Genomic DNA, 72089 nt, shown 5'->3' on the forward strand with positions numbered 1-72089 from the left:
TAGGGTAAGTTTTATTGTTAGGGTTAAGGTTGAGTTTGTGATAGGGTTATGGTTATGGTTAGTGTTATTCTTCGAGTTACCATTAGGATTAGGTTTAGTGTTATGATTTGTGTTAGTGTTAGGGTTTGGGTTAGGGTTAATGTAAGAGTTAGTGTCACCGTTAAAGTTATGGTTCGTGTTAGGGTTATAATTAGGGTTAGTGTTAGTGCTAAGGTTAGTTGTAGGTTTAGGGTTACCGTTAGGGTTAGGGTTAGTTTCAGGTTTAGGGTTACGGTGCATCATAGTGTTTAGGGTTAGAGTTAGAGTAACGACTAATGTTAGGGTTAAGGTTGGGTTTAGTGTTAGTGTTAAAGTTAGTGTTAGAGTTAGTGTTAGGGTTAGGTTTAGGGTAAGGGTTAGGTTTAGTGTTATGGTTAGGTTATGGTTAGTGTTAGGGTTATGGTTCGGTTTAATGTTAGTGTTTGTTTTGGGGATATAGTTAGGTTTAGTGTTAGTGTTAGGATTTGAATTAAGGTCACTATTAAGTTGAGTGTTAGGGTTAGGGAGTGGCTTAGTTTTATTGTTTGGGTTAGGGTTAGCGATAGGATTATGTAAGAGATAGTGTTAGGTTTAGTGTTAGGTTATAGTTATTTTAGGGTTCAGGTTCATGTAAGGTTAAGGGATAGGTTTAGTGTTAGTATTAACTTTAGGTTATGGGTTAGGGTTAGGATTAGAGTTAGAGTTAGGCTTAGGATTAGGGTTACATTTAGCTTTGGGTTTAGAGTTATAGTTAGGTTTAGGGTTAATGTTAGTTTCAGGGTTAGGGTTAGGGTTAGGGTGAGGGTTAGGTTTTGGTTAGGGCTATTTTTAGGTTTATGGTTAGTATTAGGCTTAGGGTTAGTGTTAGGGTTAGGTTTAGGGTTAGTGTTAGGGTTAGGTTTAGGGTTATGCTTCTTGTTAGGGTTAGGGTTAGGGTAAGTTTGAGTAATGTATAGGGTTAGTGTTAGAGATAATGTTATGGTTAGACTTAGGGTTAGCATTTGGTTTAGGCTTATGTTTAGAGTAATGAATAAATTTTGTGCTAGTGTTAGGGCTTAGTTAAGGTTAGTATTAGGGCTAGGGTTTGGGTTACTCCTAGTGTTAGTGTTATGTTTTGGTTTTAGGGTAAGTGTTAGGGTTTAATCTAGGGTTAGGGCTAGGGAGAGGGTTAGTAGAATCATTGCTATGGTTAGGGTTAGGGTTAGTTTTAGTGTTTGGGTTAGGACTAGGGTTAGCATTATGGTTAGGTTTATGTTTAAGGTAATGGATAAAATTAGAGTTAGGATTTTAGCTATGGTTACACTTAGAATTATGGATAGGGTTAGGGTTAGGCTTAGAGCTAGGGTTATATTTAGAGTATAGGCTAGAGTTTGAGCTAGGCCAGCATTAGTTTTAGTTTTTCTTCTAGGGTTAGGGTTAAGGTTATGCTTAGGTCTAGGTTTAGGGCTTGCATTTGGGCTAGGATTTGTGTGAGGTTTATGGCTCTTAGTCCTATGGGTAATGTAAGAGCTAGGGTTATGGTTACATCTATTTTTTATGTATAGTGTTAGGTTTAAGTTTGGGATAGGATAAGGTCTAAAGCTAGGGTTTGTATTAGGGTAAGCTTCAGTGTTCTAGTTAGCATTGGGTTTATGGTTAGGGCCAGAAATAAAACTAGGGTTAGGTCTAGGGCTAGGGTTAGTCTTTGCGTTAGGTTAATGCTTATTTTATGGCTAGGGCTAGTTTTTTTTTAAGGACTATATAGCTATATTTAGGAATAAGTTTAGATCTAGTGCTAGTGTTATGGTTAGGTGTAGGTATAGGTTTACTGGTAGGGCTAGGGTTAGGGTTCAGTTTACTGTTAAGTTCAGGCTTTTACTTAGGGTTAGTGTTAGGGTCAGAATAAAGGTAAGGTTTAGGCTTAGGCTTCAGATTAATATTAGAGATAGAATGAGGGCTAGGGTTAGGACTAGAAATAAAGTTAGAATTTGGAGTACACTAAGGATTAGGGTTAGAACTAGGGTAGCACTAGGGTAGAGTTTGACTTAGGGTAAGGGATAAGTTTAGAGCTAGGGTTTGGGTTAGTTTTAGGGTTAAGGTTAAAGCTAGGGTGGAGGCTCAGATTAGCCCTAGGTTTAGTGTTAGCATTAGGGCTGTGGCTAATGTAAGAACTAGCTTTATGGTTAGGGTTAGTTTTAGGGTTAGGATAAGGGCTAGGTCTCTTGTTTGGGTTAGGTTTAGGGTTCGGGTGATGTTTAGAGGTAAGTTTAGTTTTAGGGTCAGAGTCAGGGTCAGTATTAGTTTTAGGGATACGGTTAGGACTAGGTGTAGCATTAAGATTTGGTTTAGGTTAAGGTTTAGGATTACAGCTATAGCTCAGTTTTGTTTGTGGGCTATGGCTAGGGTTAGAGCTAGTTTTCAAATTAGAATTAGGGTTAGGGCTAGTGTTAGGGTGAGGTTTAGGTTTATAGTTAGGATTGGTTCTAGGTTTAGGACTATGTCTAGGTTTAGGACTAATGTTAGGGCTAGTGTAAGTTTAGGCAATAGATAAGGTTGGTACTAGAAATAGGTCTAGGGCTAGAGTTAGGGTTAGTTTTAGGGCTAGGGTTAGAGTTAGGGTTACAGTTAGCAATAAATTATGGGTATGATTAGAGCTATGTTTAGTGTTAGGATTAGTCCTTGGGTTAGGGCAAGGATTAGTATTAGTGATAGTGTTAGGGTTAGGGTTAGGGAAAAGGATGTGGTTATACCAGGGTTCAGAATTAGGGTGAGGGTTCAATTTAGGGTTTTGGCTAGGGCTAGGGTTCAGGTTAAGATTAAGGCTAGGTTTAGGGCTAGGATTAGGGCTTGGGTTTGTGTTAGGTTTAAGGCTAGAATTAGGTAGAGTGCTAATGTCAGGTTTAGGGTTACATTTAGGGATAGTGTTAGGGTTAGTTTTATGGCTAGGTCTAGTTTAAGGGTTATGTTTAGGGTAAGTGTCAGGTTTAGAGCTAGGTGTGTTATTAGAGTCAGTGTCTTGCTCAGAGTTTGGGTTAGGTTTTGGTTTATTTTTAGGGTTTGAATTAGCATTAGGGTTAGTGTTAGGGTTAGGGTTAGTGTAATTGATAGGGTTAGGTTTAGTAAGGATAGTTTAGGTTTATGTAAGGATAAGGTTAGTGTTAGCAATAGGTTTAGGATTAGGCCTAAATGGATAGGTTACTTTTAGGTTTAGGACTAGGGTTAGTGTTAGGTTTAGTGTAACTCTTAGTGTTTGAGCTAGGATTAGGACTATATCAAGGTTTACGGTTACGGTTAGGTCTAGGGTTAGGTTTACAGTTTGTGTTAGTTTAAGTTTAAGGTTAGGACTAGGGTTAAGTTTGCAGTTAGTGTTAGAGTAGGTTTATGGTTAGTTCTAATGTTATCATGACATTTATATTTAGGGTTAGGGTAATGGGTGTGGTTAGAGCTATGTTTAGTAAGGCTTATGTTGAGGGTAATGGATAGGTTTAGGGCTAGGTTTACTTTTAGGATTAGGGCTAGGTTTAAGTTTAGACCTAGGGTTACTGTTAGGATTAGTTTTAGGGTATTAGGGTTTGAGCTATGGTTAGGCTAGTGGGGAGGTTAGAGTTAGTGTCAGGTCTAGGTTTAGGATTAGGGTTAAGTTTAGGGGTAGATTAGAATTAGGGTTAGGGTTATGTTCAGGGTAATGGATAGAGTTAGAGCTATATCAAGGGCTATAATTATGGTTAGGATTAAATCTAGTGTTAAGTTTAGGTTTAGGGACAGTTTTAGGGTTAGGTTTATGTTTAGGGTAATGGTTAGGGCTAGGGTTAAGTTTAGGGTTAAACCGAGGTGTAGGGCTCAGTTTAGGGCTAGGTTGTGGGTTACATTAGGGCTAGGAATTGGGCTATGGCTAATGTAAGGACTTGAAATATGATTAGGACTACTTTTGGGTTATTGTTAGGGCAGTACTAGTTTTAGGTTTAGGTATACTTTTAGGGTGATGTTAGAGCTAGGGTTAGTGTAAGGACAGAGTCAGGCTCAAGGTTAGTTTTAGGTTAGGTTAAGACTGGAATTAGGGCTAAGGTTAGGGCTAGGTGCAGGGTTAGGTTTTTGTTTAGTTTAAGTGTTAGGGTTACGGCTGTGGCTCAGTTTTATTTTAGCGCTTGAAATAGATTAAGGCTAGTTTTAGGATTAGTGTTAGTGTTAGGGCTAGTGTTAGTGTGGGGTTTAGGTTTAGGGTTAGGGATGGACTTAGAGTTATGTTTAGTTCTAGGGTTAGGACTAGGGCTAGTGTTGGGGTTAAGGTTAGGGCAACAGTTAGGGTTATGTTAATGGATAGCGTTAGATCCAGGATTAGGGTTAGGGTGAGAGTTAGAGTTAGTCTTAGTGATAGTGTTAGGGTTAGAGCTAAATTAGGGCTAGGATCAGGTCTAGGAGTAGTGAAAGGGTTAAGTCTAGAGTTAGAGTTAGGGTTACATTTGTGGGAAGGGATGGGTTATAGCAAGGTTTATAACTAGGGCAAGGGATAACATTAGGGATAGGGCTAGAGTTAAGGTTAAGGTTAGGATCAAGGCTAGGTGTAGTGCTAAGATGAGGGCTAGCATTTGTGTTAGAGTTATGGCAAAAATTAGGGCTAGGGCTAATATCAGGTCTAGGGTTGTGGTTAGGGATAGTTTTTGAGTAAGATTTATGGCAAGATCTAGTGTCAGATTTAGTGTAAAGATCTAGTGTTAGATTTAGGATGAGGTTCAAGTTGAGAGCTATGGGTATTATAATAGAGTCAGGTTTTTGGTTTGGTTTAGGTTGAGGTTAGGGTTACGGCTCAAATTAGCATTAGGTTTTAGTTAGGGTTAGTGTAATGGATAAAGTTAAGTTTAGGCTTCAGGTTAGGTTCAGGGCTCAGGTTAGATTAAGGGTAATGAATAGGGTTAGGGTTAGGCCTATTGTTAGGTTTGGATTTATGGTTATCATTAGGGTTATGGATAGGGTTAGAACTAGGGTTAGAGCTAGGGTTAAGTTTAGGATTAGGGCTAGAGTTAGGGTTAGGGTTAGGGTTAAGGCTAGAGTTATGTTTAGGGTATGGTTTAAGGTTTGAACTAGGGTTAGTGCTAAGTTTAGGGTTAGGTTTAGGATTAGGTCTAGCATTAGGATTAGGATTACAATTAGGGTTAAGGTAATGGACAGGTTTAGGTGTCAGGTTAGGGTTAGTGTTAGGTTTAGGTCTAGGACTAGGGTTAGTGTTAAGTTTAGCATAATTGTGAGAGTTTGAGCTAGGGTTAGGACTATGGCAAGGTTTAGGTTTATGGTTAGGTCTAGGGTTAAGTTTACAGTTAGTGATAGAGTAGGTTTAGGGTTAGGGATAGGGTTATCATGATTTTTATGGTTAGAGTTAGGGTAATTGGGTGGGGTTAGAGCTAAGGTTAAGTCTAGTTTTAAGTGTAGTATTAGGGCTAGGGTTAGGGTTAGGGTTAGGCTTATCATTTTGTTATGGTTAGGTTAAGAGTAAGGGTCAGGGATTGAGTATGTGTTAGGACTAGGTTGAGACTTCAGGTTAGAATCATGGCTAGGGATAGAGTTAGATTAAGGTTAGGGTTAGGGCTAGGTTTAGCATTAGGTTTAGGGTTATAATTAGGGTAATGGATAGAGTTAAAATTAGGGTTTGGGCTATGGTTATTGGTAGGATTAGGGCTAGGATTGGGTGAGGTTTGGGGCTAGGGTTATATTTAGGGTAAGGGCTAGGGTTTGAGCTAGTGTTAGTGATAGGGATAGGTTGAGGATTAGGTTCAGCCTTAGGTCAAGGGACAGGATTATGTTAGGTTTAGGGTTAGGGTTAAGGTTAGGACTAGAATTATCTTTAGGGTTAAGTTAAGGGTTTGGGTAATGGAAATGGTTAGTTGTAGGTTTAGGGTTAGATTTAGTTTTATGGTTAATATTGGTTAATATTAAGTCTACAGTTATGTTTAGGTTTATGGTATGGGTTAGTTTTGAGCTAGGGTTAGGGCTATGGGGAATGTTAGTTTTAGGGTTAGGTCTATTGTTCATTTTCTGATGAGGGTTAGTGTTACGGTTAGGGTTAAGGCTAGGGTTATCAATAGAATTAGGTGTAGAGTTAGGTGAAGTGTTTTTTTTAGACCTAGGTTTAGGGATTGGGTTAAGTTCAGGGTTAGGGCTGGGGTTAGGGTTTAGAGTAAGGTATACTTCTAAGTTTATATTTATGGTAAGGGTTAGGCTTTGAGTAAGGTTTAAGGCTAATACTAGGGTTAGATTTAGGGTTAGGGTTGGGGTTATGGTTAGGGCTAGATTTAGGCCTAGAATTTGCTCTAGATTTTGTTTTAGGTTAAAGCATAGAATTAGGGCTATGGGTAAGGTAAGAGCTAGGATTATGATTAGGGCTAGTTGTAGGTTTAGAGTTATGGCTATGTCTAGTGTTAAGTTTAGGTTTTTGGTTAGGGTCAAGTTTAGAGGTAGGTTTAATATTAAAGGCAGGATGAGTGTTCAGGTTAGAGTTAGAGTTAAGTTTAAAGCCAGATTTGGGACTAGGTTTATGTCTAGGTGTAGGGTTAGTCTTTGCATTAATTTAAGGGTTATTGTTAGGGCTAAGTCTAGGTTTTTGTTTTGGTATCAAGCTTGAGTTATGTATAGATTTAGGATTAGGTTTAGGTCTATAGCTAGTGATAGGGTCTGGTTTAGGTATAAGGTTACTTGTATTGCTAGTGTTATGGTTTGGTCTAGTGTTAGGGTCAGGTTTAGACCTAGGTTAGTGTTATGGTCAGAATAATGGTCAGGATTAGGTTTAAGGTTTGGGATAGGGTTAGAACTAGAATGAGGCCTTGGATTAGGAGTATTAATATGGTGAGAGTTTTGATTAGTTTGAGGATTAGGGATAGGTCTATGTTTACCATCAGGGTTAGGGATTTGCTTAGGGTTAGGGATAGTGTTAGTGCAGTGTTAGGGGTAGGGTTAGGGCTAAGGTCAGGGTTAAAGCTAGGTGTAGGGTTCGGATTAGGGATAGTTTTTGTGTTAGTGTTAGGGCTAGGGTTAAGGCAACAGGTAATGTAAGAACCAGGGTTACACTTAGGATTAGCTTTAGTTTGGGTTAGGGGTAGTTCTTGTGTTTGTGTTAGATTTAAGGTTAGGGTTTATTTAGAGCTAGAGTTATTTTTAGGATAGAAGTCAGGATCAGGCTTATTTTAGGGTTTGCATTAGTACTCGAATTAGGTCTAGGTTTACTGTTAGAGTTCAGTTTAAGTTTAGCATCATGTTAAAAGCTAGGTTGAGTGTCAGGATATGAGTCAGGATCAGGGTTAGTTTTAAGATTAGGGTTAGGACTTGATTAGGGCTTAGAATATTTTTTGTAGTAGTTTAGGGTTTGGCTTAAGTTAAGGTTTAAGGTTAGGACTATTGCTGGGTTTTGTTTTAGTCCTAGGGTTAGAGTTAGGGCTACTTTTACAGTTAGTATTAGGGTTAGTGCTAGTATTATTGTTAGGCTTAGATATAGAGTTAGGGTCACATTTATAGTTAGGTTAGATCTAGGATTAGGCTAGGATTAAGGATAGGGCAAGGGTTAGGGCAAGGGTTTGAGTTATGGTAAGGGATAGGTTTAGAACTAGGGATAGGGCTAGTGTGAGAGTTAGAGTTAGTGATAGGGCTAAAATTAGAGTTAGGGTTTTGGATAGGGTTAAATTAGGTCTAGGATTAGGGCTAGGATTAGTGTTCAGTTTAGGCCTAGCAATAGGGATGCGGTTAAGTTTAAGTTTAGGATAAAGAATGGCATTATCACTTGGTTTAGATGTAGGTTGAGGTTTAGAGTTAGGGTTAGTTCAAATGTTGGAATTAGGGTTATGATTAAGGCTTGGTTTAGGTCTAGGATAAGGGCTAGTGTTTGTATTAGATTCAGGGCTAGTATTAGTGCTAGGGCTAATATCAGGTCTAGGGTTATGGTTAAAGATAGTTTAAGGGTTAGGCTTATGGCTACATATAGTGTAAGGGTTAAGTTTAGGGTAAGGGCCAGGTTTAGAGCTCAGGGAATGATTAAGTTTAGGATTTGGCTTAAGTAAGGATTTAGTTTGTGGCTCAATTTAGCATTAGGGTTAGTGTTAGTTGTATAGTTAGTGTTTGTTTTAAGGTTCAGGTTTGGTTTAGGGAAATTGATAGAGTTACCATTAGTAATAGGGCTAGGGTTAGGCTTAGGGTTAACATTAGGGTAAGGATTATGGTTAAGGTAATTGATAGGGTTAGAGCTTTGGTTAGAACTAGAGTTATGATTAGGAATATGCTTTGAGTTAGTGTTAGAGTTAGTGTTAGAACTAGGGTTAGGGTTAGGTTTAGGGTTATATTTAGAATAAAGTTTAGGTTTTGAGCTAGGGTTAAGGCTAGGTTTAGAGTTAGGTCTAGGGATAGTATTACAGTAGTTTTAGGGTTAGGGTTAGAATTAGGGCTAGGGTTATCATTAACATTAGGGTTAGGTTAGGTTTAGATTTGGTTTAGAGTTATGGTTAGTGATAGGGTTAGGATTAGAGCTTTGGTTATGTTTAGATTTATGGTTAGGTTTATGGTTTCATCTAGAGTTAGGGCTATGCTGAATTTAATTTTAAGGTCATGCCTATGGTTAGTTTTCTGGTTAGCGTTATAGTTAACACTAGGTTTAGGGCTAGGATTATCAATAATTTTAGGTTTAGAGTTAGGGTTTTGAATAGGATTAGAGCTAGGTTTAGGTCTAGGTTAAGTTTAGGATTTGGGCTACATTTAGGGTGAGAGTTAGGGATATGTCTAGGTTTATGTTTAGGGTAATATTTAGGCTTTGATCTATCTTAGGATGAAGGTGAGTGCTAGGGTTAAGTATAGGGCTAGTGTTAGGTTTAGGGTTATGCTTAGGGCTAGGTTTAGGCCTAAAATTAGCTCTATGTTTAGAGTTAGGTTAAGGCCTCTGGTTAGGGTTACGGGTAATGTAAGATCTAGGGTTATGATTAGGGCTAGTTTTAGAGTTAGGGTTATGGCTTGGTCTAGAATTAGGTTTAGGGTTTAGATAGTTTCAGGTTTAGATTTAGGTTTAGTGTAAAGGCCAGAATCAGTGTTTCAGTTAGAGTTAAATTTAGGGTTAAAGCCAGAATTAGGACTAGGTTTAGAATTAGGGATAGAGTTATTGTTTGGGTTAAATAAAGGTTTTTATAGAGCTAAGGCTAGGATTTTGTTTAGGTCTAGAGCTGAAGGTAAGGCTAGATTTAGAATTAGGTTTAGGTCTAGAGCTAGTGTTTGGTTTAGGTTTAGGTATAAGGTTACAAGTAGGTATAGTGTTAGAGTTTGGTTAAGTGTTAGGGTCAGGTTTAGACCGAGGATTTATGTTAAGGTCAGAATAAGGATCACGGTTGGGGTTAGGGTTGGGGATAGCATTAGAGGTAGAATGAGATCTTGTGTTAGGACTATTAATAGGGTTAGTATTTGGTTAGCCTAAGGATTAGGGATAGGTCTAGGGTTACCATTAGGGTTAAGGTTTTGCTCATGTTAAGCCATAGGCTTTGGGCTAGGGTTAGGTTTATGTTTAGGGTTAAAGCTAAGTTTAGGGCTCAGATTAGGGCTAGTTTTTGTGTGAGGTTTAAGGCTAGGTTTTGGGCAATGTCTAATATAGGAAATAGGGTTACAATTAAGGTTAGGGGTAGGGGTAGGTCAAGTGTTATGGTTAGGTTTAAATTTAGGGTGATATTTATAGCTAGGATTAGTGTTAGGATATCAGTCAGGTCAGGGTTAGATTTAGGGTTAGGTTTAGAACTCGAATTAGGGATAGGTTTACTGTTAGGGTTCACTTTAAGTTTAGGGTGGTGTTTAGATCTAGCATGAGTGTTAGGATATAAGTCAGGTTCAGGGTTATTTTTAAGGTTATGATTAAGACTTGAATTAGGGCTAGGGTTAGATTTAGGTGTAGTGCTAGTGTTTGGTTTAAATTAAGGCTAGGGTTAGGCCTGTTTCTCAGTTTTGTTGTAGTGCTATGGATAGGATTAAGGCTAGTTTTATGATTAGCTCTAGGGTTAGGGCTATGGTTATGGTTAGGTTTAAAATTAAGGCTAGATTTAAGGCTAGGATTAGGGCTTGGTTTTGTTTTAGGTATAGGGCAAGAATTAGGGCTAGGATTAATGTCATATCTAGGTTTATAGTTAGTGATATTTTTAGGTTTAGGTTTTTGGCTGGGTCAAATTGAAATGTTATGTTTAGGGAAAGGTTCAGATTAATAACTGGGGTATTAATAGTGTCAGAGTAAGGCTTCAGGTTTGGGTTAGGTTAAGGTTTATGGTTAAGGGTCAAATTAGCATTAAAGTTAGAATTAGGGTTATGGTAATGGATAGGGTTAGGGTTTTTATATGTTTAGTGTTAGGCCTAGGGTTAGAATTGGGGTTATGGTCATAGTTAGGGTAATTTATAGGGTTAGACCTAGGGTTAGGGCTAGGATAATGGTTAGGATTAGGTCTAGATTTAGGAATAGGGTCAGGGTTAGGGCGAGGGTTACACTGAGGAGTAGTTTTATGGTACAGTTTAGGGTTTGAGTTAGGATTTTTTGCTATTGCTGAGGTTAATTTAGGGTTTGGTCTAGGGTTATGGTCATGGTTAGTGTTACAATTAGTGCTAGGGGTTTTATTAGGGTTAGGGTAATAAGTATAGATATCAAGTTTAAGATAGGATTAGGTTGAGGTTAGCGATAGGTTTAGGTTTAAAATTTGGGTTAGGGTTTAGGCTAGCTTAGATTTATGGTTAGGGTTAGGTTCACTGTTAGTTCTAGGGTTAGGTTCATGTTTAGGTTTAGCGCAGGTTTAGCTTTAGGTCTAGTGTTATCATTATGGTTAAGTTTAGGGTTAGGTTATTGGGTAGGGATCGAACTAGGGTTAGGGATAGGTTTAAAGTTAGGATTAAGCCTGGGGTTAGGGTTAGGTTTAGGCCTTGTGTTAGTGTTAGTATTAGGTTAATTGTAAGGGTTAAGGATTGAGCTAGGTTTAGGGCTAGGGTGAGGGTTAGGGTTACAGTCTGTGCTAAGGTAGGTTTAGGGTTAGGTTTAGGTTTAGGGCTAGGGTTAGCATTAGTTTTAGGGTTATGATTAGTGTAATGGATAGAGTTAGAGATAGGTTTTGGGCTATGGTTACAGTTAGAATTAGGACTAGAGTTAGGGTGAGGTTTAGGGTTTGGGCCAGGGTTATGTTTAGTGTAAAGTTTAGCGTTTGAGCTAGGGTTAGGGCTAGAATGAGGGTTAGGGTTAGAGTTAGTGTTGTTCAAATTTCTTTGATATTGGGCAGGAGTCATCTTTTACCTAGCCTTGCTATGTTCACCAGGTTTGGGCCTTCCTGGTTCAAGTTTCACTGTCAGGAGCAGTTTGAGTTTTAAGGTTTCACTTCACACGGTCCTCATAAGCAAGCAGGGGTGGCCATCCTCATATCTAATAAAATTGACTTCAAGACTAAATTAATCAAAAGGGATAAGGAAGGACATTATATACTGTTAAAAGGAACCATTCACCAACAAGACATAACAATTATCAATATTTATGCACCAAATAATGGTGCTGCTACATTCATAAAAAAAAAAAAAAAAAAAAAAAAAAAAAAAAAAAAAAAAAAACTCCTCAAGTTCAAGAATCAAATAGACAACAACACAATAATTATGGGTGACTTCAACACACCTCTCTCACAATTGGACAGATCCTCCAAACAAAAGCTGAATAAAGAAACTACAGAACTCAATATCACAATCAACAACCTAGACTTAACTGACATATATAGAATATATCAACCATCATCAAGTGGATATACTTTTTTTCTCAGCAGCACATGGATCCTTCTCAAAAATAGACTATATATTATGCCATAGAGCAACCCTCAGTAAATATACAGGGGTGGAGATAATACCATGCATTTTATCTGATCATAATGGAATGAAACTGGAAATCAATGATAAAAGAAGGAAGGAAAAATCCTACATCACATGGAAAATGAACAATATGTTACTGAATGATCAATGGGTTACAGAAGACATAAAGGAGGAAATCAAAAAATTCTTAGAGATAAATGAAAATACAGACACAACATATCGGAATATATGGGACACAATGAAAGCAGTTTTAAGAGGGAAATTCATTGCTTGGAGGTCATTCCTCAAAAAAAGAAAAAACCAACAAATAAATGAGCTCACACTTCATCTCAAAGCCCTAGAAAAGGAAGAGCAAAACAACAGCAAATGTAGCAGAAGGCAAGAAATAATTAAAATCAGAGCGGAAATCAACGAAATTGAAACAAAAGAAACCATTGAAAAAATTAACAAAACTAAAAGTTGGTTTTTTGAAAAAAATAAATAAGATCGACAGACCCTTAGCCATGCTAACGAAGAGAAGAAGAGAGAGAACTCAAATTACTAACATACTGGATGAAAAAGGCAATATCACAACAGACACTACAGAAATACAGAAGACAATTAGAAATTATTTTGAAAACCTATATTCCAATAAAATAGAAGATAGTGAAGACATTGATAAATTCCTTAAGTCATATGATTTGCCCAGACTGAGTCAGGAGGATACTCACAAGTTAAACAGACCAATAACAATAGATGAAATAGAAGAAGCAATCAAAAGACTTCAAACCAAGAAAAGCCCAGGACAGGATGGGTATACAGCGGAGTTTTACAAAACATTTAAGGAAGAATTAATACCAATACTTTTCAAGTTATTTCAGGAAATAGGAAAAGAAGGAGCTCTGCCAAATTCATTCTATGAGGCCAACATCACCCTGATTCCGAAACCAGACAAAGACACCTAAAAGAAAGAAAACTACAGACCAATATCTCTGATGAACCTAGATGCAAAAATCCTCAATAAATTTCTGGCGAATCGGATACAAAGGCACATCAAAAAAATTGTGCACCATGATCAAGTAGGATTCATCCCTGGGATGCAAGGATGGTTCAATATATGGAAATCAATAAATGTTATTCACCACATCAATAGACTTAAAAATAAGAACCATATGATCATCTCAATAGACGTAGAAAAAGCATTCGACAAAGTACAGCATCCCTTTATGTTCAAAACATTAGACAAACTAGGGATAACAGGAACTTACCTCGTAATTGTAAAAGCTATCTATGCTAAGCCTCAGGCTAGCATCATTCTCAATGGAGAAAAATTGAAGGCATTCCCCCTAAAATCTGGAACAAGACACGGATGCCCTCTATTACCACTTCTATTCAATATAGTTCTCAAAACACTGGCCAGTGCAATTAGACAGACGAAAGAAATTAAAGGCATAAAAATAGGAAAGGAAGAACTTAAATTATCACTATTTGCAGATGATATGATTCTATACCTAGAAGACCCAAAAGGGTCTACAAAAACCTACTAGAACTAATAAATGAATTCAGCAAAGTGGCAGGATATAAAATCAACATGCATAAATCAAAGGCATTTCTGTATATCAGCAACAAAACTTCTGAAACGGAAATGAGGAAAAACACTCCATTCACAATATCCTCAAAAAAAAAATAAAATACTTGGGAATCAACCTAACAAAAGAGGTGAAAGATTTATACAATGAAAACTACAAAACCCTAAAAAGAGAAGTAGAAGAAGATCTTAGAAGATGGAAAAATATACCCTGTTCATGGATAGGCAGAACTAACATCATCAAAATGGCGATATTACCAAAAGTTCTCTATAGGTTTAATGCAACGCCAATCAAAATCCCAACGGCATTTCTTGTAGAAATGGATAAAGCAATCATGAAATTCATATGGAAAAATAAAAGACCCAGAATAGCAAAAGCAATTATAAGCAGGAAGTGCGAATCAGGTGGTATAGCGATACCAGATTTCAAACTATATTACAGAGCAATGGTAACAAAAACAGCATGGTACTGGTACAAAAACAGGAGGGTGGACCAATGGTACAGAATAGAGGACACAGAGACTAATCCACAAAGCTACAACTATCTTATATTTGATAAAGGAGTTAAAAGCATGCAATGGAGGGAGGATAGCATCTTCAACAAATGGTGCTGGGGAAACTGGAAATCCATATGCAACAAAATGAAACTGAATCCCCTCCTCTCGCCATGCACAAAAGTTAACTCAAAGTGGATCAAGGAGCTAGATATCAAATCAGAGACTCTGCGTCTGATAGAAGAAAAAGTTGGTGCCGATCTACATATTGTAGGATCGGGCTCCAAATTACTTAATAGGACACCCATAGCACAAAAGTTGATAACAAGAATCAACAAATGGGACTTACTTAAACTGAAAAGTTTTCTCTCAGCAAGAGAAACAATAAAAGAGGTAAATAGGGAGCCTACATCATAGGAACAAATTTTTACTCCTCACACTTCAGATAGAGCCCTAATATCCAGAGTATACAAAGAATTCAAAAAATTAAACAATAAGAAAACAAATAACCCAATCAACAAATGGGCCAAAGACCTGAACAGACACTTCTCAGAGGAGGACATACAATCAATCAACAAGTACATGAAAAAACGCTCACCATCTCTAGCAGTCAGAGAAATGCAAATCAAAACCACCCTAAGATATCATCTCACTCCAGTAAGATTGGCAGCCATTTTGAAGTCAAACAACAACAAGTGCTGGAGAGGATGTGGGGAAAAGGGTACTCTTGTACATTTCTGGTGGGACTGCAAACTGGTGTGGCCAATCTGGAAAGCAGTATGGAGATTCCTGGGAAAGCTGGGAATGGAACCACCATTTGACCCAGCTATTGCCCTTTTTGGACTATTCCCTGAATACCTTAAAAGAGCATACTACAGGGATACTGCTACATCGATGTTCATAGCAGCACAATTCACAATTGCTAGACTGTGGAACCAACCCAGATGCCCTTCAATAGATAAAAATAATGTGGCATTTATACACCATGGAGTATTACGCAGCACTAAAAAATGACAAAATCATAGAATTCGCAGGGAAATAGATGGCACTAGAGCAGATTATGCTTAGCGAAGCTAGCCAATCCCTAAAAAACAAATACCGAAAGTCTTCTTTGATATAATGAGAGCAACTAAGAACAGAGCAGGGAGGAAGAGCAGGAAGAAAAGATTAACATTAAACAGATACATGAGGTGGGATGGAAAGGGAGAGAAAAGGGAAATTGCATGGTAATGGAGGGAGACCCTCATTGTTATACAAAATTACATATAAGAGGTTGTGAGGGGAATGGGAAAATAAACAAGGAGAGAAATGAATTACAGTGGATGGAGTAGAGAGAGAAGATGGGAGGGGAGGGATGGGGGATAGTAGAGGATAGGAAAGGTAGCAGAATACAACAGTTACTAATAGGGCATTATGTAAAAATGTGGATGTGTAACCAATGTGATTCTGCAATCTGTATTTGGGGTAAAATTGGGAGTTCATAACCAACTTGAATCTAATGTATGAAATATGATATGTCCATAGCTTTATAATGTTTTGAACAACCAATAAAAAATAAGTAAATTAAAAAAAAAAAAAAGGTTTCACTTCATTTGAACCTATACAGATAAATGGAAATGGAGCTAGAAAACAAACAGGGTTTGTGCTAGCTCTTGAAACTTCACTCAATCTGTTCTCTGTGGGAATTCTGTGGTTTCTTTCTTGTAAAAGTAGCTCTAAGCAGAAGCATGCAAAAACAACTTTATCCCAGAGCACATTATGGGAAATCAGGGAAATATGCATGTCCTGAACTACCTCCCCTGATTATTTTGTCAGATTTGTTTGATACTGCACAAGATTCATCTGCTAGCTTGCTGCCCTGGGTTCCCCAAGGTTGAGACTTGTATGATCAAAACTCAATAAACAGGATAGGTTTAGGGTTAGTGTTAGATTTAGGAAAAGAGTAAGAACTAGTGTTAGGGTTAGAGTTATTTTTGTTCAAATTTCTTTGACCTGGGCAGGATTGCTCTTTTACCTAGCCTTATTATGTTCCCCAGTTTTGGGCCTTCTAATTTCAATTGTTCACTGTCAGGAACAGTTTGTATTTTAAGGTTTCACTTCAAGCTTTCCTATATGGGTAAATGGAAATGGAGCTGGTAATCATACAGGGTTGGTGCTAGCTGCTTGAAATTTCACACACTCAATCAGTTCTCTGTGTGCACTCTGTGGTTTCTTCCTAGTGAAAGTTTTACAACGCCATGTCAATGAAGAGAACATTATCCAAGAACACTATAGAAAAAAAAAAAAAACAGGAGAAATAAGCATGTACTGAAACACCTGCCCCAATTATTTTGTTCGAATATATATATATATATATATATATATATATATATATATATATATATATATATATATATATATATATATATATATATATATATATACTAGGCATGATTCATCTGCTACTTTTCCCTACTAGGCACCCCAAGTTTGGGTCTTCTATGATCAAAGCTTCTCTAAACAGGTTAGGCTTAGGGTTAGTGTTAGGTTTAGGGCTAGGGTTAGAATTAGTGTTGGGGTTAGAGTTAGTTTTGTTCAAATTTCTTTGATACCAGTGAGGATCCATCTTTTACCTACCCTTACTATATTTCCCATGTTTGGGCCTTCTCGGTTCATGGTTCACTGTCAGGAACAGTTTGTGTTTTAAGGTTTCATTTCATCTTGACTTATATGTGTAATTAGAAATGTAGCTGGATAACAAACAGGGTTGGTGCTAGCTGCTTGAAACATCAAACACTCAATCAGTTCTCTGTGGGCACTCTCTGATTTGTTCCTTGTAAATGTATCCATATGCTGAAGCATTCAAAGCATAGTTTTATTGTGAGGGCAATGTGTAGGAGTAGGTTTAGTGTTGGTGTCAGAGTTAGGGTAAGGGTTAGTTTTAGGGTTAGTGTTAGGACTCTATTTAGGGCTAAAATTAGGGCTAGGTGTAGGTATAGGGTTTGATTTAAGTTAAGGTTTCAGGTTAGGGCTATGCCTTGATTTTGTTTTAGGACTAGCGCTAATGTTAGGGCTACATTTTGGATTAGTGTTAGAATTAGGGATAGTATTATGATAAAGTTTAGGATTAGGGTTAGGGTTAGATTTAGATTTAGGGTTAGATCTAGGACTATGGTTAGGGTTTGGATAGGGTTCCAGAAGGGATATGATAAGAATTAAGGATACAGCTAGAAAGAGAGTTAGTTTTAGACTTAGTACCAGGCCTAGGTTAGGGTAAGGGTTAGAGCTAAATCAGGGCTAGGATTAGGGCTAGGGTTAGTGTTAGGGTCAGAACTAAAAGTATGGCTATTTTTAGGGTTAGCATTGGAATAATGGTAAAGGTTAGGGGAATTGGTGGTTTTATAGCTAGCTTTAGGTCTAGGATGAGGGTTAGAATTAGGATTAGGGTTATGGTTAGTGTTCATGGTAGGATTAAGGTAGATTTAGGGCTAGAATGATGGCTAGGGTTTCTGTTAGGTTTAGGGCTAGGATTAGGTCTATGACTAATATCAGGTCTAGGGTTATAGTTAGGGATTTTTTTGGATTAGGTTATGCCTCATTCTAGTGAGTTACGTTTAGTGTAAGGGTCAGGTTTAGAGCTAGAGGTTTTATTAGGGTTAGAGTCAAGGTTGGCATTTAATTTAGGTTAAAGAGTATGGTTAAGGCTTGAGTTAGTGGTAGGTTTAGGTTTAGGGTTATGGTAATGAATATGGTTAGGTTTAGGTTTCAGTTAAGGTTGAGGGTAAATAATGGGTTCGTTTTATTGATACAGTTAGGATTAGCATTAGGGTTAGTGTTATGTTTAGTGTAATGAATAGGTTTAGAGCTCAGGTGAGGGCTATGTTATGGTTTGGATTAAGTATAGGATTAGGGTTAGGTTTAGGGATAGAGCTAAGGTTTGATTTAGGGTAAGTATTAGGGTTAGGTTAAGTTTTAGGGTTAAGGCTAGGGTTATGATTAGGTTAGAGTGAAGTTTAGTGTTTGAGCTAGGGTTAGAGCTAGGGCGAGGTTTAGGTTTAAGTTTAGGTCTAGGGTTATGTTCAAGTTTATGGTCTGGTTTAGGGTTAGGATTTTGTCTAGGGTTTTAATTAGGGTTAGGGTTAAGTTTAGAATAATGGATAATATTAGAGGTAGGATTAATGTTAGGTTTAGGGTATGGGTTAGGGCTAGTATTAGAATTAGGTTTAGTGTAAGGCTTAATGTTTCAGCTAAGGCTAGGGCTATTGCAAGGGTTAGATTTTGGGTTAGGTCTAGGGTTACATTTATGTTTAAGGTTAGGTTTAGTGTTAGGGATAGGGTTATAATTAGGGTTAGTGTAAAGGTAATGTATAGGGTTAAAACTAAAGTTTGGGCTAGGATTAAAGTTAGGATTAGAGTTAAAATTAGGGTTAGGATTTAGGATGAGACTTGTGCTATGTTTAGTGAAAGTGTTTCTTTGAGCTAGGGTTAGGTCTAAAACATGGTTAAGGGTTAGTGTTAGTGTTAGGGCTATGATTAGGGTTAGGGTTATGCTTAGGATGAAGTTTAGGCCTAGGATTAGGGCTAGGTTTTATGTTAGGTTTAGGGCTAGGGTTAGAGCTATGGGTAATGTTAGTGCCAGGGTTATGTTTAGGGTTAGTTTTAGGATTAGAGTTATTGCTAGGGTTTTTAATGTGGGTTAGCTTTAAGTTTAGGGTAATTGATAATACTGCAGGTAGGATTAGGGTTATGATTAGTGTTTGGGTTAGGACTGGTGTTACGATCAGGTTTAGTGTAAGGCTTAATATTTCAGCTAAAGTTAAGACTATTGCAAGGGTTAGGATTTGAGTTAGGTCTATGGTTACATTTGTGTTTAAAATTAGGTTCAGTGTTAGGGATAGGGTTATAATTAGGGTTAGTGTGAGGGTAATGGATAGGGTTAGAGCTAAAATTTGGGCTAGGATTAAGATTAGGATCAGAGCTAGGATTTTGTTTAGGGTTTAGGATGGGGGTAGTGCTATGTTTAGTGGAAGGGTTTTCCTTGAGCTAGGGTTAGGTCTAAGACATGGGTTGGGGTAGGGTTAATATTAGGGCTATGATTAGGATTTGTGTTATTCTTAGGACAGAGTTTAGATCTAGAATCTGGGCTAGGTTTTATGTTAGGTTTAAGGCTAGGGTTAGAACTATGGGTAATTTAAGAGCTAGGGTTATGTTTAGTGCTAGTTTTAGGGTTAGAGTTATGGCTAGGGTTTTAATTAGGGTGAAGGTTAAGTTTAGGGTAATGGATAATATTAGAGATAGAATTAGGGTTTATATTTGGGTGTGATGCAAGCACTCTACCAACTGAGCTATATCCCCAGCCCAGGGGTTTATATTTGGGTAAGTGCTAGTGTTAGGATTAGGTTTATTGTAAGACTTAATATTTCAGATAAGATTAGGGCTTTTGCAAGGGTTAGGTTTTGGGTTAGGTCTAGGGTTACATTTATGTTTAAGGTTAGGTTTAGTGTTAGAGATAGGGCTATAATTAGGGTTAGTGTAAGGGTAATGTATAGGGTTAGAACTAAAGTTTGGGCGAGGATTAAAGTTAGGATTAGAGCTAGGATTAGGGTTAGGGTTTAGGATTGGGATATCCTATGTTTAGTGAAAGGGTTTTCCTTGAGCTAGGGTTAGGTCTAAGGTATGGGTTAGGGTTAGGTTTAGGGTTAAGACTATGATTAGGTTTAGGGTTATGCTTATGACTAAGTTTAGGCCTAGGATTAGGGCTAGGTTTTATGTTAGGTTTAGGGCTATGGTTAGAATTATGGGTAATGTAAGTACTAGGATTATGTTTAAGACTAGTTTTAGGGTTTGGGTTATGGCTAGGTATAGTGTTATGTCTAGATTTTGGGTTGCTGTCAGGTTTTGAGCTAGGTTTATTGTTAGGGTAAGGGTCAGTGTTCAGGATAGGGTTAGGGTTAGGGTTATAATCTGAATTAGGACTAGATTTAGGTATAGGCGTAGGGTTAGAGTGTAGTTTAGGTTAAGAGTTATTGTGAGGCCTATAGCTAGGTTTTTGTTTTGGTGTAGGAGTAAAGTTATAGCTGTTTTTAGTATTAGCTTTAGGTCTAGGGCTAGTGTTAGGGTTAAATATAGATATAGGTTTACTGGTAGGGCCAGTGTTAGATTTTGGTTTAGGGATAGAGACAGCTTTAGACCCAGGGTTAGTGTTAGGGTCAGAATATGGGTCAGAGTTAGGATTAGAGCTAGAATGAGGGCTAGGGTTAGGACTAGTAATATAGTTAGAGAATAAATTAGGCTAAGGATTAGGATTAGTACTAGGGTTAGCCTTTGTGTTAGTGTTTTGCTTTGGGTAAGGGAAAGTGTTAGGCCTAAGTTTAGAGTTAGTGCTAGTGTGAGGGTTAAGATTTGGGTTACATCTCGGGTTAGGGCTTAAATTATGGGTAGGATTTCTGTTAGGGTTAGGGATATGTTTAGGACAACATGTAGTGTATGAACTAGGGTTATAATTAGGGCTAGTTTAATGGTTAGGGTTAAAGCTACGTCTAATGCTAGGCTTAATTTAAGGTTAGGATAATGTATAGAGCTAGGATTAGTGTTAGGATCAGCGTCAGGTTCAGGATTAATTTTATAGTTAGGGTTAGGGCTAATTGTAGGGTTAGAGTTTGGTTTAGAATAAGGGTTATTGTTAGGGTTATAGCTTTGTTTTGTTTTATGACTAGGACTAGGCATAATTCAAATTTTAGGATTAGCATTATTGTTAGGACTATGTTAGAGGTTGGTTTAGGCTTATGTTTACAATTAAATTTAGATTTAGGTTTATTTTTAGAGTTAGGATTAGCGCTAGGACTAAAGATAGAAGTGCGATAGGGCTAGGGCAAGAGTTAGTCTTAGGGCTAAGATTAGGGTTTGGATAGGACTAAATTAGGGCTAGGATTAGTGCTAGGCTTAGTGTTATTATTAGGCCTAGGGTTAGGGCAATGTGTTAGGTAAGGTTTACGGTTATGGTTAGGTTTTGGGTAAGAGATTAGGCTATAGATAAATTCAGGGCTAAGGGTTAGAATTAGGGTTAAAACTTGGGTTGTGGTTTGGGTTAGGTCTAGGGCTAATTTCAAGTCCAGCATTATGGTTAAAGATAGTTTTAGGGTTAGGTTTATGGCTCCATCTAGTGTAATGTTAGATTTAAATGTAGGGTCATGTTTAGAGCTAAGGGTATTGTTAGGATCAGTGTCATTATTAGTGTTTGGGATAGGTTAAGGTTTTCAATTAGGGCTCAAATTAGCATTAGGGTTAAAATTAGGGTAATGATAGGGTTAGGTCTAGGTTTCAGGTTAGGTTTAGGGTAATGAATTAGTTTATGAGTAGGGATTGGGTTAGGTTTAATCCTAGGGTTAGCATTAGGGTTAAGGTTATGGTTAGGGTAATGGATAGGGTTAGAGCTAAGTTTATGTCTAGGGTTATGTTTACAGTTAGTGCTAGTGTTATGGTTAAGTTTAGGGTTAGGGTTAAAGCTACGGTTAGGGCAGAGTTTCTGGCTACTTTTTGGGTTAAGTTAAATCTAGGGTTAGGGTTACATCTAACATAAGTAATAGGGTTATGATTAAGGCTAGTTTTATGGCTAGGGTTAGGGCTAAGTCTAGTGTTAGATTTAGGGTTAGGGTTAGAGTGATGTTTAGAGCTAGGTTTAGAGTTAGGTCAGGTTCAGGGTTAGTTTTAGTTTTTGGCTTAAAATTCAAATTAGGGCTAAGTTAGGGCTAGGTTAGGGTTAAGGTTTGGCTTAGGTTAAGGGTCAGGGTTAGGGCTATGGCTTGGTTTTGTAGTAGGTCTATAGATAGAATTAGGACTGGTTTTAGGATTAGCATTGGATTTAGGTTTAAGGCTAGTGTTAGTTTAGGTTTCAGCTTATGGTTAGGGTTAGATTAGATATAAGGTTAGGTCTAGAGCTTTTCTTACCCCTAGCCTTAACCCTAGATCTAACCTTAGAATTAGGTTTAGGTTTCCAGTAAGGGATAAAGTTAGAAATAGTTTTATGGTAAGTATGAGAGTTAAACTAAGTCTTAGGGCTAGGTTAGGATTAGGGTTAGGGATATGGCTAAATTAGGGCTAAGATTAGGTCTAGGGTTAGTGTTAGGCTTAGGTCCAGGTTTAGGGTTAGGATTATGATTAAAGCCTGTTTAGGGCTAAGATTAGAGGAAGTTTGTTTTAGGGTCAGGGCTAGGATAATGGCTAGGGCTAATGTCAGGTCTATGGTTACCGTTAGGAATATTTTCAAGATTAGGTTTTTGGCAAGGTCTACTGTAAAGGTTAGAGTTTTGCTAAGGGTAAGGGATAGGGATAGTGCTAGGGTTAGGGTTAGGGTTAAGGTTAAACTAGGTTTAGATCTTTAATTAGGGGAAGTTTTTGTTGTAGGGTTAGGGCTATGGTTAGGACAACGACTAATATAAGAAATAGGGTTATCTTTAGGGTTAGTTTTAGGGTGGATTTAACAGGAGGTCTAGTGTTAGGGTTAGGTTTAAGGTTAGAGTGATATTTAGAGCTAGGGTTTGTGTTAGGATATGAGTGAGGCTCAGAGTTAGGGTTAGGACTCGAATTAGGGATAAGGTTACTGGTAGGTTTTGGTTTAAGTTTAGGATGGGATCTGGAGCTAGGGTGAGCATTTGGATAGGAGTCTTTGTCAGGTTTACTTTTAAAGTTAGCGTTAGGAGTCGAATTTAGGGCTAGGGTTAGGTCTAGATGTAGTGTCAGTGTGGTTCAAGTTAATGTTTAGGGTTAGGGCTATTGCTTGGTTTTGTTTTACTGCTAGGGTTAGGGTTAGTGATAATTTTATGATTAGCATTAGTGTTAGGGCTAGTGTTAGTGTTAGGCTTAAGCTTAGGTTTAGGGTTAGATTTAGATTTAAGTTTAGATCTAGGTTTAGGTTTAGGACTGAGGATAGGCAAGGGTTAGGGCTAGGGTTAGATTATGGTATGTAATAGTGTTAGAACTAGGGATAGGGCTAGTGTGCATTACAGTTAGTCTTAGGGTTTGTGTTAGGGACATGGATAATTTAGGGCTAGGATTCGGGCTATGGTTAGTGTTCAGCTTAAATATAGAATAGGGTTTGAGTTAGTATTAAGTTTAGGGAAGGGATAATGTTATACCTAGGTTTAGAGGTAGGGTGTTGTTTAAAATTAGGGTTAGAGCTTTGGTTATGGTTAGGGTTATTATTCAGGCTAGGTTTAGTGCTAGGATGAGGGCTAATGTTTGTTTTAGGGTTAGGGCTAGGATTTGGGATACAGCTAATTTCAGTTCAAGAATTATGTGTAAAGATAATTTTATGTTTAGTATTATGGCTATGTCTAATGTAAGGGTTAGGTTTATGGTTAGGTTCAGGTTTAGGTCTAGGGTATTATTATGTACAAGGTCTGTGTTAAGGTTTGGGATAGGTTAAGGTCTAAAGTTAGGGATTTAATTAGCATTAAGGTTATGGTTAGAGTAATGATAGGGTTAGTATTAGGCTCAAGGTTAGGTTTAGGTTTATGGATAGAAATAGGCTTAGAGATAGAATTAGGTTTAGACCTAGGGTTAGCATTAAGGTTAGGGTTATGTTAATGGTAATGGATAAGGTTAGACTAGGGGTTAGGACTAAGGTCATGGTTATGATTAGGACTAGGGTTATGGTTAGGGCTAGAATTAGGTTTAAGTCTCAGGATAGGGCTCAGATTATGTCTAGGTTTCAGGTTAAGTTAGTGCTAGGGTTAGGGTTATTGCTTAGTAAGTACTAGAGATAAATTTAGGGCTAATTTTAGGGTTAAGGTTAGGGCTCGGTTGAGTGTTAGGGTTAGGTTTAAAGTCAGTGTGATGTTTAGAGATAGGGTTAATGTTAGTGTCAGAGTCAGGGTCAGAGTTAGTTTTAGGGTTCAGCTTAAAACTCGAATTAGTTCTAGGTTTAGCAGTATGTGTATTTTAAGGGTTTCATTTAGTTTAAGGATTAGTGTTAGAGTTATGCCTCAGTTTTGTTTTAGGCTAGGACAAGGGTTGGGACAAGTTTTAGGATTAGTGTTAGGCTTACAGCTAGTGTTTGGGTTAAGCTTATGCTTCAGTTTATTGTTAGATTTAGAGATAGGTGTTGATATAAGGTTAGTGCTAGGGCTGAGGATAGGGCAAGGTTTAGGACAAAGGTTAGGGCTAGGGTTATGGTTATGGTAAGGAATAGGGTTAGAACAAATGATAGGGCTAGTGTCAGAGTTAAAGTTCATTTTATGGCTAGGTTTAGGGTTATGGTTAGGGATAGGGCTAAATTAGGGCTAGGGTTAGTGTTAGGATTAGGCCTAGGTTTAGGGTTAGTGTTAGGGTTACGTTTAGTTTAAAGGAATGGGTTATAGCAAAATTGAGAACTTGGTGAGGATTAGTATTAGAGCTAGGGCCAGGGTTAGGGATAAGGTTATTATTAAGGCTACAGCTTAGGGCTAGGATGAGGGCTAGTACTTGTATTAGGTTTAGGGCTAGTATTAGGTCTAGAGCTAATGTCAGGTCTAGGGTTACATTTAGGGATACATGTAGTGTTAGGTTAATGGCTTGGTCCAGTGTAAGGGTTAGGTTTAGCATAAGGGACCGTTTTAGAGCTAGGGTTATTATTAGGGTCAGAATCAATGTTTTTTGGGGGGAGTTAGGTTAGGGTTTAAGTTTAGGGCTCAAATTAGCATTATATTTAAGTTTAGGGTAATAACAGGTTTAGATTTAGGGTTTAGTTGTGGTTTAGGATAATGGGTAGGGTTAGGGTTATGTGTAGTGTTAGCATAAGGGTTAGGGTTATCATTAGGGTAATGGATAGAGTTAGACTAACATTTAGGGCTAGGTTTATGTATAGAATTAATACTTTTGTTTGGGTTAGTGTTAGATTTAAGTTAAGGATTAAAGCTAGGTTAAGGACTCTGATTAAGTCTAGGTTTTTGGTTAGGTTAGGACTAGGGTTAAGACTATGGCTAATGTACAAAGGAAGGTTATGGTTAGCGCTAGTTATAAGGTTAGGGTTAAGGCTAAGTCTAGTGTTATGGTTAGATTTATGGTTACAATGATTTTAGAAGTAGGTTTAGTGTTAGGGTCAGATCAGGGTCAGGGTTTTCAGATTAGGATTAGGACTAGAATTAGGAATAAGTTTAGGGATAGGGCTTGGTGTAAGGTTAGGGTTTGGATTAGGTTAAGGGTTAGGATAGGGCTAACTTGGTTTCGTTTTAGGTCTAGGACTAGGGTTAGGACTAAGTTTAGGTCTAGGGTTAGGGTGATGGTAAGGGAAAAGGTTAGATCTACCCTATAGTTCTAAGGCAAGTGTTATAGTTAGTCTTGGGGCTAGGGTTATGTTTAGTGTTAAGGGTGGGGCTAAGTTAGGTCTGGGATTAGGGCAATTGTTAATGTTAGAGTTAGGCCTAGTGTTAGGGATAGTTTAGTGTTAGGGTTTGGATTAGGGTTAGTTTTAGGTTAAGATATGAGTTTATACTTAGATTTAGGGATAGGGTGAGGGTTAAAATTAAGGTTAGGGTTAGGGTTAGGGTTATGATGAAGGTGGGGATTATGTATAGGATGTGCGTTAAGGTTTGTGTTAGGGTTAGAACTAAGATTAGAGCTAGGGCTAATGTCAGGTCTAGGGTTAGTGTTAGGGATAGTTTTAGGGTTAGGTTTATATCTAGGTCTATTTTAAGGGTTAGGTTTATGGTTAGGGTCAGGTTTAGAGCTAGGGGTATTATTAGGGTCAAGGTTAGGGTTTAGGTTAGGTTATGGTATATAGTTAGGACTCGAATTAGCATTAGGTTTAGTGCTAGATTAACGATAGTTTTAGGTTGAGTGTTCAAATTAGGTGTAGGGTAATGGATAGGGTTAGGGATAGGCATAGGATTAGGTTTTGGCCTAGGGTTAGCCTGAGGATTAGGGTTATCATTAGGGTAATGGATAGGGTTAGAGCTAGGGTTAGGGCTAGGTTAATGCTTAGGATTGGATCTAAGGTTGGGCTTAGGTTTAGGGTTAGGGCTATGGTTAGCATTAGGGTTAGCTTTAGGGTAAAAGATAGGGTAGGACTTGGATTAGGTCTAGGTTTTGCAATAGTTTAGGGTTATGGCTAAATTAAGAACTTTTATTATTAGGGCTAGTTTTAGAGTTAATGTTAGGACTATGTATAGTTTCAGGTTAGGGTGATGTTTAGAGCTAGGGTTAGTGTTAGTGTCAGGGTCAGTGTTCAGATTAGGATTATGGTTAGAATTAAAGCCAGAATTAGGACTAGGGTTAGGTCTAGGAGAAGAGATATTGTCTGGCTTAGGCTAAGGGTTATTATTAGGGCTAGTTTTAGGTTTTTCTTTCGGTCTAGGGCTGGAGTTACGGATAGTTTTAGGATTAGATTTAGGTCTAGGTCTAGTGTTAGATTTTGGCATAGGGTTAGGTTCAGGTTTAGACCTAGGATTAGTGTTAGCGTCAGAATAAGGGTCAGGGTTAGGGTTAAAATTAGGGTTATGTTTAGAGCTAGAATCAGGGCTAGAGTTAGGACTCATAATAGGATGAGTGTTTGGGTTATGTTAAGGATTAGGGTTACAATTAGTATTAGAATTAGTGTTAGGGTTTGGCTTAGTGTAAGGGATAGAGTTAGAGATATGTTTAGGGCTAGGTTTAGGGTTAAAGCTAGGATTAGTGTTGAGATTAGGGCTGGTTTTAGTTAGGTTTAGGGTTAAGTTTAGATGAAAAGCTAATGTAAGAACTAGGGTTACATATATGGTTAATTTTAGGGTTAGGGTTAGTGGTTAGACCTCTAGTGTTAGGATTAGGTTTAAGGTTAGGGTAATATTTAGAGCTCGTGTTAGTGTTATGTTAGTGCCGCAGTCTGGTTGGGCACAATTCAGGAGCCACTTGTCAAAAGAAACAAACTTTATTTTTAGAACCACACACGCCAAACAAAACAGCTCCTCGGGAAAAACCTTCAGAGCCCAACTGCCACCACCGGCTCCCCACAAGCCTCTCCACCTCCCCCAATCTTTCTGCTCTTGAGGCCGATTGGCTGGGTTGCATGGGCAGAGCCATAAACGTCCCCCAATGACCAGCTCCGTGGTCTGAAAGGGCAGGGGAACAGCCCAATGAGCATCACTGCAGAGGAGCCAATCAGTTGGCAGCTAGAAGTTATTGGGGCCACTGTGAGCCAATCATCATCTGGCAGCTGGAAATTTGCTGGCAGCTGGAAGTTTACTGGCAGCTGGAAGTTTGCTGGGGCCCCTTCGACTGTGGCTCTCAACATCTCCCCCTCTCTGTTTAAACAACAAGCATGTGGCTTGTTGTAATGGCCAATGTTTTGCCCATTCTTGACGAGAGATGATGCTAAGGTCTGCACCTGTATCCAGTAGTCCATTAAATTCATTTCCTTGAATATTTGTTTTAGCATGGGGCGAGAATCTAAATTTAAAGAAAGCATAGCCCAATCTACACCTGTGGAGCCTAATCCCTTGGAACCTCTTTCTACAGCACTACTGGAAAATTTATCATGTAGGCTGGGTATTATTAGTAACTGTGCTATTCTATCTTCTGGTGAAATTACTGATATACCATTTGGAGAAATGGCTATAATTTTTATTTCACCTTCATAATCGGAATCAATTCCCCCAGGACTTATCATAAGTCCTTTTAGAGTAGAAGAGCTGCGTCCCAATAATAAGCCTACTGTTCCTTTCTGAAGAGGTCCTTTTACCCCTGTGGGAATGATTTGAATTCCCATCTCTGGAGTTAGTACTACTCTGGTAGAGGCACAGATTTCCAAAGCTGTGCTCCCTCTGGTTTGTCTGATGAGGGATCTGATGGACAATGTGTCCTGGGCACTACCCTGATGGGGTTGCTGGGCCTCCAGTGCTCCGTATATTTGTTGTTTTGGGCCCTGGAGCATTGCCCCCACCCCCCGTCCATTTTTTGGCAATGGAGCCCGATGCCTTTCTCCACAATATTGTGGATAAACACCTGGTCCTTGTTCGTTTTTTGATCTATTTGTATTGGTGCTGCTATAACTTGTTCTTGTTTTTCTAATCTTTTTCCTTTCCTAAAACCTTGTCTAGTCATAATAGTGGGTGCATTTTGGTTGATGTTATTTGTTAATGTCAAACCTAATTGATCTAGGACATCTTGTCCCCATAAATTTACAGGAAGATGATCCAATACATATGGCTGTATAGTTCCTTCACATCCTTCAGGATTCTTCCAATCTAATACCATTGCACTTCTATGGGGAATTGTGCCCAGCCAGACTGCGGCATTTGGTGGCCCACAGGAGGAATGACTGAGGGTAAATGATAAGGTAAACTGCTAGCCCCTGAGGGCAGGGGGAGAGGATGGGTAGGCATTTTAAGATTCTTCTTTTGTTTTGCTTCATTTTTGTTTTAATTTGCCTGTCCCTGGAGATGAGTGAGATGGAAGAAAAACCGCTCACATCTGAGGAAAAGTATTTGCATCTGAGGAACAGATAGGGAGAAAGGACGGATGGACATTTCAGTCCCTGGAAATGAGTGAGATGGAAGAAAAAATGCTCACATCTGAGGAAAAACTATTCGCGTCTGAGGAACAGATAGGGAGAAAGGACGGATGGACATTTCAGGAGGATAGAAAGGCTATAATGATTTTTTGTTGTTCAATTTTTATTTCATTCTGTCTCAGTTTTGTTTGGTGTTACCTTGTTGGGTTGTATTATAGTAGAAATATGGGATCAGAAATTAGTAAAAAACAAACCAAAAGAGTGTTAAGTAAATTGTTAGAGGAAGGAGACATCCCAGTAAAATCAAGAGCAGTCAGGGCATACGTTGATACAATACAAAAATGTAGCCCATGACTTTTTAAGGAGGAGTTGTGAAATATATCACAATGGAACCATCATGGTGAAGATTTAAAAAGAATAGAAAAGAAAAGTCCAGGGACTCTGCCTGTTGGCACATTGCCATTGTGGACGTTCGTATCTTGTTTGCTTAGTCCAAAGCCTTCAGTTGAGACAATGGTAGAGGAAGGAGAAGACATATTGATTCAAGTAAAAGAGAAGGTCTCTCAAGTTAGTGAGACAGAGGAAAGGATTCAAGTAAAAGAGAAGGTCTCTTGAGCTAGTCAGACAGAGGAAAAGATTCAAGTAAAAGAGAAGGTCTCTTGAGCTAGTCAGACAGAGGAAGAAAGTTTAGAGCAGAAAAAGCCATCAGGGAAAAGTTACAACAGGAGACTGCTAATAACACCTTTCTATCACCAGAGGGCATAAGTGTCCAACCAACAGTGCCACCTCCATATGCTGTGAGGCTCCCACCCATGCAGTTGATAGTTGGGATCCTGAGACAGGATCTCAAATATTAACATGCCCTGTATTTGAGCATACAGGAGGGCAGCAAATTCAACATGCTTTAAATTTCAAAACAGTGAGGCAGCTAAAAGAGGCTGTAACAGCCTATGGTCCTCAAGCACCCTTCACTGTAAGCTTGGTAGAATCCATTAACAACTTGAATATGACGCCAGCAGATTGGGCTAATATGTGTAAAACTGTGCTAAATGGAGGTCAATACCTGTTATGGAAGGTTGCCAATGAGGAATTTTGCAAGGAGACGGCTAGGCAAAATGCAGCAGCTGGTTATCCTCAGAGAAATCTGGATATGTTGTTAGGAAAGGGACCTTATGTGGATCAGCAGCAACAAATTGCATATGATCCTGGCGTATACTCGCAAATTGCTACAGAGAGGGTTAGGGCATGGAAGACTTTACAAGGACATGGAGGTTTACCAGGTCAATTATCTAAGGTAATACAAGGACCTAATGAATCTTATGCCGAATTTGTAGATAGGCTTATTCAAACAGCTACCAGAGTTTTGGGAATACTGAACAAGCAATGCCATAAATAAAACAACTGGCTTATGAGCAAGCAAATCGTTGGTGCAGAGAATTCATTAGACCATGGAAACATGAAGATTTAAGCACATATATTAAATTATGTAGAGACATTAATGAACAAGAGCAAGTCATGGCAGCTGCAGTAAAACAGGCTTTAGATGCCAGAGACATTAATGAACAAGGGCAAGTCGTAGCAGCTACAGTAAACAGGCTTTAGATGCCAGGCCAAGAACATGCTACAATTGTGAACAAAGAGGACATTTTAAAAGGAATTGCCCCATAGGAGGAGGGTTTAACAAAACTAGGTATCAAATGAGTAAAATACTGGGTATTTGCCCACTATGCCGTAGAGGGAGACATTGGGCTAATGAATGCCGTTCTCAAACCACCATAGAGGGTACTCCATTATCAAAAAACAAACTTTATTTTTAGAACCACACATGCCAAAATAAAACAGCTCCTCAGGAAAAACCTTCAGAGCCCAACTGCCACCACCGGCTTCTCACAAGCCTCTCCACCTCCCCGACTCCTCCTGCTCTTGAGGCCGATTGGCTGGGTCGCATGGGTGGAGCCAAAATAGTCCCCCAATCAGCAGCTCCGTGGTCTGAAAGAGCAGGGAAACAGCCCAATGAGCATCATCACAGAGGAGCCAATCAGTTGGCAGCTAGAAGTTGCTGGGGCCACTGTGAGCCAATGATCAGCTGGCAGCTGGTAGTTTGCTGGCAGCTGGAAGTTTGCTAGGGCCCCTTCGGCTGTGGCTCTCAACAGATTAGTAGTCAGGATCAGGGTAGTTTTAAGGTTAAGTTTAAAACTCAAACTACAGCTAGGGTTACTGTAAGTGTTTGGTTTGAGGTTAGGATGGTGTTTAGAGCTTGGGTGAGTGTTAGGATATGAGTCAGAGTCAGGATTAATATTAAGGTTAAGGTTAGGACTCAAATTACTTATAGGCTTAGTTCTAGGTGTAGTACTAGGATTTGGATTAAGTTAAGGTTTAGTATTAGGGTTATTGCTTGATTTTGATTTACTGCTAGGGTCAGGGTTAGGGCTAGTTTTATGAGTAGTGTTAGGGTTATGGCTAGTGTTTATGTTAGGCTTAGGCTTAGGGTTAGTGTTAGATTTAGAGTTAGGGATAAATCCAGGGTTATGGCTAGGAATAAGGACAGGACAAGGTTTTTGGCTAGTGTTAGAGCTAGGGGTAGGGTTACAGTAATAGATAGGGTTAGAACTAGGGATAGGACTATTGTGAATGTTAGATTTTGTCTTAAGGCTAGGATTAGGGTTAGAGATAGGGTTAAATTAGGGCTAGAATTAGGGCTAGTGTTATTGTTCAGTTTAGGGTAAGCATTGGCATTATATTTAGTTTTAAATTTAGGGTGAGGGTTAGAATTAGGGTTAGGCCTATGGTTAGGATTAGGGTTATGATTAAGACTGGTTTTAGGGCTAGGATGAAGGCTAGGGTTTGTTTTAGGGTAGGTCTAGTATTAGGGCTAGGATTAATATCAGATCTAGGATTATGGTTAAAGATAGATTTAGGGTTAGGCTTATGGATACAGGTAGTGTAACGGTTATGTTTAGTTTTAGGTCAGGTTTAGAGCTAGAGGTATTACTAGGGTCAGGGCTTGGTTAGGATTTGGGATAGGCTATGGTTTAAATTTAGAGCTTGAATTTGCATTGAGATCTGAGTTAGGGTAATAATAGTGTGAAGTTTAGGGTTTAGGTTTGGTTTAGGGTATTGGATAGGGTTAGGATTAGTGATAGGTTTAGGTTGAGGCCTAGGGTTAGCAATAGTATTAGGGTTATAGTTATGGCAAAAGATAGTGTTAGAGCTAGGGTTAGGGCTAATGTTATGGTTATGATTAGGGCTAGGGTAGGGTTGTTGTTAGGATTAAAGCTTGGTTAGGGCTTCAATTAGAACTAGGTTTTGTGTTAAGTTACTGCTAGGGTTAGGGTTATGGCTAATATAAGTACCAGGATACATTTAAGGGTAAATTTAGGTTTAGAGTGAGGGTTAGGTCTAGTGTTAGGTTTATGTTTAGGATTAGGGTGATCTTTAGATTTAGGATTAGTTTTATGGACAGATTCAGGGTCAGGGTTAGTTTTTTGTTAAGCTTAAAACTCCAATTAGGGCTAAGTTTAGGTTTAGGCTTAGGTTGTTGTTTAGGTTAAAGATTAGTTTTAGGGCTATGTCTGGAATTTTTTTTAGGGCTAGGGCTAAAATTAGGGCTATTTTTACTATTAACATTAGGGTTAGGGCTAGTATTAGGTTTAGGTTTAGGCTTAGGGTTAAATTTAGATTTAGATTTACAGTTAGATCTAGTTTAGGGTTAGGTCCAAGGATAGGGCTAGTGTTAGGGCTAGGATTATTGTTCCAGTAAGGTATAGGGTTAGAACAAGGGATGGGGCAAAGTTGAGAGTTAGTCGTAGGTATAGGGTTAGGGCAAAGGTTAGGGATAGGCATAAACCAGGGGTAAGTTTAGGGCTAGGGTTAGGGCTAAGGTTAGGCACAGGGTTAGTGTCGGGGATAGGCCTATGGTTAGGGTTAGGGTTAGGATTAAGGCTAGGTTTAGGTCAAGGATAAGGTCTGGGGTTTCTGTTAGGTTTAGAGCTAGGATTACAGCTAGTGCTAATATCAGGCCTAGGGTTATGGTTGGGGATAGATTTAGAATGTTTTATGGCTAGGTCTAGTGTAATGGTTAGTTTAGGGTAAGGGTCAGGTTTAGAGCTAGGGGAATTATTAGGGTAAGGTTCAGGGTTAGAGTTTGGTTGAGGGTAGGGTTTAGTGTTAGGGCTCTAATTAGCTGTAGGGTCAAGGTTAGGGTAATGATAGGTTTTTGTTTAGGTTTCAGTTTAAGTTTAGGATAATTGATAAGGTTAGGGTTAGCAATAGGTCTAGAGTTAGCATTAGGGTAAGGGTTGTGGTTATGATAATGAATAGGGTTAGAGCTAAGTTTAGGGCTATGTTTATAGTTAGAAATAGGTCTTGAGTTAGGGTTAGTGTTACTGTTAGATCTAGTGTTAAGGTTATTTTTAGTGTAAGGGTTGGGTTTTGAGCTACATTTAGGGCTAAGGCAAGGGTTAGGTTTAGGGTTAGGTATAGGGAAAAGATTACAATATGGTTATGGTTAGGGTTAGGATTAGGGCTACGGTCATCATTAGGGGTAGTGTTTGGGTTAGGGTAATGGATATGATTAGATGTAGGTTTAGGTTTATGGTTAGAATTAGATTGAGGTTTATGCTTAGGGTTAGGGCTATGGTTATGGTTAGATTTATGATAAGGGTTTGGGTTTGAGCTAGGGTTAAGTCTATGGTGAGGGTGAGGTTTAGGGTTAGGTCTAGTATTAGTTTTCTGGTTAGGTTTAGGGTTAGGTTTAGGTGTAGTGTTATCAATAGGGTTAGGGTTATGTTTAGGTAATTGGTACCTTTAGAGCTAGGTTTAGTGCTAGACTTAAGGTTAAGAATAGGGCTAGGATTAAGGTTTGATTTAGGGATAGGTTTAGGTTTATATTTAGGGTAAGGTTTAGGTTTTGAGACAGGGCTAGGACTAAGATGAGGGCGAGGGTAGGGTTAGAGATGTGGTTTGTTTATGGTTACACCTAAGGCTAGGTTTAGGCCTAGGTTAAGATCTAGGTTTTGTGTTAGGTTTAGGCCTAGGGTTATGGCTATGGGTAATATAAGATCTAGTGTTATGATTTGCACTAGTTTTAGGGTTAGAGTTATGGCTAGGTCTTGTGTTAGGTTTAGATGTTGGTTAGGCTCAGGTTTAGAGATAGGTTTACTGTTAAATGTAAGGTCAGTGTTCAGGTTAGAGTTAGGGTTATAGTGAAAGCCAGAATTAGGACAAGGTTAGGTTTAGGAGTAGGGTTAGTTTTTGTTTTAGGTTAAGGGTTATTGTTTGGGCTAGGACTAAGATTTGTTTAGGTCTAGGGCTAGAGTTATTGGTACATTTACAATTTGGTTTAGGTTTAGGGCTAGTGTTAGTGTTAGGTTTTAGTATAAGGTTACTATAAGCCTTGTTTCAGGGTTCGGTTTAGGGTTAGGTTGATGTTTAGACCTATAATTAATGTTAGTGTCAGAATAAGTGTGAAGGTTAGAATTAGGTTTTGGCTTAGAATTAGATTTAGAATGAGTGCTTGGGTTAGGAATAGAAATAGGATTAGGCTAAGGATTAGGATTAGGACTAAGGTTAGCATTGTGGATAGTGTTTGGGTTAGTGTAATGGCTATGGTCAGGGCTAGAGTTATGGTTAGGTTTATGACTAGGGTTAGGATTACGGTTAAATCTAGTGTTAAGGCTCGGATTAGGGCTATGTTTGTGTTAGGGTTAAGGCTAGAGTTAGGGGTAAGGCCAATGTAAGAACTAGATTAATGATTAGGGTTAGTTTTAGGGATGGGATTTGGGCTGCTCTAGTGTTAGCATTAGATTTAAGGTTAGGTTGATATTTAGAGCTATGGTTAGTTTTAGGCCTAGGACTTGAATTAGAACTAGGGTAATGGCTAGTTGTAGGATTAGGGTTTGGTTTACATTAAGGTTTAGTGTTAGAGCAAAAGCTCGGTTTTATTTTTTTTTAGGGCTAGGACTAGGGTTAGGGCTAGTTTTAGGATTAGTAATGGTATTAGGGCTAGCAGTAGGGTGAGGTTTAGGATTAATTTTAAGGTTAGATTTAGAGTTATGGTTAGATCTAGGTTAGGGCTTTGGCTACGATGAGGGCTAAGGTTAGGGCAAAGGTAACGGATAGGGTTAGAAGCAGAAATAAGGCTAGGGTGAGGCTGAGTTGATCTTAGAACTAGGGTTAGGGGTAGTGTTAGGGTTAGGGCTAAATTAGGGCTAGGATTAGCGCTAGGGTTAGTGTTAGTGTTAGGTCTATGGTTAAGGCTAGGGATAGGGTTTGTGTAATTCTTAAGATTAGGGTTAGTTTTGGGGGATTTAAAGCTTATAGTTAAGGTCAGGTTTGGGTTGAGAGTTAAAATTAGGAATAAAGCCAGTGTGAGGGTTTGGATTAGGATTAAGGCTAGATTTGGATCTAGGATTTTGGCTAGGTTTTGTGTTAGGGTAAGAGCTAGAATTAGGGCTAGGACTAATGTCAGGTCTAGGGTTATGGTTAGGGTTAGGTTTATGGCTAGGTCTAGTTTAATGGTTAGTTTTATGGTAAGGGTCAGGTTTAGAGCTGGGTGTATTATTAGGTCAAAGTCCAGGTTAGGGTTTACATTAGGTTAAGTTTTAGGGTTAGGGCTCAAATTAGCATTAGGGTTAGGGTTAGAGTAATGAATAGGATTAGGTTTAGGGTTCAGGTTAGGTATAGAGTAATGTATAGGGATAGTTTTAGGGATAGTGTTAGGTTTAGGCCTAGGGTTAGCATTAGGGATAGGCTTATGTGTAGGGCAATGGATAGAGTTAGTGCTAATGTTAGGGAATGGAGGGTTAGGACTAGGGTTGGGGTTAAGCCTAGGGTTGGTTTTAGGGTTAGGTTTAGGTTAAGTGTTTATGGTTAGGGCTAGGGCAATGTTTAGTGTTAGAGTCAGGGATATGGTTAGAATTAGGTTTAGAGTAGGGCTAGGGTTAGCATTAGTTTTAGGGTTATATTTAAGGTAATAGATACAATTTGAGGTAGGTTTTGTGCTATGGTTACAGTTAGGATTAGGGCAAAATTCATGGTTATGGTTAGGTCTTAGGATTATACTTAGGATAAGAGTTAGAGTTTGAGCCCAGTTTTGGGCTAGGCAAGTGTGAGGGTTAGGGCTAAGGCTAAGGTTAGGTTTAGGCTTACAGCTAGTTTTAGTGCTACATTTAGGGCTAGGTTTTCAGGGGAGGTTTATGGCTAGTGTTAGGACTATGGGTAATGTAAAAACTAGGATTATGGTTATGGCTAATTTTAAGTTTGGGCTTATGGATAGGTCTAGTGTTAGATGTATGTTTTGGGATAAGATAAGGTTTGCTGCTAGGGTTTGTGATAGGGTAAGTGTCAGTGTTCAGGTTAGCTTTGGATTTATTGTTAAGAGCACAATTTTACTAGGGTTAGTTCTAGGGGTATTATTAGTCATTGTGTTAGACTAAAGTTTATTTTTAGTGCTAGAGCTACGTTTTTGTTTAGGGCTAGAGCTAGAGTTATGGCTATATTTAGGATTAAGTTTAAGTCTAGTGTTAATGTTATGGTTAGGTTTAAGTATAGGTTTACCCATAAGGCTAGTGTTAGTGTTTGGTTTAGTGTTAGGGTCAGGCTTAGAACTAGGGTTAGTTTTAGGGTCAGAATAATGGTCAGGGATAGGCTTAGGGTTTTGGTTAGGGTTAGAGATTGAATGAGGCCTAGGATTAGGACAAGTAATACAGTTAGGGTTTGGGGTATGCTAAGGATTAGGTTTAGAACTAGGGTAGCATTAGGGTGAGGGTTGGCATAGGGTAAGAAATAGGGTTAGATCTAGGATTAGGGTTAGGGTTAGTATTAGCATTAGTGTTAAAGCTAGGGTTAGAGTTCAGATTAAGGCTAGGTTTTGTGTTAGGTTTACAGTTATTGCTAATGTAAGACCTTGCATTACGATTGGGGCTAGTTTTAGGATTAGGGTTAGGGCTAGGTTTAAGTTTGGGTTAGGTTTAGAGTTAGGGTGATGTTTAGAGCTAAGGTTAGTTTTAGCATCAGAGTAAGGGTCATTATTAGTTGTCCAGTTAGGTTTAGGACTCAAATTAGGGCTAGAGTAAGGTCTAGGCGTAGTGTTAGGGTTTGTTTAGGTTAAGGTTTAGGATTACAACTGTAGCTCTCTTTTGCTTGAATGATATGGCTATGATGAGGGATAGTTTTAAAATTAGCATTAGGATTAGGGCTAGTGTTAGGGTGAGGTTTAGGTTTAAAGTGAGGTTTAGATTTAGAGTTAGGGTTAGATCTAGATTTAGGGCTACAGCTAAGTTTGAGGCTAGTGTTAGGGATAGGCTTTGGGTTATGTAAGGGATAACGTTAGAACTAGGGCTAGGGCAAGAGTTAGAGTTAGTCTTAGGGCTAGGGATATGATTAGGTGTAGAGTTAGGGCTAAATTAAGTCTAGGATTAGAGCTAGATTTAGTATTAGGGCTAGGCCTTTGCTTAGGGCTAGGGTAAGAATTAGGTTTAGGGTAGAGTATGATATTATAGCTAGGTTAAGGGCTAGGGTGAGGGTTCACTTTAGGGTTAGGCCTAGTGTTAGGGTTAGGGTTCAAATTAAGGCAAGTTCTAGGGCCAGTATTAGGGATTTTTTTAAGCATATTGGCTAATATTAGGGCTAGAGTCAGGTCTAGGGTTATGGTTAGGGATAGTTTCAGGGTTATGTTTATGGCTATGTATATTGTAAAGGTTAGGTTGAGGGTTAGGGTCACTTTGAGAGACAGGGGTATTTTTAGGGTCAGGGTAAACTTTAGGGTTTCTTTAGGTTAGGTTTAGGGTTAGGACTCAAATTAGGTTAGGATTAGGTTTAGGGTTAGGATAAGGGATCTGGTTAGGTTTAGGGTTCAGGTTAGGTTTAGGGTTATTAATAAGGTTAGGGTTATGGATAGAGTTAGGGTTACCTAGGATTAGTATTAAGGTTAAGGTTACATTTAATGTAATAGGATTAGAGCTAGATTTAAGGCTAGGGTTATGGTTAGGATTAAGGCTAGGGTTAGGATTTGGTTTAGAGTTAGGTTAGGGTTAGGGTTAAAGCTAGGCTTTATATTAGGTTAAGGTTTTAGGGTAGGGCTATGGCTATGGCTAATAATATAAGAACTAGGGTTATGATTAGGGCTAATTTTATGGTTAGGATTAGGGCTAGATCTAGTGTTAGGGTTAGGTTATGATTAGAGTGATGATTTGAAATAGGGTTAGTGTTAGGGTTAGAGCAAGGTCAGTGTTAGGGTTAGGATAACTCTCAAAATAAGGCTAGAGTTATGGGTAGGTGTAGGGTTAGGTTTTGTGTTAGGGTTAGGGCAAGAATTAGGGCTAGGTATAATGTTAGGTCTGAGGTTGCAGTCAGCTTAGTGTTAGGGTTAGGCCTAGGTCTCAGGTTTTTTTTTTTTTTTTTTTTTTTTTTTTTTTTTTTTTTTTTTTTTTTTTTTTTTTAGAGCTACAGCTAGGTTTAAAACTAGTTTTACTATTAGCGATAGTGTTAGGGCTTGTAGTAGGGTGAGGTTCAGGCTTAGGGTTAGTGTTATATTTAGAGTTATGATTAGATCTAGGATTAGGACTTGGGCTAGGTTTAGGTTAGGGCTAGTTTTAGGTTAATAGTAACAGATAGAGTTAATACTAGAAACATGTCTAGATCAAGATTTAGGGTTAGACTTAGGGGTCGGGTTGGAGTTAGGTTTACGAATAGCACTAAATTTGGGCATGGATTAGAGCTAGGGCTAGGTCTAATATCAGGTCTGAGGTTACATTTATGTTAGTTTTAGGGTTAGGGCTAGGGTTCAGTTTTGTTTTAGAGCTACAGCCAGGTTTATATCTAGATTTAGGATTAGTGATATTGTTAGGGCTATTGGTAGGGTGAGGTTCAGCCTTAGGTTTAGGGTTATATTTAGAGTTATGGTTAGATCTAGGGTTAGGACTTGGGCTAGGTTTGGGGAATAGTTTAGGGCTAGTGTTAGTGTTATGGTAACAGATATAGTTAGTACTAGAAATAGGTCTAGGGAAAGAGTTAGATTTAGTCATATGGGTAGGGTTAGAGTTAGGGTTACAATTAGCACTAAATTAGGGCTAGGATTTGTGCTAGGTTTAGTGTTTGTGTTAGGGTTAGGGTTAGCTTTAGTATTAGTGTTGGATTGGGTTAGAGTTAGGGGAAGGGATGTGGTTATACCTAGTTTCGGAATAAGGATGAGGGTTGAGATTAGGGATTGGGCTAGGGTTAGGGTTCAGGATAGGACTAAGGCTAGGTTTATGGATAGGATGAGGGCTTGAGTTTGTGTTAGGTTTAGGGTGAGAATTAGGACTATGGCTAATGTCAGTTAGGGTTAAGATTAGGGATAGTGTTAAGGTTAGGTTTATGGATAGGTTTATTGTAAGTGTTAGGTTTCGGGAAAGAGTCTGGTTTAAAGCTAGGTGTATTTTTAGGTTAAGTGTCTTGCTTAGGGTTTTGTTTAGGTTATGGTTTAGGTTTAGGTCTTGATTTAGCATTAGGGTTAGAGATTTGGTTAGAGTAATTAATAAGGTTAGGTTTAGTGTTCAGGTAAGTTTTGGGAAATGGATTGGGTTAGTGTTAAAATAGGTTTAGAGTTAGGCCTAGGTTAGCATTTGGATTAGGCTTATGTTTAGGGTAATGGATAGGTTTAGGGCTAAGTTTATGGTTTAGATTTGAGCTAGGGTTAGGGTTAGGGTTAAGCCTAGGGTTAGTGTTAGGGTTAGGTTTAGGGTAAGTGTTATGTTTTGAACTATGTTTAGGGCTAGGGTAATGGTTAGGTTTAGTGTGATGTCTAGGTTTAGGGTTAGAGTTAAGTTTTGAGCTAGGTTTAGCATTAGATTTAGGGTTATGTTTAGGATAATGTATAGAGTTAGAACTAGGGTTTGGCCTTGGTTATGGTTAGGATAAGGACTAGGGTTAGGATTAGGATTAGGTCTAGATTTATATTTGGGTAAGGGTTAGTGTATGAGCTAGGGTTAGGGTTAAGGCACAGGTTAGCGTTAGCGTTAGGTCTATGGTTAGGGTTAGGGTTACACTTAGATCTAGGTTTTGTGTGAGGTTTAGGGCTAACATTAGGGCTATATGTAATGTAAGACCTAGAGTTAGGGTTATGGCTACGTCTAGTGTTAGGTTTATGGCTAGATTTTGGGCTAGCATAAAATTTAGAGCTAGGATTTGTGTTACAGGAATGGACAGTGTTCGGGTTAGGGTTATGGCCAGAATTAGGACTAGGTTTAGTTCTAGAGGTAGAGGTACTGTTTGGGTTAGGTTAAGGGTTACTGTGAGTGCTAAGGCTAGGTTTTTGTTTAGGTCTATATCTAAAGTTTAGGCTAGATTTTGAATTAGGTTTAGATCAAGGGATAATGGTAGGGTTAGGTTTACATATAAGGTTACCAGTAGGGCTAGTGTTAGGTTTTGGTTTAGGGTTAGGGTCAGGTTTTAAACCTCAGGTTTGTGTTATGGTCAGAATAATGGTCAGGGTTAGTTTTAAGGTTTTTGATAGGTTTAGAGCTAGAATGAGATCTAGGGTTAGGACTATTAATAGGGTTAATATTTGTTTAGCCTAAGAATTAAGAATAGGTCTAGGATTACCAATAGGGTTAGGGTTTTGCTTAGGATAAGAGATAGGATTAAACATAGGTTTAGGCCTAGGGTTAGGAGTAGGGTTAGGGTTAAAGATAGGTTTAGTGCTCAGATTAGGTCTAGTTTTTGTGTGAGATTTCAGGCTAGGTTTTGGGCAATGACAAATATAAGAACTAGGATTACATTTAGGGTTAGTTTTAGGGTTAGGTTAGGGGTAGGTCAGTGTTAGGATTCGGTTTAAAGTTAGTTTGATATTTACAGCTAGATATAGAGTTAGGGTATGAGTCAGGTCAGGGTTAGTTTTCCGGTTAGGTTAAGGATTTGAATTTGGGGTAGGGTTACTCTTAGGGTTTGGTGTATATTTAGGGTGCTTTTTTGAGTTAGGATGGGTGTTAGGATGTGAGTCAGGTTCAGGGTTATTTTTAAGGTTAGGATTAGGACTTGAATTAGGGCTAGGATTAGTTCTAGGTGTAGTGCTAGTGTTTAAGTTAATGTTTAGTGTTAGGCCTGTTGCTCAGTTTTGTTTTAATGCTATGGTTAGGGTTAGGGCTAGTTTTACGATTAGTTTAGGGTTAGTGCTAGGGTTATGGTTTGGGTTAGGATTAAGGCTGGGTTTAACACTAGGATTAGGGATAGGTTTTTTGTTAGGTTTAGGGCAAGAAATATGGTTATGGCTAATGTGAGATCTAGGTTTACAGTTAGGGAGAGTCTTAGGGTTAGGTTTGTGGCTACGTCAAATTTAAGTGCTATATTCAGGGAAAGGGTCAGATTTACAGCTATGTGTATTATTAGGGCTTGGTCAGGCTTTGGGTTTGGGTTAGGATAAGGTTTAGGGTTAGGTCTCAAATTAACATTAAGGTTAGAGTTAGGGTTAGCATAATGGATAGGGTTAGAATTAGGGTTCAGGTTAGGTTTAGAGTAATAGATATGGTTTTGGTTTGTGATAGGTTTAGAATTAAGCCTATAGTTAGCATTAGTGTTATGGTATCATTAAGGTAATTTATAGGGTTAGACCTAGGGTTATAGCTATGGTTATGGTTAGGATTCGGGCTAGAGTTAGGGTTAGGGTCAGGGTTATGGCAAGGGCTAGAGTTAGTATTATGTTTCAGAAATGGTTTAGGGTTTGAGCTAGTGTTAGTGCTAGGGTAAGGTTAGTGCTAGTGTTATGGTCATGGTTAGTGTTAGGGTTAGGGCTGGGTTAGGGTTAGGATAATAGATTTAGATGTCAGGTTAGAGTTACGGATAAGTTTTGGTTAGAGTTAGGGTTAGGTTTAGGGTTAGGGTTAGGATTTGAGCTAGCTAACTTAGGTTAGGATTAGGGTTAGGTTTGCTTTTAGTTCTATGATAATGTTTATGTTTATCTTTTAGTCTAGTGTTATCATTAGGGTTAAGTTTAGGGTTAGGGTAATGTGTAGGATTCAAGCTAGGGTTATGTCTAGGGTTCAGGTTAGGATTAGGGCTAGGTTTATGTTAGGGTTAGGCCTTTGGTTAGAGTTAGGTTTGGCTGAAGTTTAAGGGTTAGGGATTGAGGTAGGTTTAGGGCTGGAGTGAGGGTTAGGGTTACAGTCAGGGCTAGGGTAGGGTTAGGATTAGTGTTAGGGCTAGGGTTAACATTATGTTTAGTGTTATGATTAAGGTAGTGGATAGAGTTAGAGCTGGGGTTTCTGCTATGGTTAAGGTTAGGTTTAATTCTAGGGTTAGTGATGTTTTGGGTTTGGTCTAGGGTTATGTTCACAGTAAGGTTAAGGGTTTGAGCTAGGGTTAGAGCTAGGACAAGGGTTAGGGTTAGGTTAATGGCTAGGTTTAGAGTTAGTTATGCTTAGGGTAAAGGTTAGGGCTACAATAAGGGCTAGGTTTTATGTGAGGTTTAGTGCTAGTGTTAAGTGTGTTAGTAATTTAAGAGCTAGAGTTATGATTATGGGTAGATTTAGGGATTTTAGTGTTAGCGTTAGTTTTTGGGTTAGGAAAAGCTTTAGAGCTAGGGTTTTTGTTAGGGTAAGTGTCAGGGTTCAGGTTAGGATTAGATTAATGGTTAGGTCCAGAATGTGGACTAGGGTTAGGTTTAGGGATAGAGTTAGTGTTTGAGTTAGGTTAAGGGTTATTGTTAGAGCTAGGGCTAGGTTCTTGTTTAGGGTTAGGGCTAGAGTTATCACTAGATGAAGGATTAAGTGTAGATCTAGGTCTAGTGTTAAGGTTAGGTACAGGCATATGGTTACATGTAGCACCAATGTTAGGGGTTGTTTTAGGGTTAGGGTCAGGTTTAGACCTATGGTTAGTATTAGGGTCAGAATAAGGGTCAGGGTTAGATTTAGGGTTTTGGATAGGGATAGAGCTAGATTGAGAACTAGTGTTAGGACTAGTAATAGAATTAGGGTTTGGGTTAGACTAAGGATTAGGTTAAAACTAGGAAGCCTTGGGGTTAGAGTTTGGCTTAGGGCAAGGGACAAGTTAGTGCTAGGGTTAGGGCTAGGGTTAGGGCTAGGCTTAGGGTTAGGGTTAGGGTTAGGTGTAGGTTAGAATTAAAGCTAGTGTTAGGGGTCAGATTAGTGCTAGGTTTTGTGTTAGCTTTAGGTCTATGGCTATTGTAAGAACTAGGGTTACAATTGTGGCTAGTTTTAGGGTTATTGTAACGTCTAAGTCTAGTATTAGGTTAGCTTTAGGATTAGGGTAATGTTTAGGATAATGGGTAGGTTAGGGTTAGGAAATGTGTTAGGGTTAGGCTGAGGGTTAGCATTAGGGTTAGGGTTTGGGTTAGGATTTTGGATAGGGTTAGAGCTAGGTTTAGGGCTAGGGGTTTGGTTAGGATTAGGATAAGTGTAAGGATTAAAGTTAGGGTTAGTTTTAGGGTAAGGTTAGAGCTACATTTAGGTTTGGAGATAGGGTTAAAGCTAGGGTTTGGGCTCAGATTAGGGCTAGCTTTTGGGTTTTGTTCAGTCTACTGTTAGTGATATGGCTAATGGAAGAATTAGGATTATGATTAGGGCTAATTTTAGGGTTAAAGTTAGGGCTAAGTCTAGTTTTACTATTAGGTATAAGTTTATGGAGATGTTTTGAGCTAGGGTTAGTATTAGGTTCAGAGTCAGGTTCGGGGTTAGTTTTAGGTTAGGGATAGGACTTGAATTAGGGGTAGGCTTAGGGCTAGATGTAGGGTTAGGATTTTGTTTAAGTTAAAGATTAGGGTTAGTGCTATAGCTTGGTTATGTTTTAGGGCTAAGTCTAAGGTTATGGTAAGGGATAGGGTTAGAATTAGAAATAGGGCTAGGTGAGAATTAGATTTAGTCTTAAGGCTAGGATTAGCATTAGGCTTAGGGCTAAACTAGGCCTAGGAATAGGTCTAGGATTAGTATTAGGGTTAGGCCTAATGTTAGGGCTATGTTTATGGTTAGGTTTAGGGTCATGTTTAGGGGAAGAGACGGGGTTATAGCTAGGTTTAGGGCTAGGACGATGATTAGAATTATGTTTAGGGTTAGGGTTAGGTTTGGGTTAGAATTAAGGCCTGATTTAGTATTAGGATGAGGGCTAGGGTTTTTGTTAGGTTTAGAGAAAATTTTAGGGATAGAAATAATGTCAGGTTTAGGGATATGGCTAGGGGTAGTTATAGGGTTAGTTTCATGGCTAGGTCTTGTATAAAGGTTAGGTTTAGGGTGAGGATCAAGTTTAGAATTAGGTGTTTTTTAAGATCATCTTCAGGTTTCAGTTATGAGTTAGGTTAATTTTTAGGGCTAGGGCTCAAATTAGGGTTAGGGTTAGTGTTAGGTTTAGGATAATGGATAGGTTTAGGTTTAAGATTCAGGTTAAGATTAGGATAATGGGTATGGTTAGGTTTAGTTATAGGGTTAGGGTTTGACATAGGGTTAACATTTGTGTTATGGCTATTGTTAGGGTAATGGATAGCATTAGAGCTAGGTTTAGGGCTAGCATTTTGGTTAGGATTAGGGCTAGGATTAGGGTTAGGGCTAGGGCTAGGTTTAGTGTTTGGGTTAGTTTTATGATATAGGTTAGGTTTTGAACTAGAGTTAGTGCTAGGGTGAGAGTTAGGTTTAGTTTTATGTCTAGGATTAGATTTACAGTTAAGGTTAGGATTAGAGTTAGGGTTAGGGCTAAGGTTACTTTTAGAGTTAGGTTAATGGATAGGATTAGATGTCAGGTTAGGTTTACTGGTAGTTTTAGGTTTAGGGTTAGTGTTAGGGTTTGGGCTATGGTTAGGGGTAGAGTATAGTTTAGGATTTGATCTAAGATTAGGGCTATGATGAGGATTAGGTTTAGGTTTAGGTCTAGGGTGAGGTTTACAGTTAGAATTACAGCTAGGTTTATCATTAGGTTTTGGGTTAAGTTTATTGTAATGAATAATTATAGATATAGTATTAGGGCTAGTATTAATATTATGATAAGGGCTAGGTTAGGGTTAGGTTTAGGGTTATAGATAGAGTAATGTTTAGGGTTCGGGTTAGGGTTTTAGCTAGGTTTAGGTCTAATTTGAGGGTTAAGATTAGTGTTAGGTATACGATTAGGTTTAAGGTTATACTTAGGGCTAAGTTTAGGCCTAGTATTAGGGCTAGATTTTCTGTTAGGTTTAGAACCAGTGTTAGCACTATGGGTATATAAGAACTAGGGTTATGGTTAGGGTTATGGCTAGGTGTACTGTTAGGTTTATGTTTTGTTTAGGGTCAGTTTTAAAGCTGAGTTAATTTTAGTGTAAGGGTCTGTATTTGGATTAGGTTTAGGGTTAGGAATAGAGTCTAAATTGCAATTGGTTAGGTCTAGATGTAGGGCCAATGTTTGGGTTATGTTAAGGGTTATCATGAGGGCTAGAGCTAGGTTTTTGTTTTGGTCTTGGGTGAGAGATATGGCTAGATTTAGTATTAGGTTTATGTCTATGTCTAGTGTTAGTGTTAGGTTTAGGTATGGTTTACGGGTAGGGCTAATGTTAGGGTTTGGTTTATGGTTAGGTTGAGGGTTAGGGTTAGTGTTTGGGTTATGGTTATAACTAGAATGATGGCTAGGGTTAGGATTAGTAATAAAGTTAGGATTTGTGTTAGGCAAAGGATTAGAGTTAGGACTAGGGTTACCATGAAGTTTACAGTTTGGCTTAGGGTAAGGGATAGGATTAGTGCTAGGTTTAGGGTTAGGGTTAGGAATAGTGTTAGGGATAGGTTTAGGTATAGGTTTATTGCTAGTGCTTGTGTTAGGGTTCAGTTTAAGGTTAGGGTCAGCTTTAGATCTACGGTTACCATTAGGGTCAGTATAAGTGTCAGGTTTGGGTTATGGTTAGAGCTAGAATGAGGGGTAACGTTAGGACTACTAATAGGATTAGGGTTTGGGTTAAAGTAAGGAATAGGGTTAAGACTAATGTTAGCATTAGGGTTATGGTTAACTTAGGGTAAGGGATAGAGTTAGGGCTATGATTAGGGTTAGGGTTAGGACTAGTGTTAGACTTAGTGTAAGGTTTAAAGCTAAAGTTATGTCTCAGTTTAGAGCTAGGTTTAGTTAAAGTTAGAACTAGGTTTAAAGTTATAGCCAATGTTCAGACTAGGGTTATGATTTGGAATTGTTATAGGATTAGGGTTAGGACTAGATCTAATATTAAACAAACTGTAAAACTGACCCTATACATAATCCTAAATTTAACACTTGGCATAGCCCTAACTCTAACTCAAACTCTAACCCTAACCATAAACTTAAACATAACCATAGCCCTAATCCTAACACTAAACCAAAATCTAACACTAAACCTAACCCTATATCTAACCCTATCCATTACCCTAACCCTAAACCTAACCTTAATGATAACCTTAGCCTTAACCCTCACCCTAACACTAAATCTATCATAATCCTATCCCTAGACCTATCCCTAAAGCTAACCCTCTCCCTAGCCATAACCCTAGCTCAAATCCAAACCCTCACACTAACCATAACCCTAAACCTAAACGTAGATCTAAACATAACCCTAACCATAACTCAAGATATATTCCTAACCTTAAACCTGGTTCTAAACTAATCTCTAATCTGACCCACTACTATAACCATAAACCTTACACTAATGCTCACCCTAAGCCTAACCCTAACCCTATTGCTAATGCTAACACTATCAATTACCCAAAACCTAACTTTAACCCTTAACTAAACCCTATCATTACCCTAACTCTAACCCTAATGCTAATTCAAGCCCTCAACCTAAATCCTAACTTAACCTTTACCCTAAACTTAAAATTTCCCCTAGCTATAAAACAGACCTTTACTGTAAGACTAACCCTTTCACTAGATTTAGACCTAAACCTAACCCTAAAATTATCCTTAACCATAGCCCTAGAACTGATATTAGCCCTAGACCTAATACTAGACCTAAACCTAAAAAATAACACTAGCCCTTATCCTAGGCCTAAACCTAGCCTTAATCATAAACCTAACTCTATGCCTAGCCCATTCCCTACTCTAACCCTAACCCTACCTCTAAACTTAGCTATAACATCACCTCTTATCCTAAACATAAACCTAACCATAACCCTATTGCTAGGCCAAAACTGAACACTAACTCTTGCCCTAATTTTGGCCTTAACTTAACCCTTTTCCAAACCCTAACCCTAAATCTAGCCCTAAGACAAACTCTAACTATCACACTAGCCCTATGCATAGTTCTAACCCTATCTGTTACCGTAACTTTAAACCTAGCTCTAACCATATCCCTAACCCTTGCCCTATCTTTAGTCCTAGCCTAATGCTAGATCTAAGCCTAACTCTAAATATAACCCTAACCATAAGCCTAAGCCTTACACTAACAGTAGACCTAACCCTAATACTCATCATAAAACTAGTGCTAACCCTAACCCTGTAACTAAAACAAAACTGAGCAATAGACCTAACCCTAAACCTTAACTTAAAACAAACCCTAAATTACACATAGAATGAATCCTAGTTCTAATTCGAGTCCAAATCCTAACATTAAAAAAGTACCCTGACCCTGACTTATAATCTAACACTCACCCTAGCTCTAAAACACCACTCTAACCTTAAACCAAACCCTAAGAGTAAACATAGCCCCAATTTGAGTCCTAACCCTAACCCTAAAACTAACCCTGACCCTGAATTCTATCCTAACAATAACCTTAGTTCTAAATTTATCTTAAACTTAAACCTGACCATAAATACTAATCTTAAACACTAACCTTAAATCTAAGTAAATTGTATTCCTGATTCTTACATTCTTAGTTGCCCTAAACCTAGAACTAATGCTAATATAAAAACTAGCCATAAACTGAGCCCTACACTAGCTTTAATAGTAACCGTAATTCTAACCCTACCCTAACACTAGCTATAACTCTATCCCTAAACCTAAGTAAAACCCTAACCTTAATGGTAACACTAGACCTATTCCTAAACCTTAGGTTAATCAAAATACTAACCCTATTAATAGTCCTAACCATTGCCCTCATTCTAGCTCTAACGTATCCCAAACCCTAACCCTAAAATTGAACTTTATTCTGACATAACACTAACCCTAGGTATAAACCTGATTCTAACCCTAGACAAAACCTTAACACTAGCCCTACTATTAATCTTATACTGAACCTGACTCTACCACTAGTCCTAGACATAAACCTAATCCTAAATCTAGAATTAACTCTAGCCCTAGACCTAAACATAAACCTAGCCCTAGCCCTAACAATAACCCTTAACCTAATAAAAAGTCTAACCCTACTGCTAGACATAAACCTAATCCTAATTCTGTCTTTTACCTTAACCCTAACACTAACCTGAACACAGACCCTGCATTTAACACTAAGCTAACTCTAAACCTGACCCATACCAAAAACTAAACCTAACACTAGACCTAGACATAACCTAAACCTACAACTAGCCCTAATCATAATCCTAACTCTTACATTACCCATAGCCCTAACCCTACATTTTAACCCAACATGAACCTAGAGATAATCCTAGGCCTAAATCTAGCCCTAAGCATAACCCTAACCCTAACCCTATCCCCAATTTTAACCATAACTCTAGCCTTAGTTCTAAACCTCAATTCCTAACCCTTACCCTAAATATAAACTGAGACTTATCCCTAACTCTAACCCTAACCCTATCCGTAACCATATACTTCACCCTATCCCTAAACCTAGCTCTGAACATACACATTATCCTAACACTTACCTTAACCCTAACTGGAAAACTAACCCTAGATCTAACCCTAAACCTAACACTTGCCATAGCCCTAACCCTAGCTCAAATCCTAAACTGTACCAGAAACCTAAACCTAACCATGCCTTAACCTTAACCCTAAAACTAAATCTAACCCTAAAAGTAATTCTAAACTTACATCTAACCATATCCATTACTCTAAAGCTTATCCTAACTCTAAAAATAAACCTAGCCCAAACCCTAATCCAAATCCTAAACTTAACATAATCCTATCCAAAGACCTAATGCTGAACCTAACCTCAACTTAGCCCTAGCCCTAACTCTAGCTCAAACCCTAACACTTACACTAAACAAACCCTAGCCGAAACCCTAACCCTAACCCTAGCCCTAAGACAAACTCTAACTCTTACACTAGCCCTATTCCTAGTTCTAACCCAATCTCTGACAATAACCTAACCCTAGTTTTAACCCTTGCCCTATCATATCCTTAGTCCTAACCTAACCTAGATCTAAGCCTAACTCTAAATGTAACCCTAATCATACCCTAAGCCTAACACTGACACTAGACCTAACTATAATTCTAATCATAAAACTAGTGTTAACCCTATCCCTGGTATAAAACAAAACCGAAAAATACACTAACCCTAAACCTTAACTTAAATTAAACTCGCAATTACATCTAGAAATAATCCTAGCTCTATTTCGAGTCCTAACCCTAACCTTAAAACTAACCCTGATCCTGACTTATACCCTAATACTCACCCTAACTCTAAAACACCACTCTAAACTTAAACCAAACCCTAACAGTAAACTTAGCCCTAATTTGAGTCCTAACCCTAACCCAAAACTAACCCTGTCCCTCAATCTTATCCTAACAATAACCCTAGCTCTAAATTAATCCTGACCTTAAACCTAACCCTAACACTAGAACTACCCCTAACACTAACTCTAAGCTAACCTTTGTTGTAAACCTGATTCTTACATTACTAGTTGCCCTATTCCTAGCCCTAACACTAACACAAAATCTAGCCCTTATCAGAGCCCTAAACCTAGATTTAACACTAACCCTACCCCTAACCCTACCTCTAACCCTACATCTAACACTAGCTCTAACTCTACTCCTACACCTAATTAAAACCCCAACCCTAATGGTAATTCTAGAACTATCCATAATCTTTAAGATAATCAAAATCCTAACCCTATTAATAGTTCTAAATCTAGTTCTCATTCTAGCTCTAACCTATCCCAAACCCTAACCTTAACCCTGACCCTTATTCTGACCATAACACTAACCCTAGGTCTAAACCTGACCCTAACCCAAGACCAAACCCTAACACTAGCCCTACCAGTAATCTTATACTAAACCAGACTCTACCACTAGCCCTAGACATAAACCTAATCCTAAATCTAGAATTAACTCTAGCCCTAGACCTAAACCAAAACCTAGACCTAGCCCTAACAATAACCCTTAATATAATTCAAAGTCTAACCCTACTGCTAGATATAAACCTAGTCCTAATTCTGGCTTTAACTTTAACTCTAACACTAACCTGAACATGGACACTGCTTTTAACACTAAGCTATCTCTAAACCTGACCCTAACTGAAAATCTAAACCTAACACTAGACCTAGCCAGGAACCTAACCCGACAACTAGCCCTAATAATAATCCTAGCTCTTACATTACTCATAGCCTTAACCCTAGACCTTAACATAACACAAAATGTAGAGTAAATCCTAGGCCTAAACTTAGCACTACCCAAAACCCTAACTGTAGCCTTAGCCCTAAATTTACTCAATGCCTAACTCTTGCCCTAAATATCAACTTAGACTTATCCCTAACTCTAACCCTAACCCTTTCCCAACCCTAAACATAACCCTATTCCTAAACCTAGCTCTGAACATACACATTACCCTAACCCTAACCCTAACCCTATTGATAACTCTAGCCATAACCCTAACCCTAAACCTTACCCTAACTGGAAAACTAACCCTTGACCTAACACTAAACCTAACACTTGCCATAGCCCTAAATCTAGCTCAAACCCTAATCTGTACCAGAAACCTAAACCTAAGCGTGCCCTGACCTTAACCCTAAAACAAAATCTAACCCTAGACCTAAACCTAAACTTACATCTAACCATATACATTACCCTAACCCTTATACTAACCCTAATGATAAAGGTAGCCCTAACCCTAACCCAAACCCTAAACCTACTGTAATCCTATCCCTAGACCTAATGCTGAACCTAACCCAAAACTTAGTCCTTGCCCTAATTATAGTTCAAATCCTAATCCGTAACATAAACAAACCCTATCCCAAATCCACTATAGCCCTGGTTCTTATATTAGTCGTAGCCTTAATACTAGCCCTAACCTAACCCCAAACCTAGCACTAATCTGAGCACTACACCTGTTTTAACGCTAACCCTAAATAGAGCCCTAACCATTACCCTAAACTTAACCCTAACACTAAAATTTTCCCTAAGCCTAAACCTAAATCTAGCCTTAATCCTAACCATAATCCTAGCCCTAACCCTAGTTCTAACCCTATTCATTACCCTAACCATAACCCTACCCCTAATGCTAATTTTAGGAAAACTCTAAACCTATCACTAACCCTAATTTTATCCATAACTCTAAACCTAACCTGAAACCTAAACCTAACCATAAACCTTACCCTAATATTAATACTAACCCTAACGCTAATGAAAGCCCTGATCCTAAACTTAAACCTAACTCAAACCTTAATCATGACAGTGACCCTAAAAATTACCCTTTCTCTAAACCTTACTCTAACCCTCAACCTAAACATAACACTAGAACTAGCCATAAACCTAATACTAAAACTAACCCTAACCATTAACATAGAACTGACATTAGCCCTAGCACTAATTCTAACCCAAAACCTAACACAAAACCTAAACCTAATCCTAGCTCTAAGCCTAGCCCTAATCCTAGCCCTAAACCTAGCCTTCATACTAACCCTAACCCTAACCCTAGCCCTAACCCTATTTTGTATTTTGCCCTAAACCTACGTATAATATCATACCTTACACTAATCCTAACCATAACCCTAGCCCTAAACGTAGGCGTAGCCCTAAGACTAACCCTCACGCTAATCCTAGCACAATTTTGGTTTTAAACCTAACCCTAACTGTAACCCTAACCCTAACTCTCACCCAAGAACTAACCCTAGTTCTAAATCTATCCCTTACCATAACACAAATCCTAGACCTAAACCTAGCCCCAAACCCATTCCTACTTTTGCCCTAGCCTTAAACCTAGACCTAATCTGAACCCTCAATCAAACCCTAATCCTAAGTCTAAACCTCACCCTAACCCTAGCCCTAACCCTAATGCTAATTGGAAAACTAGCCCTAACCCTAGCCCTAACACTCAAAGAAAACCGAGTCCTAGGCTTAAAGCTAATTCTTGACTTAAACTAAAACCTAAGTTTATACCTAGCCCTAATCCTAGCCCTAATTTGAGTCCTAACCCAAACTCTAGAACTTACTCTGACCCTGAATCAGACCCTAACAATAACCCAAGCTCTAAACATCACACTAACACTAAACTTAAACCAAACATTAGACCTAGCCCTAACCCTAAAACTAAAATTGGCCCTAATCATAACACCAGTTCTTACAATAGCCATAGCCCTGGGTTAACAGAAAAGCTAGATCTAAAAGCGAGTTTAAAACCTAGCTTTAAACCTAACCCTAAACAAAACCTAGACCTATACCTAACCCTAACACTAGCCATTACCCTATCTCTAACCCTATCCCTTACCCAAAGCTAAACCCTCACCCTAATTCTACCCTAGTCTTAACCCTAATCCTTAGCCTACCTGAAACCATAACAATATTATTAGTCCTAACCCTAGCCCTCATTCTAGATCTAAACCTAACCGAAATCCTAACCATAACCCTGACCCTTATTCTGACTGTAACTCTAACCCTAGAATAAATTCTGACCCTAACCCTAAACTGAACCCTAACACTAGCCCTATGGTTAACCCTATACCTAAACCTAACTGTAAAACTCAAACTAGACAAAAACCTAATCCTAAATCTAGCCATAACTCTAGCTCTAGACATAAACAAAAACCTAGCCTTTAACCTCACAATAATCCTAACCTAACTCGAACACTACCTCTATCTGTAGACCTAAACCTAGTCCTAATCCTGGCCATAATCCTAACCCAAACACTGTCTCTTCCTGTAACACAAATCCTAGCTCTAAACTTTATGCTAACCCAAAATCTAGTTATAACCCTAACACTAGACATAGCCATAACCATAACTCTAGGTCTTACATTACATATAGCCCTAATGTTAGCCCTAAACCTCACACAAAACCTAGCTCTAAGCATAACCCTAATGCTAATCATAGACCTAACCCTAACGTGTAAGCTATGCCTTAACCATAACCCTAGCTCAAACAATAACCCTTACCCAAATATAAACCTGGACCTAACCCTAACACTAACCCTAGTCCTAATCCTAAACATAACCAAGGCCAAACACTAGTTCTAACTCTATACATTACCCTAAACATAACCCTAAACCTAATGCTAATCCTGCCTCTATACTTAACCCTAACCCTAAACCTAGATGTCACACTAAACCTAATCATTACCCTAGCCCTAAACATAGCACAAAATATAACACTTACCCTAAACCTAACCCTAACACTAACCCTAGGCTTAACCCTTAACCTAACCCTAACCCTAGCTCTAATCCTAACCATAACCTTAGCCTTAAACCTATCCATTACCCTAAACATAAGCCTAATCCAAATGCTAACCCTAGTTCTAACTCTAAACCTATCTCTAACACTAACCTTATCTATTTCCTAAAATTAACCTGAACACTAAACCTAACCTTATTAATTACTCTAACCCAATCCCTAACCCTAATGGTAAATCAAGACCTAAACCTAAACCATAACCTAAACAAAACCCTAAGCAAGACACTTACCCTAACAATACACCTAGCTTTAAACAGGACTCTTTCCCGAAACCTAACCCTTACAATAAACCTAGCCATAAACCTAACGTTAACACGATCCCTAAGCTTAACCCTAACTGACATTAGCCATAGACCTAGTTCTCGCCCTAAACCTAACACAAACCCAAGCCCTCAACCTAGTCCTAAACCTAGCCTTAATCCTAACCTGAACCCTAACCCTAATCCAGTCTCTAATTTCAAACTTCGCCCTAGTTCTGAACCTAGGTATAACCACATCCCTTCCCCTAATCCTAACCCAAATTCTAATCAAACACTAGCAGTAATGCTAACCCTAACCCTAACACTGACTCTAACCATAGCTCTAATCCTAGCCCTAATTTAGTGCTAATCATAACCCTAACTCTAACACTACCCCTAAGACTAACTCTAACTCTTGCCCTAGACCTATTTCTACTACTACTGTATCTGGTACCATAACCCTAACACTAGCCCTTACCTAACCCCTAAACCTACTCCAAGTCCTAAACCTAGATCTAACCATAACTCTAAATATAACCCTAAACCTAAGGCTGAACCTCACCCTACCACTAGCCCTAACGGTATCACTAATTCTAAATCTAGATATAAACCTAGCTGTAGCTCTAAAGCAAAACTGAGCCCTAGCCCTAACCCTAACACTAACCTAAATGTAACCTCTTACTTGACATTAGACCTAGGCTTAGCTCTAATCCTAGCCCTAATTTAGTGCTAATCATAAACCTAACTTTATCCCTACCCTTAAGATTAACTCTAACTCTTGCCCTAGACCTATTTCTAGTACTAACTCTATCTGTTACCATAACACTAACACTAGCCCTAACCTAATCCTTAAACATACCCCAAGTCCTAACCCTAGATCTAACCATAAGTCTAAATGTAACTCTAAACCTAAGCCTGAACCTTACCCTACCACTAGCTCTAACACTATTGCTAATCCTAAAACTCGTTCTAAACCTTGCTGTAGCTCTAAAACAAAACTAAGACCTAGCCCTAACCCTAACTGTAACCCAAGCTCTAAACATCACACTAACACTGAACTTAAACCAAAGACCTGACATTAGACGTAGCCCTAAATCTTGCCCTAACCATAACACAAAACCTAATCCTACACTTACCCATAACTCTAGCCTTATTTCGAGTGTTATTCTAATCCTAAAACTAACACTGACCTTGACTCTGACCCTAAAACTAATCCTATTTCAAATCATCACTCTAATCATAACCTTACCCTAACACTAGAGTTAGCCCTAACCCAAGCCCTAAAATTATCCCTAATTGTAACCCTAGTTCTTATATTATTAGCCATAGACCTACCCTAACCCTAACCTAATCTAAACATCACCCTAATATTAATACTAACCCTAACGCTAACACTACCTTAACCCTAACCCTAACACTAGCTTTATCCCTAACCTAACTCTAAACCTAATCCTAACCCTAGCCTTAATCCTAACCATAACCCTAGCCCTAACTCTAGCTCTAATCCTATCTATTACCTTAACCGTAACCCTAACAATAATACTAATCCTAGAATAACCCTTACTCTATCCATAACTCTAACCTTATTCATTACCCTAAACCTAAACTGAACCCTAAACCTAACCATATCCATTATCCTAACCCTAAACATAATCCTAAACAAATTTGAGCCCTAACTCTAAACCTTAACCTAAAGAAACCCCAATGGTTACCCTGACCCTAATAATAACCCTGTCTCTAAAAGTGACCCTAACCATCAAACTAACCCTTACACTATACATAGCCATAAACATAACCCTGAAACTATCCCTAACCATCACCATAGACCTGACATTAGCCCTAGCCCTAATGTTAGCCCTTATGCTAAAAAAAAAGCCCTAATGTTGGCCCTAAACCTAGCCTTAATCCAAATCCTAACACTAACCCTAGGCCTAACCCAAAGTGAACACTCACCATAGCCCTTAACCTAGATATAATCTAATACTGTACCCTAACCCTAATTCTAGCCATAGCCCTAAACCAAGGCCTAACCCTAATATTAAACTGAACTCTAATCCTAGACCTAAATTAGCCTTAACCTTAAACCTAATCATATCCCTAGCCCTAAGACTAACTCTAACTCTTGCCCTAGCCCTAGCACTAGTTCTAATATTATCTGTTACCATGACCCAAAGCCTATCCCTAACCCTAGCCCCAAACTTAGCCCTAACCCTAAAACTTAATCAAACCCTAACTCTAAATCTAACCTAACCTTAAACCTAAACCTCACCCTAACACTAGCCCTAATCCTAATGCTAATTTTAAAACTATCCCTCACCATAGCCATATCATTCAAGCAAAATTGAGCTACAGCTCTAATCCTAAACCTTAACCTAAACCAAACCCTAACACTACTCCTAGCCCTTACCCTAGCCCTAATTTGAGTCCTAAACCTAACCGTTCAACTAATAATGACCCTGACTCTGATCCTAAAACTAATCTTAGCTCTAAACATCACCCTAACCCTAAACCTAAAACAAACACGAAACATAGCCCTAACCCTAACCCTAAAACTAACCATAATAATAACGCCAGGTCTTATATTATCAATAGCCCTAACCCTAACACAAAACCTAGCCTTGATCTGAACTCTAATCCTAGCTTTAACCCTAATGCTAACACTAACCCAACACTAACTCTAGATCTAACCCTATCCCTTACCCTATGCCAACTCTCACCCTAATGCTATCCGAGTCCTAATACTAATCCTTAGCCTACCCCACACCCTAACTCTATTACTAGTCCTAACCCTAAGCCTCAGTCTATCTCTAACCCTAACTTAAATCCTAAGCCTAACTCTGACCCTTATTCTGACCCTAAAACTAACCCTAGGTCTACGCCTGACCCTAACACTAAACCAAACACTAACACTAGCCCTATGGGTAAACCTATATCTAAACCTAACCATAACATTAACACTAGACCTAAACTTAATCCTAAATATAGCCATAACTCTAGTCCTCACCCTAAACAAATTCTAGCTCTAGCACTAACAATGACCATTAGTCTAACACATGACTAACAATACCCCTAGAATAAACCCTAGTAAAATTGTGCTCCTTAACATAAATCCAATGCTAACCTGAACACTGACCCTTACTCTAACACAAACCCTAGCTCTAAACCTTATCCTAACCCAAAACATACCCCAACACTAGACCTATCCATAACCCTAAACTTAAAACTAGCCATAATCATAATCCTAGTTCTTACATTACCCATAGTCCTAAACCTAGCCATAAACCTCCCCCCAAAACCTAGCCCTAAATGTAGGACTAAAACTAGCTGTAAGCCTAATCCTAACCTTAGCCCTAGCCTTAACCCTCACACTTGCCTAGACCTAACCTTAGCTCAAAATCTAACTCTTACCCTCAATGTAATCCTAACCCTAACCCTAACACTTGCCCTAATCCTAACTGTAACCATAACACGAATCCTATATCAAATTCTATGCATTACCTTAAATACACCCTTAACACTAATGCTAATCCTAGCCCTAACACTTACCCTAATACTAACCATAGACCTGACTCTAACCCTAAACCTTGCCTTAGGCCTAACCATAAACACTTAACCTAAACCTAACCCTAACACTAACCCTAGGCCTAATCCTAACCCTAGTTCTAATCTTAACTTTAACCCAAGCTCTAACACTAGCACTAACTCTATCCATTAACCTGCATTTAAGCCTATCCCAAATCTATCCCTAGGCCTAAACCTAACACTATCTCTAAAACTAAACCTATACATTACTTCATACATAACCTGATCTCTAAACCTAATCCTATTCATTACTCTAACCCTAACACTAATGCTAATTTGAGCCCTAAGCCTAAACCTTAACCTAAAGTAAACCCTAACCTGGACTTTGACCCTAATAATGCACCAGTGCTAAACCTATCAATTACCCTAAACCTAACCCTTACACTAGACATAGCCATAAATCTAACTTTAACCATAACCCTAAACCTGATATTAGTCCTAGCCCTATTTCTAGCCCTTACCCTAGCACAAAACCTAGCCCAAATCCTAGCCCTAAATCTAGCCTTAATCCTAATCCAAACCCTCACACTGGCTCTATCCCTAATTTTATCCCTCGACTGAGCCCTGAACCTGATTATAAGCCCATCAGATCCCCTAAAACTAACCCTAACCCTAACAATTACACAAACCCTAACCCTAGCCTTAACCATAGGCCTAACACTAACACTAACCCTAGTGCTAATCCTAGCCCTAATTTAGCCCTAACCCTAACCATACCCCTAACTCTAGTCCTAAGACTAACTCACTCACACCCTAGCCCTATTTCTATTTCTAACCATATCCTTTACTTTGCCCTAACTTTAGGCCTCACCATAGCCATAGCCCTAACCCTAGAATCTAACCATAACTCTAAATCTAACCTTAAACTTAAGCCTAAACCTCACCCTACTACAATCCCTAATACCATTGCTCATCCTAAAACTAGCCCTAACCCTAGTCCTAGCCCCAAAAACAAAACTGAGACATTGCTCTAACACTAAACCTTAATATAAACCAATCCCTCATAGTACAACTAGCCATAACCCCAGCTCCAATTCAAGTCTTAAGCCTAAAACTAACCATAGCTCTAAATATCACCCTAACCTTAAATCTAATGCTAACACTAGACCAACCCAAATTGCATCCGTAAAACCAACCCTAATCATTAACCTAGTTCATACATTGGCCTTATCCCTAACTCTAGCCTTAACCCTAACACAAAAATAGCCCTAATCTGAGCCCTAACACTAGATTTAACCCTAACCCTAACCCTAGTCCTAAACCTAACCCTACCTCTAGTCCTAACCATAGCCATTACCCTAACCCAAACCCTATCCATAATGCTAACCCTAGTAATAATCCTAATCCTTAGCTTAACCCTATATCTAGTCCTAACCCAAGGACTCATTCTAGATCTAATTCTAAGCCAAAATCTAACCATAACCTTCACGCTTATTCTGACACTAATACTAATTATAGGTATAAACATCAACCTAACCCTAAACTGAACCCTGAAACAAGCCTTATAGTAACCTTATACCTAAACCTAACCCTAACACTAGCCCTAAACCTAAACCAAATCCTAAATCTACTAATAACTCTAGCCCTAGATCTAAGCAAAAACTTAGTCATAGCCCTAACAATAACCCTTAACCTAAAACAAACACTAACCCTACACCTAAACCTAACTTTGTCCTAATTTTGGCTTTCACCATAACCCTAACCCTAACCTGAACACTGACCTTGCCTTTAACAGTAAACCTATTTCTAAACCTGAGCCTAACCAACATCTAAACCTAACACTAGACCTAGCAATAACTCTAACCCTAAATCGAGCCCAAATCATAACCCTAGCTCTTATATTATCCATTGCCCTAACCCTAGGCCTAAACCTAACACAAAACCTAGATCTTATCCTAGGCCTAAACCTAGCCTTAGGTGTAATTCTAAACAAACCATAGCCCTAACCCTACCCTTGCCCTTGCCTTAGTCCTAACCCTGGCTCAAAACCTAAACCTTAACCTAAATATAAACCTGCACCTATCACTAAATCAAACCCTAAATCTAGCCCTAATCCTAACCTTAACTCTAGCACTAAACCTAGCTCTAAAGATATCCATTACCTAAACATAACCCTAACTCTATTGACAAACCTATGCCTAAACCTAAACTAATCATAACCAGAAAACTAATCCTAGACCTAACCTTAAACCTCACCCTCACCATAGACCTAACCCTAGTTAAACCCTGGCCCTTATCATAAACCTAACCATAACAATATCCCTAACCCTAAGCATAAACCTCAATCTAAGTCTAACCATAAACCTAATTCTACATCTAATCATATCCCATTACCCTAACCCGAACACTACCCCTAATGATGACCTTAGCCATAATCTTAACCCTCACCCTAACCATACTGTAATCTTATCCCTAGATCTAACCCTAAACCTAACCCTTGCTCTAGCCCTAAACCTAGCTGAAAACCCAACTCTTATACTAAACATAACCCTGACCCTAACCCTAGAATCTAACCTTAACCCTAATCCTAACTCAAGACTTATTTCTAATCATAAACCTAGCCCTAAGCTTAGCTCTAACCCTATCCATTATAATAACCATAATCCTTACCCTAATGCTAACTCTAGATTTATTGATAACTCCAACCTTTTCAATTACCCTAAACCCTAACCTGAACCCTAAACAAAAATCTATCATTACCCTAACCTTGACCCTACAGCTAATTAGAGCCCTAACACTAAACACTAATCTCAAACAAACTCTAACCCTGAACATTGCCCTAATAATTCCCCTTCTCTAAACCTGGCCCTTACCCTAAACCTAACCATTACACTAGACCTAGCCATAAAATATTCTAAATCGATCCCCAATCATAACATTAGGCCTGACATTAGCCCTATCCCTAATCTAGCTCTAACCCTAACACAAACCCCAGCCCTTATCCTAGACTTAAACCTAGCCTTAATCTTAACCCTAACCCTAAGCTTAGGCCTAGACCCTACACTACACTAGCCCTAATCTTAGCACTAACCCTAGACCTAATCTTACCCCTAATTTATGCCTATGCCTAACCTTAGCCCTAACCCTATCCCTAAGTCTAACTCTAACTTTCACCGTTGCCCCATCCCTTGTTCTAACCCTATCCCTTACTGGAACAATAATCCCAGCCATAACCCTAGCTCTATCCTTAGACCTAGCCCTAACCTAGATCTATCTCTAACTCTAAATCCAACTTTAAACCTAACCCTAAACCTAAACTTAACACTAGTCCTAACCCTAATGCTAATCCTAAAACTAGCCCTCATCTAGCCCTAGCCCTAAAAGAAATCCCAGACATAGCCCTAAACCTAACCCTTAACCTAAACTAAACCCTGAGCCTAACCCTAAACTCAGCCCTAATTGGAGTTTTAAGCTTAACAAAAACTAATCTTGACCCTGAATCTGACCATGAAATTAACCCTACCTCTAAAGATCAACCTAACACTAAACATAAACCTAACACTTAGACCTAGCCCCAAACCGAAACCTAATTTTAGCCTTAAATGTAACCCTGGTACTTACATTAGCCATAACCCTAAAGCTAGCACAAACTTAACACAAATCCTAGCCCTAATTCAAGCACTAACCCAAGCTTTAACCCTAACAATAAATCTAACCTTAGACCTAATCATAACCATAATCCTAGCCCTAACCCTAGCTCTAACACTATCTATCACCATAACTTTAACCCTAACACTAATGCTAACCTTAGGCCTAAACCTAACCCTATCCCTAATCCTAACCCTATCCATTACCCTAAACCAAACCTAAATCCTAAACTTCACCCTATCATTACCCTAACATTAACTTTAATGTTAATTCAAGTCCTAATTTTACACCAAAGCCTACCCAAACGCTAACAAGGGCCCTGACCCTAGTAAACCCCTAGCTCTAAACTTGACATAAAACTAAACATAACCCTTACACTACCTGTATCCATAAACTTAACCTAAATCTATCTTTAACCCTAAGCCTAGACCTGATATTACTCCTAGACCTAATCCCAGCCCTACCCTAAAACAAACTCTAGCCCTCATTTTAGCCCTAAAACCAGCCTTAATCATAACCCTAACCCTAACCATAGGCCTAACTCTATTACTAACCCTCACCCTACCTCTAAACCTAGCTATAATGCAAATCCTTACCCTAAAGTTAACCCTAACCCTAAACCTAATGCTCAGTCTAAGCTGAAAAATAACCCTGGCCATAAGTCTAGTCCTAATTTACCCTGTCCCTAACCCTAACTCTAGCCCTAAGACTAACTCTAACTTTCACACTAGCCCTATCCCAAGTTCTAACACTATCCATTACCATAACCCTAACCCTAGCCATAAACCTTTCCCACTCCTTATTCCTAGCCCTAGATCTATCCCCAACACTAAATCTAACACTAACCCTCAGCCTAAGCCTAACATAACCACTTAGCCCTAACCCTAATGCTACTCATAAAACTAGCCATAACCCTGACCATACCAGTAAATCAAAACTAAGCAATAGCCCTAATACTAAACCTCAACTTAAACCAAATCCTAATACTACACCTAAACTTAAGCCTAGACGTAATTCGAGTCGTAACCTTAACCTTAATACTAACTCTGACTCTGACTCATATCCGAACACTCACCCTAGCTCTAAACACCATCCTAACCTTAAACCAAACCGTACAGTAACCCTAGCCATAATTTGAGTGCTAAACTTAACCTTAAAAGTAACCCTAACCCTGACTAATAACCTAACACTAACACTAGCCCTAAATATCACCCTAACCTTAAACCTAATCCTAACACTAGAGGTCTAACCCCTAACCCTAACCTAAAATTAACCCTAATTTTAACCCTAGTATTTACATTAGCTGTTACTCTAAACTAGCCCTAATCCTAACACAAAAACTAGCCCTAATTTGAGCTCTAAACCTAGCTTTAACCCTAACCCTAGCCCTAATCCTAGCTCTAACTCTATCCCTTACCCAAAGACAAAGCCTAACACTAACTCTAATACTAATTCTAACACTAATCCTTAACCTAACCCAAACACTAATCCTATTACTAGTCCTAAATTTAACCCTCATTCTAGCTCTTACCATAACCCTAACTGTAACCCTAACCCTGACCCTAATTCTGACCCTAACACTAATCGTAGGTCTAAACCTGAACCTAACCCTAAACGAAACACTAACACTAGCCCTAGACCTAAATATAATCTTAAATGTAGCCATAACTCTAGCCCTAGACCTAAAGAAAAAACTAGACCTACCCCTAATAATAACCCTTAGCGCAAGCCAAAAATAAGTCTTTGCCTAGACATAACCCTAGTCCTAATTCTAACCATAATCCTAATCTGAACACTGACCCTGACACTAATACTAATCCTAGCTCTAAACATCACCCTAATCCTGAACTAAACCTAACCCTAACATTAACCCTAAAACCAGCCCTAATCATAACAAGTTCTTAATTTAGCCATAAACATAACATATTGCAGAACCTAGCCCTAATTCAAGTCCTACCCTATCTTTAACCCTAAAGCTAACCTAAAGATAACTATAGCCCTAACCCTAAATCTAAGCCCAACCTTAGATCCAATCCTAAGCATAACCTTAGCCCTAATCCTAGCTCTTACCCTATCCATTACCCTAGGCCAAACCCTAATCCTATGCCCATCCCAAACCCTATCCATTACCCTATACCTAACTTGAACCCTAAACCTAAAACTATCATTAACCTATCAATAAACCTAATGTTAAGTCAAGCCCTAACCATATACCATAACCTAACCTAACCCCTAAACCTGACCCTAATAATACCCCTAGCTCTAAACCTGACCCTAACCATAAATCTAACCCTTAAAATAGACCTAGATATAAACCTAACCCTAAACTATCCCTAACTCTAACCCTAGACCTGACATTAGCCCTAGCTCTAATCCTAGTCCTAACTCTAACACAAACTTTAACCCACATCCTAGACATAATTGTCGCCTTCATCTTAAACTTAACCCTAACCCTAACCCTATTTCTAACCTTCATCCTATCCCTAAAACTAGGTATAAACTCATCCCTTTCCCTAAACCTAACCATAATTCAAACCCTTACTTTAACCTAGCCCTAACCCTAGGCCTAACTCTAACATTAACAATTTCCCTGAACCCAGACCCAACTTAGAACTATCCCTAACACTAAACATAACCCTAGCCCTAAGACTAACTATATATCTTGCCTTAGGCCTATAGAGTAGATCTAAACTTTTCCCTTACCATAACCCTAAACCTAGACCCAATCTTAGCCCTAACCTTAGCCCTAGCCCTGAAACAAAACCGAGTTATAACCATAATCCTAATTCTTAAACTAAACCAAACTCTAACCTTACATCTATTCCTAACCCTATCCATAACCCAATCCCTAATTCAGGTCCTAACCATAACCTTAAAACTAACACTGACCCTGATTCTGACTCTAACATTAAACCTAGCTCTAAAATCAGTGTAACCATAAATCTAACCCTAAAACTAGACCTAGTCTTAACTCTAACCTTATAACTAATGCTAATCATAACCTTATTTATTGATTAGCCATAGTCTTAACCCTAGCCCTAACCTAACCAAAAACCTAGCCTTAACCAGAATCCTTATACTAGACTTAACACTTTACTTAAATCTAACACTAATCAAAAACTAAATCTCTAATTCTATACATAACCCTATACCTAAACGTAAGTCTAACTCTATCCATTAACGTAATGATAACCCTAACCCTTATGCTATCCCTAGGCATAATCCTAACCATAACCATTACACTAAACCACAACTAAACCCTAAACCCTAAACCTAACCCTGTCATTACCCTAACCCTATCTAATGCTAATTTGAGCCCTAGACTTAAACCCTACCTAAACAAAACTTTAAACTTGATTCTGACCCTAATAATAAATCTAGCTCTAAAACTGACCTTACATTAAACCTAACCCTTACACTGGACCAAGCCAAAAACCTAACACTAAATGTATCCCTAATTGTAACCCTAGACCTGACATTAGCCCTAGACCTAATACTAGCCCTAAACCTCATACAAACACTAGCCCTCATCCTAGCCCTAACCCTAGCCTTAATCATAACATTAACCCTAACCCTGCTCCTAGCCCTAATACTAACCCTCGCCAAGCCCTCAATCTTGTTATAACCCATTCCTTTAAACTAAATGTAACCCTAACTCTAACCCTAAACCTAAGCCTAAACCTAACACTAACCTTAGCCCTAATTTAGCCCTATCCCTAACTATAAACCTAAACCTAGCCATAAGACAAACTTTAACTCTGTCACTAGCCCTATCACTAGTTCTAAACCTATTCCTTATCATAATTATAACCCTAGCCCTAACCTTTGAGCTAAACCTTGCCCTATCCTTAGCCCTAGCACTAACTTTAGATCAACACCTATCTCTAAATCTAACCCTAACATGAAGCCTAAGCCTAACCCAAACACTAGCCCTAAGCCTAACATTAATCCTAAAAGTAGCAATAACCTTGGCCTTAGCCTAAAACAAACTGAGCCATAGCTCTAACACTAAATCTTAAAGTAAACAAAACCCTAACCATACACCTACCCCTAACCCTAGAACTAATTCTAGTTTTAAGTGGAATCCTAAAACTAACTCTGACCCTGACTCTGACACTAACATTCAACCTAGCTCTAAACAACACCCTGACCTTAAACCTAACCCTAACACTCAACTGAGCCCTAACCTTAACCCTAAAATTAGCCCTATATGTAACTCTAGTACTTACCTAAGCCATAACCCTAACCTAGAACTAACTTAATCTGAAACCTAGCCATAATTTGAGCCCTATCCTGAGATTTAAACCTAACACAAGCCCTAACCATAACCCTAGTCCTAATTATAACCATAACCCTAGCCCTAACCCTAGATAAACCTTATCCATTACCATAAACATAACCCTAACCCTAATGCTAACCTTAGGTCTAAACCTAATTCTATCTCTAATCCTTATGGCTTGTGCCCAACCCAAGCCATAAGACTAATTGTAACTCTAATCCTATCTCAATAAACCTAAACCTAACCTGGACCCTAGTACTAAACCTATCATTACTCTAACCCTAACCTTAATGCTAATTCAATCGTTAACTTTAGACCTTAACTTATCCCAAACCTTAACACAGACTTTGTCCATAATAATAACCCTAGCCCTAAACCTGACCCTACCCATAAACATAACCCTTACACTAGATGTAGCCATAATCCTAAACATAAAAAAAAATCTTTAAACATAATTCTAGACCTGAAATTAGCCATAGCCCTAATCCTAGCACTAACCCTAAAACAAACACTAGCCCTCATCCTAGCACTAAACCTAGCCTTAATCATAACCCTAACCATAACCAAAGCTCTATCTCTAATTCTAAATATCCCCCTACCTCTAAACCTAGGTATAATATTATCCCTACCATAAATGTAATACTAACTCATACCCTACTCTATATTTAAGCTGAACACTAACCATAGCCCTAATCCTACCCCTAATTTATCCATGTGCCCAACCCAAGCCATAAGACTAACTGTAACTCACACTAGCCCTATCCCTTGTTCTAACCCTATTACATACCATTATCTAACCCTAGACCTAACCCCTGCCTTATCCTCAGTCCTAACCCTAAACCTAGATCTAACCCTAAATCTAAATCTATTCCTAAACCTAAGCTTAAGCCTAACACTAACACCAGCCCTAACCCTAACACTAATCATAAAATTAGCACTAACCCTAACCCTAGTAGTAAAACAAAACTAAGCAATAGCCCTAACCCTAACCCTTAACTTGAACCACCCTAACACTACATCTAGACCTAACCCTATCCCTAAATTCGACTCCTAAACCTATCTCTCCTAAACCTATCTTTAAAAGTAACCCTGACACAGACTCCTATCCTAACGCTCACCCTAGTCCTGGACCCCATCCTAAACTTAAACTGAAACAAACCAGTAACTCTATCTCTAATTCAAGTCCTAACCCTAACTCTGTTTCTCATTCATATCCTAACACTAACCCTAGATCTAATTATCACTCTAACCTGAAACCAAACAATAACACTATACATAAACATTACCCTAATCCTAAAACTAAGCCTAATGGTAACTCTAGTTCTTAAATTAGCTATTGTCCTAACCCTAGCCCTAACCCTACAACAAAAACTTGCCCTAATTAAAGATCTAAACCTAGTTTTAACCCTAACCCTAAGCCTAACCCTAGTACTATCCCTATCCCTTACCCTAAGCAAAACTATAACCCTAATGGCAAACTTAGAACTATTTCTAAATAGTAGGCTAACCAAAATCCGAAACTTTTTAATAGTCCTGACTCTAGCCCTCATTCTAGCTCTGTTATCTCAAATCCTAACGCTAACCCTGACTCTTATTCTGACACAAACAATAACCCTAGGTCTAAACCTGAAAGTAAGCATAGAGCAAACCCTAACACTGTGTTACCAGTAACCTTATAATTAAACCTAACCCTAACCCTAGCACTAAGAATAACTGTAACTCTCACACTAGCCCTATGCCTAGTTCTAACCCTATTCCTTACTGTAACCCAAAACCTAGCCCTAAACCTAGCATTAATGCTTGCTCTATCCTTAGTTTTTGCCCCAACGCTATTTCTCACCCTAACTCTAAATCTAACCCTAAACCTAAGCCTAAGCCTAACTCTAACACTAGCCCTAACTCTAATGTTAATTGTAAAACTAGCACTAACACTAACCCTAGGAAAAAACAAAACTGAGCAATGCCCCTAACCAAAACCTTAACTTAAACCACTCTAAAACTAAATGTAGACCAACCCTAGCCCTAAATTTGACTCTTAACCCTAACCTTAAATCTAACCCTGAAACAGACTCATATCCTAACGCTCACCCTAGCTCTAGACCCCATCCTAACCTTAAACAAATACCTAACAGAAAGCCAATCACTAATTTGAGTCTGAACCCTGACCCTGACTCATATCCTAACACTAAACCTAGCCCTAAATATCACCCTAACCTCAAACCTAACCCTAATACTAGACCTACCTCTAATCCTAACCCCAAAACTAAAACTAATTGTAACCCTGTTTCTATCGTTAGCCAATGCCCTAACCCTACAACAAAAACAAGCACTAATCCAAGCTCTAAACCTAGCTTTAACCCTAACCGTAACTCTAACCCTAACCCTAACTCTAATCTTATCCCTTACCCTAAGCAAAACCCTAACACTAATGGTAACCCTAAAACTATCCCTAATCCTTAGGCTAAATAAAATCCTAACCCCATAAATAGTTCTGACCCTAACCCTCATTTTAGCTCTAATCTTATCCCAAACTCTAATGCTAACCCAGAACCTTATTCTGACCATAACAGTAAACTTAGGTCTAAGGCTGACCCTAACCCAAATTCTAACACTTTCACTACAGATAAACTTATTCCTAAACTTAACTCTACCACTAGCCTTAGACCTAAATCTAATGCTAAATCTAGCCTTAACTCTAGCCCTAGACCTAAATGTAAACCTAGTCCTAGCACTAACAATAACCCTTACACTAATCCAAACACTACGCCTACCCCTAGACCTAAACCTAGTCTTAATTCTGGCTATAACCCTAACTCTAACCTGAGCACTGACCAGCATTTAACAGTAAACCTACCTCTAAATATTACCCTGACCGAAAATATAAAACTAAAACTAAACCTAGCCATAAATCTAACCCTAAAACTAGCCCTACTCTTATCCCTAGTTCTTACATTAACCACAGCCCTAACCCTAGGCCTAAATATAACACAAAACCTAGAGCTAATCCTGGGCCTAAACCTAGCCCTATTCATAATCCTAACCCTAACCCTAGCCCTAATCCTAACTTAATTCTAGCCTTAGTCCCATCCCTAGCTCAAAGCCTAACATGTACCATAAAAATAAACCTAGAACTATCCGTTAATCTAACCCTAACACTAGCCCTAATCTAACCTTAACCCTAGCCCTAACCCTAGCTCTAAACCTACAAATACACTAAACCTAACCCTAAAACTATTGGTAACCCTAGCCTTAGTCTTAACCCTAACCCTAACCCTAACAAGAAAACTAAACCTAGACCTAACCCTGAACGTAAAACTCACTATAATCCAAACACTACCTCAAAACCTAACCCTTACCATAAACCATAGCCCTAAACTTAACTTTAAACTTAAATCTAATCCTAACCCTAAACCTAAACTTAAATCAAACCATATCCATTACACTAAACCTAACCCTAACCCTAATGATAATCCTAGCTGTAACCCTAACTCTAACCGTAAAACTTCCCTAATTTTATACATAGACCTAACCTTTAACCTAACGATTGCTCTTGCACTACCCATAGCTCAAAAACTAACCCTTATGCTAAACATAACCCTAGGTCTAACCCTCACCCAAACCAAAACTCATGACCTAATCCTAACCGTAACCCTAGCCCTAAACTAAAGTTTAACTGTATCCATTACCCTAAACATAAACCTTACCCTAATGCTAACCCTAGGCTTTATATTAACCCTATCACTAATACCAACCCTATCAATTATCCTAAACCTAAACTGAAACCCAAACCTAACCCTATTATTACAATAACTGTAAACCTAATGCCAATTCGAGCTCTAACCCTAAACTCAAACCTAAACCAAACCCTAACTCTGAATGACCCTAATAATCCCCTAGCTCTAAACCTGACCCTTACCCTAAACCTAACCTTTACACTAGACCTAGCCAAAAAACCTAAGCTTGAAAATATTCCTAATGGTAATCCTAGACCTGACATTAGCCTTAGCCATAATCCTAGCCCTACCCATAAAAAAACCCCTAGCTCTTATCTTAGCCCTAAACATAGACTTAATCATAACCCTAACCCTAAACCTGGGCCTAACCCTAACACTAATCCTAGCCCTAATCTTAGCTGTAATTTAGCCATATCCCTAACTCTAATCCTAACCTAGCCCTAAGAGTAAGTCTAAATCTCATCCTTGCCCTAAAACTAAAATTAGTTTTAAACCTATCCCTTATTGGAACCCTAATCCTAGCTCTAACCCTATGCCTAACCCTAGAACTTTTCTTACCTTAGCCCTAACCCTAGACCTAACCTTATATCTAATCTAACTCTAACCATAAGCTTAAACCTAAACCTAACATTAGCCTTAACCATAACCCCAATGCTAATTCTAAAACCAGTCATAACTCTAGCTATAGACCTACTTCTGAACCAAGCCATAGCCCTAACCCTGACCCTTAAACTAAACCAAACCTCAACCCTAAACCTAGCCCTAACCTTAGCCCTAATTTGAGATTTAAGCCAAAAACTAAAACTAACCCTGAACCTGACCTAACCCTAAACCTAGCTCTAAACATCACTCTAACCCTAACCCTAAATCTAACATTAGACTTACCCCCAACCCTAACCATAAAACTAGGCTTAATCATAACCCTAGTACTTATATTAGACGTTACCCTAACCCTAGCCTTAACTTAACCCCAAACCTAGCCAGAAACTCTGCCCTAACCATAGCTTTAACCCTAACACTAAACTTAACCATAACACTAGAACTAATTGTAACCCTAACCGTAGACATAACCTTAGCTCTAACCCTACCCATTACCCTAACCATAACCCTAACCCTAATGCTAACACTAGGCTTAAACCTAACCCTATCCCTACTCATAAACTTATTCATTACCCTAAACCTAACCTGAAACCTAAACCTAACCCTACCATTACCCTAACTTTAACCCTAATGCTAATTCGAGCCCTAACTTAAAACCTTAATCTATCCCTGACCCTAACAATACCCTAAGCTCTAAACCTGACCATAACCTTAAATCTTCCATTATAATAGATGTAGCCATAAATCTAACCCTAAAACTATGTTTAACCATAATGCTGGACTTGAAATTAGCCCAGGCCCGAATCCAAATCATAACCCAAGTTTTAACCCTAATTCTAACACCTCCCCTAGCCCTAAACTTAGCTATAACCCGAGCCCTTACCTTAAACCTAACCATAACCCTAAACCTAACCCTAACCCATTGCCCTAACTCTAGGTCTAATAATAACACTAAGCCTAGAACTAATCCTAGCCCTCATTTAGTCTTATTCAAACCCTAATTTTAGCCCTAAGACTACTCTTGCACTAGCCCTATCATTAGTTCTATCCTAGTGCTAGGCCTAATCCTAACTCTAAACATAAACATAACTCTAAATATAATGTAACCATGAGCCTAAATCATTTTCTAACATAGTTCTAACAATAATGCTAATCATAAAATTTGAACTATGCATAGCCCTAGTCATAAAACAAACCAAACCAAACCCTTATTCTAAACCAAAAATTAACCCTACAATTAGCCCTAACCCTAACTCTAAAACTAACCCTGAACCTGATGATGACCCTAACACTAATCCCAGCTCTAAACATTACCCTAACCTTAAATTAAGCCTAGCACTAGACCAAGCTTTAATCCTAACCATAAAACTAGCCCTAATCATAACCTTAGCTCATACACTAGTTGTTGTCCTAAACCCTACCATTAACCCTAAATCCTACCCATAATTTAAATCCTAACCCTAGATTTAACCCAAATCTTAACCCTCAAACTATCCCTAACCCTAACTTTAGCCCTAACCCTTTCCCTTACCCAAAGCCAAACCCTAACCCAAAGGCTAACCCTAGTACTAACCCTAATCCTTTGCACAACTAATACACTAACCATATTACTAGTCCTAACCCTAGCCCTCAATCTAGCTCTAACCCTAACCCTGACCCTTATTTTGATCCTAACACTAACTCTGGGTCTAAAAATTGATGCTATCCCTAAACCAAACCCAATCACTAGCCCTATTGGTAAACCTATATCTATAATTAAACCTAACACTAGCCCTAGACCTAAAGCTAATCCTAAAAATAGCTATAATTCTAGTCCTATACCAAAAAGAAAACTCAGCTATAGCCCTCACAAAAACCCTTAACCTAAACCAAACACTAACCCTACACTTAGACCTCTACCTAGTCCCAATTTGGGCTATAACCATAACCCTAACCCTATCTTGAACACTGACCCTTGAATTAACACTAAACCTAGCTAGAAAACTCACCCTAACCAAAAAACTCGGTGTAACACTAGACCTAGCCATAACCCTAACCCTAAAACTAGCCCTAAACATAACCCTAGCTCTTATGTTACCCATAATTCTAAACCTAGCACTAAACCTAACATAAAACCTAGTTCTTATCCTAGGCCTAATCTTAGAGCTAAGCCTAACCCTAACTCTAATAATAGCCCTAACACTAACCCTAACAATAACGCTAACCCTAACTCATGCCTTAGACCTAACCCTAGCTAAAAGAAAACCCTTTCACTAAACAAAACACTAGCCCAATCCTAAACCCTAACCCTAATCCTAGCTCTAATCCTAACTTGAATCTTAGCCCAAACTTTAGCTCTAACCCTCTACATTACCCTTACACTAACCTTAATTATAACCCTATCTGTAACACTAAACCTAACCTTAAACATAAATGTAACCCTAGACCTAACCCGAAACCTAATCTTTGCAATACCCTACATTTAGGTGAAATACTAGGCCTAACACTAAACCTAATCCAAACACTAGCCCTAACCCAAAAACTAACCCTAACCCTAACCCTACCTCTAATAATATCCATTACCCTAATCTTAAACCTAATCCTAATTAAAACCCTAGCTATAACACTAACCCTAAAACTAGCCCTAAACATAACCCTAGTTCTTACATTACCCATAGTTCTAACCCTAACCCTAAATCTAATATAAAACCTAGCAATAGTCCTAGGCCAATACTTCATCCTAAGCATAACCCTAACCCTAATCATAGCCCTAACACTAACCCTAACCCTAACCCATGACTTAGACCTAACCATAGCTTAAGGAAAACACTTTCACTAAACATAGCAATAGCCCCATTCTAAACCCTAACCCTAATCCTAACTCTAATCCTTACTTTATTCCTAGTCCAAACTTTAGCTCTAACCCTATCCATTACCCTTAACCTAACTCTAATTATAACCCTATTCTTAACACTAAACCTAACCTTAAACATAAATGTAACCCTAGACCTAACCCCAAACCTAACCCTTGCAATAGTTCTTACCTTAGCTGAAACATTAAGCCTTACACTAAACCTAATCCTAACACTAGCCCTAACCCATACACTAACCCTAACCCTAACCCTACCACTAATATTATCCATTATCATAAACTTAAACCTAACCCTAAATAAAACCCTAGCCATAACCCTAACCCTAAACCAAACCATACCTTAAACATAACCCTAGACCTAAACTTAAAAACCCTAGACCTAAACTTAAAAATAACCCTTGTTTTAGCTCTAACCCTAGCTC

Source organism: Marmota flaviventris, chromosome Y (genome assembly GCF_047511675.1).
Source record: "Marmota flaviventris isolate mMarFla1 chromosome Y, mMarFla1.hap1, whole genome shotgun sequence".
NCBI classification, from domain to species: Eukaryota; Metazoa; Chordata; class Mammalia; order Rodentia; family Sciuridae; genus Marmota; species Marmota flaviventris.